This window comes from Aulonocara sp. 'chitande type north' Nkhata Bay, linkage group LG8, assembly GCF_057382095.1.
Source record: "Aulonocara sp. 'chitande type north' Nkhata Bay isolate Kocher_YH1m ecotype deep benthic linkage group LG8, A_spYH_male_GT1.1, whole genome shotgun sequence".
NCBI classification, from domain to species: Eukaryota; Metazoa; Chordata; class Actinopteri; order Cichliformes; family Cichlidae; genus Aulonocara; species Aulonocara sp. 'chitande type north' Nkhata Bay.
In genome coordinates, this window is record NC_141351.1 from 5,053,703 (window position 1) to 5,125,791 (window position 72,089).

A 72,089-nucleotide genomic window follows, 5' to 3' on the forward strand; every position below is an offset into this window, starting at 1 on the left:
CACAAATCTTTTTTTACACACACGAATTCTTTTTACACATACAAAACTGATTTACAAGTACAAAATATTTATGACCACAATTTGAGCCCATACTCCTTTAGCGATAGGATGGACTCATTAATTTTCAATTCAATTTTATTTATATAGCGCCAAATCACAACAAAAGTCGCCTCAAGGTGCTTCATAGGTACAGAGAAAAACCCAACAATCATATGACCCCCTATGAGCAAGCACTTTGGCGACAGTGGGAAGGAAAAACTCCCTTTTAACAGGAAGAAACCTCCGGCAGAATCAGGCTCAGGGAGGGGCGGCCATCTGAGTTCAGTCATTCAGGAGGGGCCCACAGCCCAGCCTCTAATGCTCTGCATGGAAAGAAATCAGTTGAGATGATTCAGGCATCTGATGCGGATGCCTCCTGGACGCTTCCTTGGTGAGGTGTTTTGAACAGCAGGGAGAAGACCCCAAGGTAGATCCAATACAGACTGCTGGGATGCCAACCAAGAGGCATAATCGTGGGCAGGGAGAGGGAAGTCTGGGTATTTCTGATTAAACTACTACTCTGGATAAGCCGCAGATGGATGGATTGATATAAAAACTTAGCAAATTAAAATGTATCACATATATTGATCACATAAACGAGAAAATAATGCATTTTGAATTGCTCGCTCATTATAGACTTTATGTATTTATTTGTTTTAAGTTAATCTTTGCAAAGGAGCTTCAAGGGACTTTAAGAGATCCACAGACACTTGGTTATGTGTGGGTTCAGGACACACACTGGCAGTGGACTAATTTCTATAGGCATATTTACTGTGATATATTGAGATTTGTAGTAATTAGTCTTTTTTTTACATTTCTGCACACAGCACTAAACCTTAGTTATATTTGTAAGTATTTTCCATATCTAACCTAAATCAAAGGCTTGTTAGCAAGACCCATAGTGGCCACATTTATGACAAATATAAAAGGTTAAAACCAATCACACTTGTCTTTAAAGTATTAGTCATAACTTACCTTATATACTTTCATATATTAAGAATGGCACATGTACTTGTAATTTTCTTCAGGCCCCGTGCTGTGCAGCTTCATTCACATATCTCACCAACTGTTCCATTCAGTCATTGTTGTCACAGAGTTTCCCACATCTTACTCGCAAAAGAGTGTGGCAGTGGGGAAAAAAACCCTTTATTGTAATCTGTCACTCACATTCTGATAATGCACTGCTGTGATATCTCTATCCTCGGCACAATGTATAGTGAGTGAAGTAGATTTGCTGAATGGCCACAGTCACGTACCACAGTGATCCCCGCTGCTAGTGTCACGTCTCATTTGCAGGGACACCTTTTGTTTGACTGCTCACAGCAGATATCATCAGTGGTCTATTCAACTGCTTAGCTTTGAATCAGCACTCTGTCAACCAGTGGCACACAGGAAGTGTTCTCTTAAAGCAGCAGCTGAGGGAGGCATACAAAAATACTGTGTGCACTTTTTTTGTATGCACTAATTAAACAGCAAAGGAGTGTGGAACGTCTCCAGAAAAACTTGTTTTACTATCTTCAGAGGAAGAGCTTTTAAGCACTTTCCCACATGCATTTGTAAATTTCCAATTACACTGAATGTTTTTAACTGTTGCCCATTCTGCGTCCATTAAATTTGGTCTGAATAAAGTCATTTACAGTATTACCCTCAGACAACAGTCAAAGTATTAGCAGAGGTGAGTCAGCCAGCCCTGATGTGCTTCACCATCTACATCACCACATCTCCTGCACCAGTGAGGTCTCCAGGGGGGAAAATGAATGCAAACAATTGTGAATGCAGAAGGTGTACAGTGTCATTATAGGGAGAAAACAAGCCTTTGCTACTGTTTATATTCATGTTATCCTACTGCAATTCCATTTCATCTGTTTTAAACAGCAACAATCAACTTACTGCAAGAGTCATGTCAGCGCACATACTATTGCAAGATAAGAAGCAACAGTATTTCAGCAAAAACTGCCACATTCAGACAAGTTCCTATGAGCAGCACTTGGGAATATTGGGAAGGAAGAAATCCCAGAAATCCCTGCAGTGTCAGGGGAAAGTGACGAGATAAAAGGAGAGGACAGAGACAGAGAACACAAAACTTACTGATACATTGAAGTGAAGATTAAATGCTTTGTGGGAATTCCAGCAGCAGGAGGCTGGAGCAACATAACTAAGCAATGCTTCAGGGTCACCTGATCCAGCCATTGGTGTCTGATATTTAATTGTAGGGACAGTGTGTGTCTCCAGAATCCAAACTTGGGAGCTGGTCCACAGGAGAGGGACCTGATATCTGAGCGCTCTGCCTCCCATTGTACTTTTCAAAACTCTTGGAAACATAAATAACCCTCTAGAATGACAGCAAAGTGCTTTATATGGTATCATCTTCACAATATGAAAGTATATGAGGATGGGATGTTAAATTCAATATAGCAACCTAATGAAAAGAAGCCAATATTGAAGAAACATGATATCGGTACATATGATCACTCCTACCTATTCGTAGGCTTGCTTTCTACATACAGTGGGGCAAAAAAGTATTTAGTCAGCCACCGATTGTGCAAGTTCCCCCACTTAAAATGATGACAGAGGTCAGTAATTTGCACCAGAGGTACACTTCAACTGTGAGAGACAGAATGTGAAAAAAAAATCCATGAATTCACATGGTAGGATTTGTAAAGAAGTTATTCGTAAATTAGGGTGGAAAATAAGTATTTGGTCACCTCAAACAAGGAAAATCTCTGGCTCTCACAGACCTGTAACGTCTTCTGTAAGAAGCTTTTCTGTCCCCCACTCGTTACCTGTATGAATGGCACCTGTTTGAACTCATCATCTGTATAAAAGACACCTGTCCACAGCCTCAAACAGTCAGACTCCAAACGCCGCCATGGCCAAGACCAAAGAGCTTTCGAAGGACACCAGGAAAAGTATTGTAGACCTGCACCAGACTGGGAAGAGTGAATCTACAATAGGCAAGCAGCTTGGTGTGAAAAAATCAACTGTGGGAGCAATCATCAGAAAATGGAAGACATACAAGACCACTGATAATCTCCGACGATCTGGGGCTCCACGCAAGATCTCATCCCGTGGGGTCAAAATGATCATGAGAACGGTGAGCAAAGATCCCAGAACCACACGGGGGGACCTGGTGAATGACCTGCAGAGAGCTGGGACCAAAGTAACAAAGGTCACCATCAGTAACACACTACAACGGCAGGGAATCAAATCCCACAGTGCCAGACGTGTTGCGCTGCTGAAGCCAGTGCATGTCCAGGCCCGTCTGAAGTTTGCCAGAGAGCACATGGATGATACAGCAGAGGATTGGGAGAATGTCATGTGGTCAGATGAAACCAAAGTAGAACTTTTGGTATAAACTCAACTCGTCGTGTTTGGAGGAAGAAGAATACTGAGTTGCATCCCAAGAACACCATACCTACTGTGAAGCATGGGGGTGGAAACATCATGCTATGGGGCTGTTTTTCTGCCAAGGGGACAGGACGACTGATCCGTGTTAAGGACAGAATGAATGGGGCCATGTATCGTGAGATTTTGAGCCAAAACCTCCTTCCATCAGTGAGAACTTTGAAGATGAAACGAGGCTGGGTCTTCCAACATGACAATGATCTAAAACACACCGCCCGGGCAACAAAGGAGTGGCTCCGTAAGAAGCATTTGAAAGTCCTGGAGTGGCCTAGCCAGTCTCCAGACCTCAACCCCATAGAAAATCTGTGGCGGGAGTTGAAAGTCCGTGTTGCTCGGCGACAGCCCCAAAACATCACTGCTCTCGAGAAGATCTGCATGGAGGAATGGGCCAAAATACCAGCTACTGTGTGTGCAAACCTGGTAAAGACCTATAGTAAACGTTTGACCTCTGTTATTGCCAACAAAGGTTATGTTACAAAGTATTGAGTTGTATTTTTGTTATTGACCAAATACTTATTTTCCACCCTGATTTACGAATAAATTCTTTACAAATCCTACCATGTGGATTCATGGATTTGTTTTTCACATTCTGTCTCTCACAGTTGAAGTGTACCTCTGGTGCAAATTACTGACCTCTGTCATCATTTTAGGTGGGGGAACTTGCACAATCGGTGGCTGACTAAATACTTTTTTGCCCCACTGTATGACACATACAGTAAGTTATATATCATTATATGATAAAGCTGTTAACAGCTGTATATTTTTTACTTAAAAAGAAGAACCTCACTGTGTTTTTCAGTATTTTAAATATTTTTGAAATAATAAAAAAAAGTGCAAAAGTCATGATGTATTATTTTGTTACTTTTTCATTAGTTATGTAAAATAATTATAATAGAATAATTATATTTATATTATATTACACATTGTACATGTGATAAGAGATACTACACACTACAGGTGTCATAACAGACCAGTGACATCATCCTTCATCCCAGAGAATCAAATATGGGTGAACAGATTAATTGTAGTTCGGCATTAACTCTGCTGAAGTGGCTGACATTTTTCTTCCAAGAGATATTTTTTTTCATTTAGTTTTGTTGGTGGAGAGTGTTGTTTCCCACGGTAGTCCAAAATCTCCCATGTGGTTGAGAACTTTTAATAATCAGACACCATGGATGGGAGGATTTTCATACCTGTGATGATTCCAACTTTGTGGAATTTGCATCCTTATTCTTAAGCACTGAATACCATGCTTTTCAGTGCATAGGAGAGGTACTGCATCCCCTCACGTTATATTAGGTAAGCAGTGAAATTTGAACTCCAGCACAGAAATAAAAAAAAGCCACATATTTTGAAAGGATGAATGGGGGCTGCTTTGTTTAGTCTCGTGGTTTTACAGCCTTGGATTTATGCAGTTGCACATATTTTCAGGAACAGAGTGCATATCAGTCTGTAATTATACAATAACTTCAACTTGAGACTTTATTTTACTGAGTTCTTGTCCCATATCTGTTAACCTCAGAGCTGCAAGTTATCCATTATCCCCTCAATGTTTAATGCTGATGATTGATGTGTTGCTGCAGTCACAGATTAGAGATGACATAGGCAATGATGCAGGAGCTATAAATAACCACTCTGCACAAAGGTCAGGAAGTAATGACAGCTGTTGCCATTGTCACTGACAGCTTTAACAAATGATTAATTAGGTGCAAGTCAACATCATGCAAGCACATGCTTAACCACATAAAACCTAAGCTTTTTTTTTTTAAATGCTCCTTGGACAACATCCACTAATTGTTTCAGAAACCCATTCAAAGCTGTGAGCGCTAAACGGGAACAAGGTAAAAACTTTCTTCACCAGCATTTATAACAGGAAATTAAAAAAGCCCAGCGAAAACTTGCATAACAGCATAATAACAGTGATTCAGAAAATATGGGTGTAACACAGTAGCAAATATTTTTTGGTGTCAAGCACTGTTTTTTGTAAGCAGGACCGTGTCACCAGTGGCAACCAGAAAAGCAAGGTTTTTATAGATATGACCATTTATTTGAACACAAATCTAAATCGAAACAAGTAGATTTTACTACCTAACCCAAACCAAGCAACATATTTATCTTTAATGACATATTCAGAAATCACACGAATGATATGTGAAAAACTGTACTGTTGTATTACTTGACCCTGGATCTTTGGCATCAAAGTTGAGACACGTGTGGATTTGGTTTTACAGACCGAATGAACAGCACATGTGACGGCAGACTGATGAAAAGTCATGTTCAGAGACATGAGTAATACTGGGACATTCATGTTGAGGAACACGTGGAAAAAAAAACATTTTTATCGGTTGTTTAACTGTATTCATATCCAAAAAAATATTTTATTTCTCAATTTCTTCCAGGTCACTCACTGGACAAATTGTGTCACATTAAAAAACAAAGATCTAAAAATCACCAGAATGTCAATTTTCTTTCCAAACTAGACAAATACTTTTTTTTTCCATCTCAACATCATGTGTCTGCTCTAACACAACTTTGAGGACAAAATGTTCACTTGCTCCTTAATATATATCCCACCCACTAACAGGTACCACGATGAAGGGATAATCAGCGTTATTGGGAAGTGGAAGTGTTATTCACATCTGTCAGTGGTAATAATATGCCTGAGTAAATCTGCATTGTTGGTTTGACAGGTGGTGAACAGAGAGTGCTTTGAGTTTGTTGAGAGGGTCTCCTGGCAATATTTGGTGATGTTATTCGTGTGAAGGGAGACTAGAAGGCATTTCAAACCTTCCTCCATCCCAGCAGGTAACCTACCGATGCAGGTGGAATTGCTACAGAAGTATGTGTAGTTGTGTCATGCAAGTATTTGAAGTATGTAGTGAGTGGCAAGTGGCTGACACAGTCATTAATGTAGAGGTTAAAATGAGAAAGAGCTTCAGACACTGCCCAGTCTGTTTGTTATCTGCTGCTGGGGAAGCTATATACCCAAGGGACAAGAAGTTGTTGGGCAACTGAGTTGTTGGAGTTCCTTGATGGTATTGGACTGTGTTGAAAGCTGAACAAAATCCAATTAATAAAAGGATGGTGTTTGTTGAAGAAGTAACAGAGGCATGTTGAAGCATCCTCACTCCCACTGCTGAGGCAACAATTGTGGTAGGACAGTTATGTTTAAAAAAAAAGCTTTTGCAGTTTTCTTTCAATACTGAGGTGTGTGTGTGTAACCAGACAGCTGTGGGTTACCTTAGATCAAGAGAGAAAAAGCTTCTGCATTTCCATTTAACTATAGTTTTTGGATGTGTTAACTGGTATGATTGTGATAAGGAGGAAACCTTAGGCATAACCAGGCTCAGAGAGGGGAGGGGCAGCCTTCCTGAAGGGGGGTGATAATAAGGAGACAGGATAAAAGACATGCCGACATAAAGACAGAAGCTGTGTCCCAAAACCTAGGCCGCATCCTAATCTGAGGCTGCATTTGTAGACCGATTATGTCACAGCCATGCAACGAATGCTGTCCTTATTCAAAGGCTGCTGCAATTGCGGCTGACAAATGCATCCTTCATTTCCCCGAATTTGAAAGATGGGTCATGCGTGTCCTTCGTGTCCCAACCTATCCCAGAATTCATAGCGCACGCCATCCAATTCCAGTTTCCAACAATGGCGGCAGCTACTTAGTTTTAATATTACTCTTATTACTCTTTCTGGGTCACAAAATAAACGTTTATCATATTTAACATATAGAATGTAGCTGTGTAAACTTCAAATATCTGAAGAATAGAATTGTTTAATTGTCAACCCTGAATATTTTTTTTAAACCTCCTCTGCCCTGAAATATTTATTTCCTATTATTGTTCATGAAAAGGAAAATCTGGCCCTCCTAGGAACTGAACCTACATTTGTTTGTTTTGGGGGGGCGGGGTTGTTAATCATGAGGATTGTCTGCTTAAAATGGATTTTGTCCGCATGCTTTTGCACCAAGGAAACCACTTTGGTCATGCTCATGGTATGTTCTAACTCTACCTTTATCCCTGTTTTCTTACTGTGGTAGTTGTGATGTTTTCCATCACTGTCTCGGCGTACAGTTGCAGATTGTGACAGCATTTTTTATTTTATTTTTATTTTTTTCCTGCATCTTATCTTCAATTTCCTTTACCCCTCACTGCTTCGTGTTCTCTTTCCAGATGGCACCCAGTTGTAAAGGGGGAATACTTACAGAGAAACTGTGGGTGGTCAGGGTTGTCCGTGGTGGATAACAGTTTGTTCAGTGACCTCCTTTCCAACACAACTTCAAAAGTTTCCAGTTTGTAGCTGATCACAGAGCCAGCTTCCCTGATCAGTTTATTCAGACTGTTAGTGTACCCAGCTCCAATGCTGCTCAACCAGCTGAGTTGCTACATTCCACAATAAGTATCTGACTCAGGGAGCACTGAACTCTTGTTCTACGAGTCTGTTGTGGCCAGTGCTATCCTCTATGCTGTTGCATGCTGGGGCAGCAGGTTGAAGGTTGCTGATGCTAACAGACTTAATAAACCAATCCGCAAGGATGGAGAGGCGAATGTTGTCCAAGATAAAGACAATGTTGGATAATTCCTCCCACCCACTCCATGACACGCTGGCTAGCCACAGGAGCACGTTCAGTGAGAGACTGAGATTACCAAAAAGCACCACTGAACGACACAGGAAATCATTCCTGCCTGTGGCCATCTCTCTGTACAACTCATCCACCTAACACACTGTATACTGCTATACTGTAGCTACATCCTTTTTGCACATGCTCTTCTTTCTTATTCAGATATTTATTAGTAAGTGGCTTATATATATATATGTATATATTGTGCTATTTCTTACTTATTGTATTGTCTGTTTTTGTTACTATATGTACTGGAGCACTGTAACCAACATAATTTCCCCTAGGGATCAATAAAGTATTCTGATTCTGATTCAACAGGGGCCTTCCCCACCCTTAAACATGTGTGAGCTAGACCCATATCTACTTCTTAAACTTTCCTTTGAATTTTAATTTCATTTAGCTACAAATAAGCCAAGGATCCCACAATAATACAGAGAAATTGCCAACAATCAGATTACCCCCCTGTGAGGAAGCATTTGGTGACAGTGGGAAGGAAAAACTCCCTTATAACAGGAAGAAACATCAGAACCAGGCTCAAGGAGGACACCTGTGGAGCTCTTTCATTAAAGTTCTTTTTAACTTTCCATTATGGTACTTGTCAACTAGCAGTCTTGTGCTGGTATTTAGCCTTTTATCACTTTGTGATGGGTGTGGCTCAGGAGGTAGAGCAGGTCATCTGTGCATTAATCAGAGTGTGAATATTAGATAGAAAGGATATAGACATAGAAAAAAAGTACTTGTATGTAAGAGACCTAACAGACCTTCTCGACATGTATAGCCCCAAGAGAGCGCTCAGATCCTCTAACCAACTGCTCTTAGTGCAACAAAGGCCCAGACGAAAGACTAGAGGGGACCGAGCTTTTGCAGTTGCCGCACCCAAACTCTGGAATAATCTTCCTATCGATGTCCGCATGTCAGATTCCATTCAATCGTTAAATCATGCTTAAAAACTCACCTGTTCCATCTGGCTTTTGAAGCAAATTATAGTTTGGACTTCCACCTGGTCTGCAGTTGTGCTATGTAACTGTAACTGTTACAGTAACTGTAACTATAATAGTTTTTAATTGTTTATCACTGCTTTTGTTGCCTTTGGTAAATGGCCTGTATTTGTATAGCGCTTTTACTAGTCCCCCTAGGGACCCCAAAGCGCTTTACACATCCAGTCATCCACCCATTCACACACTGGTGGAGGCAAGCTACAGTTGTTGCCACAGCTGCCCTGGGGCAGACTGACAGAAGCGAGGCTGCCATATCGCGCCATCGGCCCTTCTGGCCAACACCAGTAGGCAACGGGTGAAGTGTCTTGCCCAAGGACACAACGACCGAGACTGTCCGAGCCGGGGCTCGAACCGGCAACCTTCCGATTACAAGGCGAACTCCCAACTCTTTGTTGTAATCTGCTTTGCTACCTTGTGTGAAGCACTTTGATGGACACTGTCCTTTTTAAATGTGATATAGAAATGAAATATTGATTGATTGAGACATATTGAACAAAGTGCTCGCATAGAAAATAGCCTGCCAGAGAGACCAGCTGGAGTGATGTCAGCATTTATTTACACACGCTCTTTGCTCTGATTTGGAAATTGTAATGTGTGTGTAATGAAAGCTGAGTAAATGTTGAAAATGTAAGGCTTCTGTCAAAAATGCTGAAATTTTGTCAATTATGGTCATGTGGTAATGAATTCATCCAGATTAGAAGTGTTGGCAAATAAAAGTGGGAGTGGAAGAGAAGTTCCTGAACATGTGTTTTCAGAGTCTGCTAAGCCACACCAGACATCCTAATACATGTAATTACCTTAACTGTTTTAGCCCCCTTCTCTTTCTTCTGTCTTGTTTCTTGATGTCTGTGGATTCGAGCCACCCAGCTCTGATAAACACCTCGTGCTTTAGACTGTGACTTCTGGCTAGGTTGAGAGATTGCTGAAGAAGGGGTCAATACTAGAGAGAAATTTCAGCATATTCACAGTATCTTTTCCATTAGCTTGATTCACTTCACCTAACTCTGGTAATCAGAATCCGTGGTCACACAAAGTGACGACAGCAGCAGAGTGGCTGATTTCACAGAGAAGAAGCAGCTGAAAAATAAAAACAAAAGAGAAGAAAGCAGAGACAACAAGTAGCATCTGGAGCTGCTTCAGCTGTGCCAGCAGCAGAATGGTTCAGGACAATTAGGGCTGTGCGATATGACCAAAATCTCATATCCCGATATAAGAATTAATCGTCTGATAACGATATAAATCACAAAAATGTAACATTTTCTGTAAATTCTGTGAATCCTGGGCAGCTCGTCTTGCAGGAAGTGTTTCCAGCTGCGCGTCATGTAGCTGGAGTCGAGTGTTTTACCCAATGCATGAAACTATACATTTTTAGACATAAGTTGTAACGGCCGCTGTTTTCTTTGTGAGTATTTATTACACAGGGTGCTGCGGGGAAAAGCCTGTTCTAACGTTTGAGTGTAAGGTTTATTTTTTAGCACTTGGCGGCTCTTTTTTAATTCTCATCCGTAAATAATCTGCTCTTTCACGTGATTCAGTTTATTTTGAAAAGTCTCAACAGGATCTTGAGCTTTATTGTGAAAGGTTTATTTGGAACATAAACAAGCGGACACGCGATGCTGTTACCGTCGTTGTTGCTAACCACAACGCATAAAAACAGGCGCTTGTCCGTCCTTAGTGTGGTTATATTAAATATAAGAGAAAGAGAGAACTTTAAGAAATCAATATAGCCACTACAGTGACCATCAGAACGATGAAAAAATATTGACGTAAACAGTTTATTTTGCGACACCACGAAACAAACGATAGCGTAAAATGAAACGATAGACGTTTTTATATCGTCATCCGATATATATCGTTATATCGAACAGCCCTAAGGACAATGATGATTAAGCTCATTCCTGAGCAACAGTACTTTCACTATCCATTCTCTACACCTCCCCCCATCCCTCTACACCCCATCCTCCCCCTTCCTTCAATTATCTCTCTACCTCTTACTTAGCCCCCCTTTCAACCGCCCAACCGCCTGGTCTTAATCCTACCTCCTGACCACCTTCTCTTTTATTTTTTCTGTCCACAGTCATACAGCCAAAAGCTTCATGCATTTGAGCACAAATCCACAGCTACACAGTACACTGATTTCCAATTCACAAAGTACTCAGGACAAAGTTGGTCGTATGTCAATAAATCCTCTTCCCTGGATAATAGATGGCAGTTACACGGCATTTACCAGGGTCATTGTTGTTTCAGAGAACGAACATTTTTTGTTCAAAGAAAAAAAATCTCTGCTAGAATTGCCTGTCCTGATACACTTGATGATTTAGTTCTGACTTCTCCTTTATCTGAAGTAGAAGTTGGATGGGATTGGCAACAGATGTACAAGATTGTAGATTACTTTGTGTAATGAGCCAAAAATTGAGTCCAAATTGGGAATTAGTTTTCCTTCTGGAGTGGGAATCTATAGTATTGAATTATAAAGTCCGGCGTGTCTTTTCAGCTTCCCAAAGCCAATTGCTCCTCTAAACAATGATACACAAAATGTATGCATAGACATGAAGACGCAAATACAGGAAGACAATATGCTGCATGTCTTAAAAAGAGCTTTTGTGTGCACAGTCAAGATGATGTAGATACCCCAGCCCCACTTTTATTTTACTAACTATTACAATTGTTGGTGTTGTATGTGGGAGTAAATATGTCTGTAATGTTTGCAAAAATCTATATCTTTCAATATTGGAAAATTGTGTACAAAATACAAAAAGTAGGGTGGCGAAGGTCTGAGAACAGACTTTTGTTGTAAGCAGTCTAAAGCAGATCCAAAGTCATTACACCTACATCTATTGCTATTATTACCAGCATCAGCACTTGAGATGTCCTGCCAAAAGTAGTGAGGGAGCAGAATGAAGCGCTGACATTAGGAAAGGGAGTCGGCAACAAACCCACAAGCTCAATGATCTTCAGGTACCTGTGACACAAAGAAGCAACTATATGACAAACCATTTAATATATAACATGTATTCTTCTATATAAACCTATATAAACCTTCTATATAAATATATTTTTTTGCGCAGTGGTAGGGTCGATCTCAAAACTGCATGGAAATAAAAACAGAACTTCGAGAACCTGAAAGACAATGAAATATGACAGTGGAGGAAGTTTGGTTACTAGCAGATACATGCATAAAAGAGCTTTATAGTGTTCTGAGAGGATTTTAAAACTCTAGAAATGGTTCTTTTAACATATTATAACAGTCGTATGTGAGCTCAGCACCTTCCAGAATGATGCAGGTTTGCCAAATACACCTACATTGGCACTCCTGTTGTTTTAAGAGACTGGCACCAGTCGTTGTAGAACTTAGTTGCCGTCCCATAAATCTACTTCAACCACCTTTGAGTTCTCCAGTAGAGTAGAAAAGTACTATATAAGAACCATTCCTTTTACCATTTTTAATGAGTAAACATTATCCTGATTCAGTTTAGAAGGATCCAGTCAACAATTAACTTCACTTGTTAGGCACACCTTGTAAGTAATCTCTTATAGTCTTTGGCATTTAAGATTTGTCCACATCAATGATCTCCCATTCTACCACATCCCCAAGCTGGTCTGTTGGATTGAAATTTGGTGACTGTGGCCATTTGTCTTGTTCAAGAAACCACTTTGAGATTAGTTGAGTTTTATGACAAGGAAGGAGCCATCTGAAGATTTCTTGTTCTTGACTGACAGGAGTGAAAATGACACCATCTTCTTTGCTGTTTGGTGCATTGAGAGAAGTTCTTGTACATACCTTGGAATATTTTACTGGTTACTTCGGATCAGTTCAATGCAGTCTGGCCATCCTTCTCTGACCTTTGGCATCAACGAGACATTTTCTCTCAGAGAACTGCAGCCCACTGGATATTTTCTTTTCCTCTCTATAAACACTAGAAAGGGTTGTGTGGGAAAATCCCAGTAAATCAGCAGTGTCAGAAATACTCAGACCAGCCCATCTGGCTCAACAATCATGTCCAGAGTTAACTTAAGATGAACTGGAAATTAAGTTCTCTTCCTTCTCCACTGTAATGCTTAGACTACATGTCTAAATGTATTGAGTTGCTGCCATGTGATTAGCTGATTAACAGTTGGATTAACAAGCAGTTGTACAGGTGTACCTCATAGTAAGTGTAGATAAACTTTTTGACAGGACAGAAAAGGTGAAGCTTGTTAAATAACAACAGTGAAATTCACAATATTGAGAAAACTTTCGTGCTTTTTAATCTACTTCCAAGTGTTGACTTTTCTCTGTCTGTACCGGCTGTGAGCAAGTTTTTCGACCAGTCAACAGATTGTTAGCTGCGTGATGTGAAGTTAACCTTGAATGACCCGAAATTTGCATTGCACTCTATCTGTAATATGTCTTTTTGTTTGTTTGTGTATGTTTTTGTTTTTGCGCCCACTCATGGTTTTTGTGTAAGTCAAACTAATATTTATTCTAAAGCCTCAACGAGGTGAGAGGTGTTGTCCTTGAAGCTCAAAACATGCAGTGCCACGGGGTGAGTAGTTCTGTACACAGACTGCACTCGGCAAAAAACAGGCAACAATGCAGAAGAAGATGAATTATATCTTTTTGTTTGTGTACCCACATAACATTTTGTGCCTCCAAATTCTACAGTTCGTGTATGCCGTTCTTTCAGTTTTTCTTCCTATAGGCATATCAGAGCGTATGCATGCCTAAGATGCAGTCTTCTTGGTAATAAAAAACTGAAAAAAACCCCACATAGATAGCAGTTGATACTACTTCTGAGAAAAAAGTATTCACTGAATAAAAGCGTACATTGCTCAAGGATGGATCATTATGAATCTTGAAACTGACTGCTGAACTGTAACTCTTACGTTAGAAATGGAAGCATGCCTGTATGCAAACTGGAAGTCTGAATGGGAGCTGAAGATGACAAAACAACTTAAAAACCAAAATAAAACACTCCTTCAGTTTGTGGAGCACTCTCCTGCAATTCTGTGTCAAGTTAAATCTGTCAATCAGTGAAAATTTTCTCTTTCTTTGTGCAAATGTCCTCCCATTTCCTTTCATCCCTGCAGCTTAAAATGTCACCTGACAGACATCCAGCCCCCCGATGTAATTGCAGTGAGCCTACCTTTGAAAAGCTCTATGCTGCCTTTTTTCTGAATAGATTGTGATTGTTAGGTTGAAACTACAGCTGGATGACTCCTCAAATGAAGTAACGTGACGTCAGCCATCTTGCCACAGTGAGTGTTCTTTGCCAGAGTATTTTATTAACAGACTGTAGTAACTACCATACTGTGAAAACACATAATAAACCATTTCAGGTGACTACAGTGAGCTCGGTGAGAGAAGGCCAAGGGTTTGCAGCGCTGTAAACAAGTAAAATGTGGCTACTTTGAAGAATCTAAAATATAGAATGTATTTATCAGTTTTTTCTTTGCTACATATTTCCATATATCTTGCTTAATATATTTGATGTCTTCAGTATGTAACTACAATGCAGAAAGTAGTAAAAATAAAGAAAAAGCATTGAATGAGATATTATATATAGAATATAGTCATGTTACAACTATTAATCTCTGGCTCTCTTCCACAGCGTGTCTCTTACCCCAACCCGTTGCAGCAGGCTCCCTGAGCCTGGTTCTGCCGGAGGTTTCTTCCTGTTAAATTGGAGTTTTTCCTTCCCACCATCGCCAAAGTGCTTGCTTATAGGGGGTCATATGATTGCTGGCTTTTTCTCTGTATCTATTATTGTAGGGTCTACCTTCCAATACAAAGCGCTTTGAGGCGACTGTTGTTGTGATTTGGCGCTGTATAAATAAAACTGAATTGAATTACAATAAATGTATATTCACGGCATTATTTCAGCTGTGTTAGTGTTTCTTAAGGCTGCTTGAATTGAATTGACTTGGCTGTGGGGGAGGGCTTTAGCAGAAGGAAAAACTGTAAAACTCCTGAAAATAAAGTTTGCAAAGCCAGTCAATGGGCCAAAATTGTGCAGCATTGCTGTGGGTGTGCTCCTTTTGAATGTCTCCTCATTTTTAATTTTGCTGTGAAAATAAATCACATACACAGAGTGTGTTACCAGAGACTGAGCAAACCTATTCATTCTACTCACATTCAGCAGGAAAATACAGAAAAACCTTTGTGAGGAACTGTAGCCTTTCTTTGAACTTCACAGTTCTGCAAATGCACATGTGAGTTACTGTGCAACTGTGTGATACCTGTAAAGAGTTGTATAGGGCTGTGCAGGCAGGCAGTCCATAGAGGACAGTAGGTGAAAAAAACAGTAGGTGAAAAAAAGAATTCTTATCTTCAAATACCAGTCAGTACATCTGACAGACAGAGAAACAGGAGGAAGAAGAAGAAAAAACAGGGAAGAAAAAGACAGTTCCAGTGGTGTGTGAAATTATTTTTAATAAAGGACTGTAAATAGTATAGAAGCCACTTCACTTAAAGAAGGACAGACCTTATCTCATAATTACAGCAAGATCAGAATTGTGAGAAAAGATCTTGCAGTTATGAGTTGCAGAACTTGTAATTATGAGAAAAGGTAAAGGCAATTATTAGTCAAGGCTGCTGGAAAAGTCAGGGTATTATTAAACTGACCTCTTCAGCATTCAGAAGAGTGTTTTGGGGGTTTTGTTGTTGCTGTTTTTTCCATCTTATCCCAGAATATAGTCAGTGCCGGAGGAGAAAACACAAGGTGCACCATTTTTCCTTCCACTGGAGCGCGAGCCAGCAGGATGAGCAGTGAGGGAGAACCTCTGCGGACATGGCAGGGTATCACCTTAATGAAAGCATAGATCTGTCAGAGCAATCATGGTTTAGAGCCATTAATCAAGGACAAAATAACAATGCCATGGGGACGGAGAAAAAATAATAACACCAGCAATCACAGGCCGACATTAGGTAGATAAACTGACTTTAGCGATCAATTTAGGATTGCATAGTTGTTAGGTATCAATAATTGCCGAGCTTCAGTCATACTGTGGTACCGAGGCAGATATATACTCGGCTTGAACTGCACAATCACACAACGCAGATATCCAACACTCCAGGAAACATCTATAGCTGCAGGACGCATAATTGTCAGATGTTTAGCTATACATTTAGTCACTTAGGTATGTTAATATAACCATAAGTAGAATAATCTCAAATTGGCAATAAATTTAAATAGTAGATGGTGAAAAATCACCCTCCTCTGTCATCTAATTGTTCATCTATTACTTAATTACTTCCTTGTAGCATGAATGGCAGTGGGGGAGTTCTTTATCAGCAGGAAAAGCTGTAAAACTCATCAAAATACAGTTAAAAGTCCAAGATTTATGCCCTCCTTCACATTTTTTAAAATCATCCATTTGGATGTTAGACACCTCTGCTTTAAGTCACAACCCTTTCATTTTTATCACAAAGACTGAAATCTACCTTGGTGTGTGTGTGTGTGTGTGTGTGTGTGTGTGTGTGTGTGTGTGTGTGTGGTATATTACCTTTATTTATCTGGGGGTCCCAGATTTTTCTGGGGGTCCATCTAACACTTGTGGCCACGGGTCTGCAGTTATTTGTAGTTGGCATGTCCATCAGATTAGATTTGCTCAACAAAATTTAAAAAAAGTGACTGCAGCATAATTTGTTCGTTTATCCCTGTGATCCACATTTATTCACACCCAATTCATGAAGGATTTGCTTTAATTGCCATGTAATGTAGTTTTAATTAACTTTATGCAAACACTAATTCAAATGGAAAAACTAATGGGGTGATGGTGCTTGCCAAGGTCATGATTATTTAAAATGCAATTATAGGTGTCAAAAGTCTGATAATTACAAGATTTGCATTATTGGTCAACCTGACAGCTTCTCTAGTGAAAGAGTGAGTTTCATATGTCAAAGTGGAATTTAGTGAGTCACGGCTGTGTTTAAGAAGAAACCTGTGGAAAAAGGACACATCATTAGTCATAATGAAGTGAATGTCGATGAAGTTTTTAAAACTAATCGAAAATTGGAATCGTTCGCATGGGCCACAAGCAATCTCGGACAGTGTTTTCTGTTTTGATTTTTTTATAACTCCATTAATTTTGCTTTGACAGATTATTCATGTCCAGACTACATTAGCAGTTAGCGTAATCTGCTGTCTTGATGTAGTATTATCTGGTATTAGCTCTACAGAGGAGAGGTCACCAAGCTCTTCTTTGATCTATAATTGCCACATCCATGTAATTCTATGTAAATCTGCTCCACATCCACACCTGGGGTGGTTCTGTTCTTAAAAAGGTGTGCTGAGCTTTTTTCCTAGCTCTAAAACCTATTTGTGTATACATGTATATATAGTGCTAGGCTAGCATATACAGATAATTCATTCACACCAATCATGAATCACCATTTAACATAAAATAAATTTATTTGGACTGAGGAAGGAAGCAGAAAGAACCCACATAAGCACAGCGAGAGAATGTACAACTTTAGCAAAGAAATGCTTCAGTCAACCAATAGATTTGAATCCGGGAGTTTCTTGATATGAGTTGACAATGTGAACCACCACCAAGTTACCCTTTAGTTACAGCTAAAAAACAAACAAACAAAAAAACATGTAAAATCATGATCAAGATAAAACTGGGCCATTCGATTTTACATTTGTTCATTTCTTTCAGTCAGTGTAATTGCCACTCCAGAATATTTTACTATATAGAAGAGTTCATGGGGAACTCACTGGCTGCAAGACGCCCAGGGAGGGGCTGCAAAACAAGGCCACATCATCAGCCCTCCACCACCATCTGTGACAGTTGGTATGAGGCTTTTTTGCTGATGTGTGTTTGATTTTCTCCAAATGTGCATTATGGCCAAGCAACCACGTTAGCCTCATCTGTACAAAAAGACGTTGTTTTCAGAGGTTTGTTCAGATACAGCTTTTCAAACGTATGCTAAATTCATTACAGAGAGAAGAGAAGAGGCTGGTAACCCTGTTTCTGCTGGTTAAATGGCTTGGATTTTTACAGATTCACTGGGACATCCTCTTCTGGGAAGGAATTTACCCTTGGCATTGTGCTTACATGCACCTTCAAGCTCCAGAACAACAAACTGCCAAAAATTCTGCTTTTATACTTACTGTTGGTACCACCTTGCTGCTACTTATCCTTTTAATTACTATGGAAACACTAACGTTTACTTAGTTTTTCTACATAGATTCCTGTGAAAAAATTTTTTCGTATGACTGTAGCAGTTAAAACCAGGTAGAGTGGTGATGTGCAAGTGCAGGCACGTATCCATGAAACGTATCGTCTCACTGTTTTCTCTCTGAGTCTGAATCGGTTCACCAAGCTTTTGCTTCTTCTTGTTCAAGGACACATGCACATCCCACGTGATAATAGCAGAAATAGTTCCAGCTCTCATATCCTGCCGCTCCATTCAAACCAAGAACAAATATGCTGTGTGGCAATAGCCTAACTGTTGCACTACTGTACCACCCAGACAATGAAATAATTCCTTTATTTTTCTAATAAATAAATGAAAACACAACAGCAGCAAACTGCCACACAGGATGGTGTGGGGAAAAAACGCTAACACTGTATTATCAAAATTGATTGGGACAAGCTTAACTAAACATATAAAGAGTTTTATTGATAATTCAACAGCGTATTGCACAACCTTTAACGGTGTGTATCATCAGCAGCTGTCTGAAAATAATCACACTGACACAAAGTTAGTGACATTGCTGTTCTTTCCGTATCTCATTTCCGGCTGTCAGAATTGATTCCTCCAGAAAACCCAATTTCACCATAACATACTTTGACTGCCAATTACCTGCTTCATCGCCCGCTCAGCATTGATAGAGAACTGAAAGAAAATGGTGGCGCTTTTATTGACCACACAAAAAACATTAGTTTCCTATTTGTAATGCCGTGACACCGTGTCCACTGCAGATGGAGAGAAATTAAGAGAGGGGATTTTGAATTTTACTTTTGCACTCTACCTCCATTCTCTCAGATCTGATTGGACTCAATCTGTAGATACACCTTGCCCATGGTGTTTTTTAAATTATGCATGACTAGAAATAACAGAGCTTTTATGACAATAAGGCAAAAAACAACAATAACATTATCCTGTACGTACCATTTGTAGCATTAGTGCTTAAATCTGAACTAGAAGAGTCTTAGTTTTATTTGGTAATTTCATTTCTTCTGATATTCCCATTGGGTAATTTTTTGAGAAACCTCCAATACAAAAGTTAATTTAGTGTTTAGACACACACACACACGAAAAAAGAAAATGACAATCGAAAGTTCATGAGCCAATGTTTCTGGCATGAAAAAACAAGAAAAAGACAAACAGACAAAGTGTTAGGAAACAGACAAAGCAGATGATATTAAAGATAAACAGAGGGATGATTAACTCGTAACTTTGGAACTGCAAAATTAGTGTTTTAAACCATCTCAGATTACTCTAATACAAAAAAAGTTACAATTACTTTCACTTTAAATGCAACTAATGTGGTTCTGGTTGCAAACATAGTTTTAGATGAGTCTTATTAGGAGCGTTTTCCTTACATCAGACGGGTAAAGCTCTTCAGTCACTCTGCAGGTGCACAGGGATCATAAGCATCCTTGGTGGATAATGACAGCTATTCATCTTGGGCTGCTGTGGTGCAGCAGACAAGGTCTGATGTTGTCAGAGCTCAGAAGGTCACATCCTTCAATGAGAGACCGTCAGTAGGCGGTTAATTGGTCCCCCAACCAATTAGACAGCCTTCGCCTACTTTATGTCAAACCCAGTGATTCACCTTGACGACCAACCAGCAATCATCTAAAGATGAGTATGCATATGCAGCATAACATACGTAGCACACATTCTCCACACTTCAAGTGATGTTTGCATATGGTTTATTTCCTGAACAACTTGGCAGAGATTGACAACATTTTAAATGTTTGCTACATAAATATATGTTAAAGACAGAAACTGAATAAGAGTGGCATGTGAAGGGGCTCGATTATTTAGTCCAGCTCATCATGTAAGAATGCCCAAACTTGCAGCCTTGATATAGTTTGCATGGAGTTTGTCACAAATTAATTATCTTCAGTACAATGTAAACTTCTCCAGGGAACCCTTGTCCTTGACGTCCTATATCAGACAACAGCCGAGGACTGTAAGAAGGTGATATTTCTAAAACACCGTAACATGGCTCTAGACTAGCAGCAGTAGGGATAAAAATTCCAATGGATGTGAAAGTGCAAAAACTTTCATTCCTCTGCTTGAGGTTAACTTCAAAAATAAGATAATTCCAATGTTAAAATTCCCAAATAAACAAGACTGAATGTGTTGTTACAAAAATAAGAAAGAAACTATTTCCAGTTAATCGTATCAGCTTTTATCCAAAATATGGGATGACTAGTGTTAGGGAAAATATTCTAAAACACTTCTTCAGTAAAGACTCAGAGAAGAGAAACACACAGAACTTCTTGCTAGCAAGGGCAGCCTCCAGACTGAGACTCGCACTAAGAAACTGCCCCAATCTTTATTTATACTTATACACATATTTATGGGGCGATCGTGGCTCAAGAGTTGGGAGTTCGCCTTGTAATCGGAAGGTTGCCAGTTCGAGCCCCGGCTTGGACAGTCTCGGTTGTTGTGTCCTTGGGCAAGACACTTCACCCGTTGCCTACTGGTGGTGGTCAGTGGCGCCAGTGTCCGGCAGCCTCGCCTCTGTCAGTGCGCCCCAGGGTGGCTGTGGCTACAATGTAGCTTGCCATCACCAGTGTGTGAATGTGTGTGAATGGGTGGATGACTGGATATGTAAAGCGCTTTGGGGTCCTTAGGGACTAGTAAAGCGCTATATAAATACAGGCCATTTACCATTTACCATATACTTCAGTAGGTGTGTGTGTGTGTGTGTGTGTGTGTGTGTGTGTGTCCTGCTGATCAAAGGGTCATGAGAGCACAAAAGGTACATCCTTGGTCAGGAAAGGGGGTAGTCTCCCCCACCCTAGATAACATGGTGAGGAAGTCCAGCAGTTCATCTATATGTAAAGAAGCACTTAAACTAAAACAGACATAGCTACGTTAATCCTGCCGTAAAACAATAAAACAAGGTATGAGCTCTCATGCTCCCAGACGTGGGGGTGCATTCCTGGGATGCACCCCAAGCCTGCAGCCTGTTAGAGATCACACACAATTAATTATATGCCTCTAAGTATACATGGTTGAATATTTCCTAATACAAATAACTACATGCAGTATTCTACCATATGCAAACTTATATCACTAAAAGATTATACTGACTACTAGATACAATTTTCCATTGACATTCCCTCCTGTTGTCAGTAAAACTTTAAGTGAGATACCAGTTTTCATTATCATCATCATCACTTGTCATGGCTATTTATGCAGCAACAGTAGAAAATATTACGCGGTTAATCATGAGTTTTATACATGGCAATATACACGTTACAAAGACACAAAATAAAAGTAAAAATATCCCAACTCCGATGAGTAGTCTTTTTAGCACCTGTAACCAGGAGCCAGTGTATAGCCAAGAAAACCAGTCACTTGTATCACTTACATAGTCCTGATTTTGGGCCTGCTGGATCTGTCTCCAAACATTCAGGGCGTCAGTCATATTTGATGAATGTGCGTCTTCTTTATGTAAATGCAGAATGTGTTGTTGAAGAGGACACAAAGTCCCCTTTCTCTGCTAGTATCATAGAGTAATTCTTCCCTGGGAGTTGGTCCAGGAACATATATAGTGTGGGGTATGTTGCCGTGCTGGGTAGATGGGAACAGACATAATAGTCTGTATTTGCCGATTCTGCTTTTGTTCTGTCGTGGATATAACGGTACCAGGCATTGTTCATCCACGGAGGAATGTGGTCTTGCGTCATATCCCTTAGGTGAGAGTTGTCGTGTGTCTATCTTCTCTGCCTTCCTCCTGGTTCAGCTGTTTCCGGCACCAGCTGGGGTCCTGTAAAAGTGAGCGTCGTAGTCAAGGGTCCACCTTGGTTGCACACAGGTCCGTCACGCCTCGCACTTGGTTGCCCTAGAGTTGATCAGAGGCTGGAGGTTGAAGTGCGAGCTTACCCTACGGGGGCTCAATCAGCACTCCCCCCTCACCACTGAAACAACCAAGTGTGAGATTTCTCTATTGTGCTGTCTTGAGGGTTCCGGGGTTTCTTGGGACCTCGACCTCTTTGCAGTGGCTCTGATAAATCCAGGAGGATCTCTCCGTTATTTTGCAGGCAGTTGAAAAGGTCAGAAGCACTTGAATTGGCCTCTATCAACCCCTTTGTGAAAAGGGTGCTGGGTCCAGTTATCTTACTGGCGTTATGATCCCAGCAGTCTTCAATGTGCCCGCGTATGCACAGTATAGTGACACAGCTTTAGGTGATGTTCATAGGTAACTGCTGTCATCACCACCATAGCTTCTGGTTCCTGTGCTTTCACAGAATCATAGTGTCATACTTGGACTCCCTCTGCGCTGTCGATGGAGCTTGGCACGCTCCCCTCATCCTTCAGGTGCCCATCTGCTGTCCACAATCTCCTCTGTTGGCCTCTGGAAAGCCCTTTTGGCACAGCTCTCATTCCAACGCAGTTTCATGGTCCTTGCTGTGGCTCCAAAGTCTGATCTCATGATGGGCCCCAACCAGCTTGACCTTTGACCTCAACCACTGCCTGGCTGTCGGCTATGCCTGGAATGGTTCACGCTTCTCACTGGGCGTCTGAAGATTTCTCAGGAGATTACTGCTGCACCTGTATTTCCTTGCTAAGAGGAAAAACTTCTATTTGGAGAGCATGTCAACAATCATCAAACCACATTCTTTAGTTCAGTGAACTTCACTTATAGGCCATCAAAGCCTCATCTGAACATGGATGCATCACTTGCATAGGTTTAATACCTGTAAATAAACTGTTAATCACACAAATCGCTGCAAAAATTATATAAAACAAAATTTAATGTTAATTCTAAAATTTAATGTTAATTCATTGTTTCATATTAATCCTGGATCCCCCATCTTGACACATGGACACTCACATGAGTCAACTCATCAAAATCAGATTCCTGTCTTAAAGAAAAAGATTAGCTAGATCATATCCCAGGCAACATCAGGGCATCTCCTCCCCTGGAGCAGCACCACCCTGGACCTATAATCCTGCAATAAGAATGTTAGTGTGTTTTGCATAACACCTGGCTCTGCCAGGAGCCTGCATACACACCATCATGGCCTGGAAAACAAAATCTGGAAGTGAAATCAAACTTCACACCTATAAACAATTATATCATAAAAGTAATAAGCATTCAGCACTAGCAAGACAAGTGTCATGTGCAGGTTTTCTCAAATCAGTAAACTACAATTAATACCATAATTTGCCTCAGACATGGATCATCCCATGTACTCAGTCAACAGTAATGTAATCAGTGACTTCTCGTAAGCAAAGTCACTCCACTCATATATTATTTATGGGCTCAAGAGTGGCCAGCAAATGAGCCCATATTAACTATTCCATAACACCGCATCTCTTATTTGTTTGTCTCATGTCACTTGTCCGCTTCTGCTGAATCTTGTACATGCAGTCTCAAAACAAACATTAGCAACACACATTGATTATCCTGGTGGGCAGGCGTCGGCCATCCACATTCCAGAGGTGCCATAAAAACACCATAAAGTTAGCCAACCCTAGCTGTGGAAAGAATGTCATTCACATATAAACCCAGAAATCCTGTAGTAGGAAAACATTAACTAATCCTCTTATAAATCACATGATCAAACACATGAAAAACTGCAATGCTGTAGAAAAGAAATGCAAATGTTAGCGCTGCGCAGGCGTATACACTTTCTCACAGTAATGTCTGTGAGCAACACAAGTTAGTGAATGACACACACATAGTAAATTCACAGACAGAGAAAATGGCATTTAAAAGATTGAATCGTCATGCAACCTCGAATGTTGCTGTCATCTTTCTGCTCCTGTAACAAAAACACATAAAATCATCCACCCTTTTGTCCTGTCTAGGTGGAGGTTAACCTTGAGTCGTGGTCAAGTCCTGTCAGCTTTTACCAGTCAGTCAGTTTGTTTTTTATTTCCATTCATTCATTCATTCATTCATTCTTTCTTTGCTGATAGTGGAACCTGTCGTCGCATTTAGTTTCCACTTCCAGCAAAATGACGTCATTTCAAAAAAAAAAAAGAACTTTAGATCGGATTACATCGCTGAATCCCTTTTAGGACGGGACTTTCATTTAATATTGTCCCAAATAAGTAGCTTTCTCCAGAGCCCATTTTAATGTGGAGAAAACTCACTTGTAACGGCTTTCCCAACGGGTCGTATAGCACTTTCAATTCCCAACGTGCAGATCTGCTTAAAGAAAAGAAATAGACAAACAAAATCAGTGCCTGTTCAAAAGATAAAAACGAAAAATAACAGAGATTATCAAACCAAACTTTCAGTGCACTGTAAAAGTATCAAAATAAAAAGGCCTTGTTAAGTCATGACACAAACTCCTCATCAACTTCACAACAGGAGAAGAATCATCAGCTAGATTCACTCCAAACCAACCATCAGCTGCACAACTCACAACATAACCCTAATGTCTTCTTTAACTTATGAGTTTAATCACCAGGTCTGTGCTCTTCACTCATTTAGGCCACAGATCTATTTTATTCAATTTTCCTTTTTCCCTTCATCATAAAACATGTGACATGCTGTCATGCACTTCACAAAAGAAGTTTGTTCTGACGTATTCAGAGTTGTGTATCTAAATACAGGATTCACTCACACATCAAAACAGGAAACTCAGTGTTTTAGAGTCTCCTCTCAACACACAACAAACATCCCATTCACTCGTGCTAGAATTCAGTCACCTTTCATTAATCTAAAACCGATCAACTAATTTGCATATCAGCTATTAACCCACTAGGATGACAGGACGACAGAAATGCATGTTCAAAATGTTATCACTAAAAGAGAATTTCCCTCATACAGTAAATTACTTGTGCTGCATCAATCAAGCAGGAAGCTTGTCCCAATTTACTATATTAACAACTAAATTTATTGTCTGATCACTGGTTGGTCAAACCAGAATCTTTTTCCCCACAAAAGTTTAAATTGTTGTCCTGCAACCTAGAGAGTCAATTTTTTGCATTGGATAAATTCAGTATTTGATAACAAGTGTCTGCTAAATTGACACTATTTTAACACTGATGAAAGATAACAAGCTAATTTTCATTACATGGGTGTTTGTGTTATTAGGCAGGTTTAATGCATGTCTGTGGAGCTGCATATCCAGCAGAGCATGTTCTTAAAGCTGCCTTTCCTACACACTTCTCTACTATTATTTAATCATTTCTTAACTAATGTGCTGTGAGTCCACTGGTCTTTGCATCACACGGGGTGACTTGGACAAGATGATAAACAGACTCACGCTTAAGATGTTGTCTAATCTTCAGAAGCTCTCTTGTGTTTGGAAGTGTTAGTAGGGTTAATGCATGTTCTGCTTGTGTGTGTGATTTTGTATGTTTCTATTTTCGCAATGTTTCAGACCCCTTCACAATTTTCCAACTTAAGCAGTCAGTTTTCTTTTCCCAGGTTTTTTTACCCCAAATTTTAATTTCCCACATTAAATAACAAAATTTGTGTTCTCACCACTCTCACTCTATTGTCCTCTCCCACTTCAATAGTCCAATAGCAGGCAGTTTCTCCTTCAGCTTTGTCCTGTCCCTCCTCTGATGCGGTTGACTTTGTGCTAGTGGCTGAAGTGCTGCTGCTGCCTTCTTGGGCGACTTCTTAGCAGCTGCTGCCGGTTTCTTGGCTTTGGCCGCGGTGGGCTTCTTGGCTTTGCTCTCAGTAACCTTGTTCATCTTAAAGGATCCGGAGGCCCCGGTGCCCTTGGTCTGCACCAGAGTGCCCTTCGCCACCAGGCTCTTGATGGCGGTCTTGACACGGGCCTTGTTCTTGTCCACATCGTAGCCTCCGGCAGCCAGAGCCTGCTTGAGAGCGGCCACGGACAGGCCGTTGCGCTCCTTGGAAGCGGCCACGGCTTTCACAATCAGCTCGCCCACGCTGAGGCCGACCTTCTTGGGCTTGGAAGTCATCGTCTTCTTCTTCTTGGCCTGAACCTCTGCACAGGGCGCAGGGCGTGTTTATGATGGAGCCTTTCCCACCACAGCGCTGGCACGTTGAACGCATCATGAAGGGTCCATTTCTTTCATGTCGCTAGCCAGCATGCTAGCCGCATGTGGCTTGCCCGAGTCACTCAGTCCTTTCTGAGCATTTCAACATGCTGCCACCGCCATCTTGCTCGCCCCTCCGTGGAATTCATCCAATCAGACAGGAAGATGGGTTTGCTTTCTTCTGCTGCTGCTGTTTATCCACATTGCTGCTGCTTTGCTGGGACTTTTTGTGCTCAGGACTTGCTGCTGTCTCTTTATCATGTTATTGCTTCGGAGCTGCATTCCTTATCTTCAGGGAGGAGTGAGCTCGCTTGTGAGGTTGAGAAACACATGGCACTGTAAATAAGTCAGCCAGAAACTTGGCCTGCATGTTTCCAATGATGTTAAACTATGACTTTCTTCCGACCGCTGCATGTGAAAAATTGATTCAGGTCTGCTTTTCACCTGAAAGTGACAAACTAAGACATGTTCATTATTATCATCACTGCTTAATCAACACATATCTCTCTCTCTCTCTCTCTCTCTCTCTCTGTGTTTTTGTGAACAGTCCTTTCTTAAAAGCAGAAAATAAGATTGTAGTTGTTCTTGGCTGATCAACACAAAACCTTTTTCCTATAATTATTTTTCATCTACAATGTAAATTTTGTCTCTTTTTCACTCTTTTTTTTAATATATATATATATATATTTTAAAATAGCTGGTGACCTGCAGAATCACCGCTCTCACAATCAAAGGCAATCACTCTTACACAGCGCACAAAAACACTGTGACGTCAGACACATTCACACTCACTTTTTCATCTGCGTAAATAAATCACATGGCTGATGATATGTGCCATGGTGATCCATAAATATGATCACCAGTTTATTTAACTATTTTTCAACCCAACAAAACAAATAAACAAAAACATGATGCTGATGTTATGAACACTCTACACACAAGTCAAGATGCAGGAAAACTGCTCACGGAAACGCTGCACACTCCAGTTATCACAGTTATCATAGTTCTGTTTGTGTGAATTATCTGCTTTCATTATTAATACCAGTTTATAGGTTGTTATCCTTTTTATTATTAGTTTGAATGCATTAAAATTAAGTTGTAATTTAGCTTTTTGTTTATTTTACTTTATTCCTCTTGCATTTATATCTATTCAGTCGGGTCTGTTTCCAACCCTTTTTTAAACTACTTCAAACTACTGTGATCTCTAATTTTCGCTGGGTGAGGGATTATTATGTTCTTCCTAGTCTGAACTGCTCTCTTCACCTGAGCTGCTATCCTATTCTGAGTTACTGTCTACTTTGTTTCTTCTACCTCTTGCTCTTCCACGATGCATTCCTCTCTCTTTCTTTTGGATTAATCGTGCTCCGGCTTGCTGTTTTTCTAGACATTTCTCATCAGGTGTTAATTTTACTTGTTTATCACCCATTTTCAAAGATTTTGCTGGGCCGTCGCTGGCACGCTTGACTTCAGAGTGGTTTACTGATACGGCCTTCGACTTCACCCTAACGGTGAAGCGGTATCAGTTTTATGAGATGAAACTCAACCGTTCTCCTTTGTCACCAGCACGTGAGCCTCAGCAAAGAAAACAAAAAATGGAAGTAGTTCAGCAGCGTATTGTGCTGTAAAATCAACTTACTTCCAGACACATACACACACATAAACATTTGCGCGCTAATTTGTCACGAGATAATTTCAGCTACCTCTAAAACTGGTCGAAACACAGTTCCTTTTGGCGAACTTAAACCTAATTTGTCACGAGATAATTTCAGCTACCTCTAAAACTGGTCAAAACACAGGTCTTTTGGTGAACTTAAACCCCCCTTTTTTTTTTTTTTAATCACATTTCTTTAAACTTTTGCGGCCGTCTTATATACCGAAATAGTGTTTCTCACCCCTGACGTCCCACTGGTGATTCAGATCATTGGACTGAATCCCACCGCCGTGGACCAGATTATAACACCGGCCCAGACCCGAATTTAACGTCCTGGGGCTCTCTCCTCGTCCAAGAGGGCTGTGCACAGGCTTCGGTGCTGGCTCCCCACGGCGTCAGGAATCAGTGCTGGATCTTGGAACTGAGTCACAGATAACAATTCTGATATTTTCTGCTCCGGCTCGGAGGACCAAATAATGTTAGGGAAAATATTCTAAAACACTTCTTCAGTAAAGACTCAGAGAAGAGAAACACACAGAACTTCTTGCTAGCAAGGGCAGCCTCCAGACTGAGACTCGCACTAAGAAACTGCCCCAATCTTTATTTATACTTCAGTAGGTGTGTGTGTGTGTGTGTGTGTGTGTGTGTGTGTGTGTGTGTGTGTGTGTGTGTGTGTGTGTGTCCTGCTGATCAAAGGGTCATGAGAGCACAAAAGGTACATCCTTGGTCAGGAAAGGGGGTAGTCTCCCCCACCCTAGATAACATGGTGAGGAAGTCCAGCAGTTCATCTATATGTAAAGAAGCACTTAAACTAAAACAGACATAGCTACGTTAATCCTGCCGTAAAACAATAAAACAAGGTATGAGCTCTCATGCTCCCAGACGTGGGGGTGCATTCCTGGGATGCACCCCAAGCCTGCAGCCTGTTAGAGATCACACACAATTAATTATATGCCTCTAAGTATACATGGTTGAATATTTCCTAATACAAATAACTACATGCAGTATTCTACCATATGCAAACTTATATCACTAAAAGATTATACTGACTACTAAATACAATTTTCCATTGACAACTAGTATTTAATTTGTGACCATTAAATACCAATACAGGGCGTGTATTTTATAACTCATTCATCTGGATACTGGGGTTAGCAACATGGCTGCTTTGAGTGGCAGGTGTCTGAACAGAGGCAGCTGTAGCCGATAGCTGTCTGCTAGGCCTTCAGCTAAAGCAGACACTGGTGCTGCTAATAAGGCGACAAAGGAATAATTGGAGAATAATGTTAACTTGACAAGGGACCTTGAACCCTGCCCATGCCAACTAATTATTCTGTGATTGAAACAGAGTTGGTCTTTTTCTGACAGATGTGCAGATGCTCAATTTGGATCTTGGGACTTTGGAAGCTCCAAGCATAACCTCCTCCAAATTCGGTTGCATGTATATCATAACTTACCATGATTATTTAGCCACAAGGGACAGGGACTTGTAGGGTTTGGGTTTGGGGTACTGTTCTCGGGAAACTCAATATGTTGTACGTTTGTGGTGTGCTGTATAACACAGTTTCCCTTTGATCTAAAAAAAAAATGTATATTGTATTTTAAGAAAATATGAAAAATTTCTGTGTTGTTATAAGGTGTTAAATTAAAGTACAGTTGACATAAAGACTTGTGTATTTTTTTATGATAGCCTGTAAAGACATTTGCACATCTATAATACGTTTCCACATCCCCCAATACAAAGCATCTGTTTCCCCTGGAAGCTTAAACTTACTCCGTACACCTGGTAGTGGGTTTAGGTCGAGATAGGATCCCATTCACTCTGGAGTTCATCTGGAAGCGCATCTAGTACACTTCCTCCAAAGGGTCTTTGTGTGGTTGTTTCCAGTTGCATCGAGTGCACAAAACTGGAAAATGAACCAGAGTTTGATTTAAAATACATCAGTGACCTCCTGACCCAGTATGAACCTTCCAGATCCCTCAGGTCATCTGGATTTTATCAGTTCCCAGAGTCAGAACCAGACACGGAGAAGCTGAATTCAGCTTTTATGCTCCATATATCTGGAACAAACTCCCAGAAAGCCTCAGATCAGCTGAAACACAGTTTATTTAGATCCAGGTTGAAGACTCACCTATTCTCAGCTGCATTTGAATAAAACACCAAATCCACACTTTTAAGCTCAAAACTTACATTTTAACTACTGATTTTATCTACTGTTCTGATTTTATCTACTGTTTTTTTTTTCATGTCTCTGTAAAGCACTTTGAATCACCTTGTTGTTGAATTGTGCTATATAAATAAACTTGCCTTGCCTTAAGAAGACTAAACACAGCAGATGTGACAACGCCCTTAAACCATGATACAAACCTTAAGTAGCATCGTTTGAATTCCTACTATGTAGAGTGACGTAGGAATCAGTTCTTACCTTCACAAGGGAGAGTAAGAGCTGTTAATGCAGTTGGTGCGATGCTTTAATACTGTAGCAGGTAACATCATGTTCCCAGCCACACAATATGCATTGAACAAAGCCTATTATCTGTAATTAGGGTAACCAGTGAAAAGGCTTGAAAAGGTAAATGTAGAGCATTTATATCAACAGCAGTAGATTTTCTACTGTATCAAAAAAAGGCCTCTGTTTATAACATGACACGAGCACCACCACTCACTGAAAAGGACTAACCATGGTTATTTTTATTAAGGCACTAATAATTGTATGATTGTTGTCTTGGAGCCTTGAGATTCCCTTCAACTGCATTCACTTAAAAATAGAGTAACTTAATTCTGGAATGATTGTCTGCAGTACCACCTGTGGCTCACCAGAGAGCCAAAACCTTCTGCGGGTCTTTCATCTTATTTTAATTTCGAGCTACACTGCTTTGGTTTGGTCTCAGGGTTCTTATCAGAAATGTTTTCACAGAAGGCAGCTGTTCTTAGTGAGAAAAAAATTAAAATCCTGAATGCTCATACTGTCGATCAGCGGTAGTCAGTCCAAAATTCACACTGTAATCAGTTACCAGGAGGCCCATTATTTCCCATACGTCTCGGGTTTTGAAAGGCATAAAATACAGAACTCTGATTCAATATTGGGCCGAACAGACACAGAACTGCAAAAAATAGTATTGATGCCCTAAAGGTAATTGATACAATACACTTTCTGTCAATTCTAAGGTTTTGCATATAACAGCATAACATATAGCAGCCTGATTTACAAGCTCACAGTCAGTTGCTAGTGGACTTTCCAGGCTCCGGTCTCGCTCTGATCATTGCCCTCTTCCTGATTTTGTAGTTTTTTGCATCTTTGTCACACTTAACTGTTTCAGACCATCAAATAAATGTTACTATTAGAAAAAGAACACACATGGAAATACAAAATGCAGTTTTTAAATGACGATTTCATTTATAAAGTAAATCTATCCAAACCTAACTGTTTTTACGATAACTGGCAATGAGTCTTTCATGTTGCTGGGAACCATTTGTGGCCCACTCTTCTTTGTTAATTTGGTGCCACTGGGGAGTTTTTGAGTATGAACAGTCTGTTTGAGGTCATGTCAAAGCATCTCAATCTAAGTCTGGACTTGGTTACTTCAAAACCTTCACATGGATTTTTTTTTTTTTTATGTTTCAGAGGTGGACCTGCTGGTGTCCAGCTTCAAGGCACCAACTGATTCTCCTTTAGGATTTTTGGCACATTGTTCAGGTCCTGAAACAGCAAAGTAGCCCCAGACCATCACACTCCCACCACCATGTGAGTTATAAAAAGGACAAATCAAAAGGACTACAAAAATAGATCACTGGCAATTTTTTAAAAAAGGATGACTGCTAATGTGCAATTTTGATTCACAAAATAAATGCATGAAGCTCTTTTCAATAACATGAACACAATATTTTTTATATTTTTAAAGGTGTGGTGGTATCCTCTGCTAATTTGTTTAAACTTTCACATTCTTCCCACTGAGTTTTATTGTTATGGCTGCAGGGAGAGCCAATTATAATTAAGGAAACTTGGATATTGTGAGATTTTTCTAACAAAAAGATCAGAAGAATGAGCTAATTTTGCATTCTGACCTGACCCTTGATATTTAAGCATAAAGATTTTGACAATGTCTACTGAGAATTTAGTTGCTGTTTCTTTTTTTTTTTTAATTGAGTCTGAGGCACTTTTAGAAGATCAAATGATATTTGGTGCAGGAGAAGGATTTACTCAGGCAGCTATGATTACTTACATCAAAAGAGACTTTACAAGATCAGACAGCAGGAGATAAGAGATGGGACAGAAACAGCGCTTGTGAGCAGGACCGTGCACGTGTGAGATGTACATTTTACTTTTTCATCTTTCACATCAATTCTCTTTCATTTTCTTTTGTTTCTAGAAAACCAGCGTTCACAATGAAATGTTATGCTATGGATTTGCTGGACTAAAACAGGTCTGCATTAGGGAGTCTTGCATTAGAGGTTACCTACAGGGTACTTACAGTCATAAGTTAAGGCATCTCTTCAGCTGTAAGACTTTGGGGTGGTGGAGAAGGGTGGAGGATTAATACTCTGTCAAATGCATAGGCCACAGTTCCTAATGAACCTCTTAACAAGTTGGCTTGTAGGGGTCATCAAGGATTTAAAGATCACAACTGACAAAGTTGTATGAGTGACTGTTTATACTATGCTCACATCATGGCAGATAACAGCATTTGCATGTGTATCTTTATTACTGCATCACTATGTGACAAGTCACAAAATAGTCCAGCAACTGTACAACAATATGTTAGCCTCATATGAACCCCTGAAAGATCGGATCCTTTTTTTGATCTTTTAAGTAAGAGAGAGTTTGCATTATTTTATCAGATGGGGGAAAAAAGTGAAACAAGAAAAAGATTCTTTCATGTGCGATTAGTGTGAAACTCGTGAAATTAGATCATGATGCAACTATGTGTTTGCTGTCTTTCTGTTTGAGCTAACTGAGCTAGCAGAGTGCTAATAGTTGTGTTAAACCAGACAAGTTGACCATGGAACAATGACACAGAATTTACAAGTACAGATAGATCTGTCATATAAAGGTATGCATTAGATTTATCTTTAAAAATGGCTAATAACAGTAGTCTGTGTATGTGGAGTGGATATTATGTGGCTCTTCACAAATACTTTGGAACAAAATCAGATGCCAACAAAATATAATAATAAAGAGACGTGTTCAGTTCATTTACTGCAATAAAAAAACACTTTGTAACAGAAGGTTAAACTCTGTTATTGAGGTTTTGTACACATGTGACGACTAACTATGTGACGTTAACTTATCCACCTTCTGAATGGTTGAGGAGGTTCATAGCAGTAGTTGTCCATAGTTTGCATGTCAGTAACAGACTTGCCGACAAACGCTGGCCAGCTACCTTTTGAAAAAAGGTTTTAGCACTAGGGGAAACTAATCTCCATTGCTGGTTTGCATTGTACTATGGCCACTAATCTAGTAGTTAGCAAGTATTTGCAGACAAACATGAAAAACTACCAAAGCAATCAACTGGAGGTTTTTGGTTTCAGCTGATTTCTGACAGCCAGTAACTTTCAGGAGCCACTGCCAAACAGTGGGAATGTTCTCCACAAACAGGCAGTTTTATCATGTCCAATGTTGTAAATACCTCTTGAGAGTCATGTGCAAATAACAGTTTTAACTGTTATAGCACAACCATCGTTGACTACAACCTTTTCTCTCCAATTGATTTCCCATTTAGATATGTCCTTGTCCATATCACTTGATATTTTCTGATATTTACGAAAAACCCAAGAGTTAATTTTTGATTATCTTACCTGAACCTTTAGCATGGTTTGTTGTGGAATATATTTGAATAATGTTTGTGACTCAAGTCCTAATGCATAGCAGGTTGTTCATACAGAAGTAGGCACAATTATAATTTCATTTTCTGCTGACAGAAACAAACATGCTCACCTCTTTTGCGGCCTCAAAACAAAGTCATCATCACAAGCCCACTATGACGCAAATCCGTGCAGCAGCAAGCATTTTGTCTGCATCTCATTTGCTCGTCTACTTTCACAAATTATCCACCAGAGACCTCTCTGAAAGGGAGGTCAGCTGAAGTGAGTATTTAAATCAATGGAAGTGCACTGGAGCAGCTACCTTTTTAAACCAGACCCCTACACTGCAAAAAGAGGAAGTGGAAACACAAGGAGTATGTTAATTAGGATATTTGCAATAAAAGAATGGAGAGTGATAGATAACAGATAACAGCACATCGACTTAAAGGAGACACAAAGCTTTTCTTTTTTCTTTTATCATTGTTATCATTTTCATGGATGTCATTTTTTAAACTTTTTTATGCCGAAAGAAAGTCGATTCACATTTAAAACACCTTTACGAACTTCATTGACTTCTTGCTCATTAGTAGGAATCCTGCAGTCCTGAAGAACCGGTGCATCAGCACAATTGGTTGTCCACTCTGTTGCTGAAGCGGAGCTTGTTGTGACTGTAAAGTTGTTGGTTGCTTTCTCATCCTGTTAATGTATGTCTTCGTCAACACCCTGGTGGCCCTGGAGCAGCCTCTGAATAAAGAAGGTATTTGGGGTATTTCTACCATCCTCTATAAAATGCACATGGCTGTGCCTGCAGAGGCTTCTCTGCTTAATGAGTGTGTACGTGGATAGGATCTTCATTGTGAACAAAAACTCCGGCTCATTTCTTGGTGGGTCCTGTCTATTTTGCACCTGCATATAGGAGTCCTCTCGCCACAGGAGATGACTTTTTTACCTTCTTTTAACATAATCTTACTGAGTATTTTAACAGATAAATTTGAACAAGAACTTTTTTCCACCTTGTTTGAGTTTATATATTATCAATTTTTCAAGCAGCAGGTCAGAGTAAGAACTCTGCTTTCTGTCAAGTAGACCACTTCCCCTCAAGGTTGTGTTTTAGCTCTGTTGTTGTTTATGTTATCTCTTTTCCAAACAGACGTTTTATTAAACTGATACAGATTTAGTGAGCCTCTTACACAATGAAGTCCAAGAGCATGGGCAAATGTTTTGATTAAATGGTTTGAGGCAGTGTTGTCCTCAGCAAAGACCAAGGAAAACATCAAGCCAACCCACCTTCGTTTATGGGGAAATGATCCAGTCTCTAATCAAGTGCAAGTACCTCAGAGTTGCGCTTGATTAGAGACTGAAATGACTGTTGGACTGACTGCCTGGGAAAAGCGGCATAACACAAAAGAACATGTTTATTGAAGAAACTTTTATCCTTCAAGGTTCATTCTATTGTGTTTTTATTGAAAATGTGTTGAATTTCTGTGCTTGTTGTTTTGGAAATGGCTCTGAGGTTCAGACATGGGCGCCTAGAAAGACAGTACCAATGGCTCGCACAAGGCCCTGATGACAAGTGTGGAAACTGTGGTGATAATTCTGTACCTTAATGTAGTGAAACAAAAATGGACATTAGAAAAGGCAGTAAATTCAGTAGAGATTAATGCTCTGCATCCATACACTGACAAATATACTGGCATTTGTTTAGTGCTTTCTTAGTCTTGCTGACAATTCAAAACTTTATTGTTGTTCACCTGCAGCAGGGTAAGACTGCACCAAGGGCTACCAGGCCCAGGGAGAATAAAGGTGGACTAGGAGTCAGGGTGGAGTGCCCACTCCGGGTCGATCTACGCCCCTACCCTCACCCTATGGTCACAAGCTGTGGGTAGTGACCGAAAGAATGAGATCGCGGATACAAGCGGCGGAAATGAGCTTCCTCTGAAGGGTGGCTGGTCTCTCCCTTAGAGATAGGGTGAGAAGTTCGGCCATTTGGGAGGGGCTCAGAGTTGAGCCGCTGCTCCTCCACATCGAAAGGAGCCAGTTGAGGTGGTTCGGGCATCTGACAAGGGTTAGGGTTAGTGCTGTGCACTCCTGTGCACCTCCTGGGTGAGATTTTCTGGGCATGTCCCACCGGGAGGAGGCCCCGGGGCAGACCCAGGACACGCTGGAGAGATTATATCTGTCGGCTGAAATAAAACTATGAAGACACTCAAAATAAATTTCCTGTTGTTGTAAACTATTTTTGCAACTTTTTGTATTTAAAGTTTTGAGGGATAAGCCTCTTAAATTTCTCCAAGTAGAAATATATGTAAAAAACAAAAACGATTTTCAATTTTTTTGTAGTTTAATCGCAAAAAATTGCAATAAATGTAGTTACTATGGACTTAATGCATACATATCATTAAAATATGGGCTATAACAGTTGTATTGATGTATAGCAACTTGAAATGCTCCCAAAAATGGCACTACAGCATGTAAAAATATAATATAAGCTCTGGCGGACTTCTATGGTAGGTCTTAAAGGGTTAAAATGTTAACGATATGGTGAAAATGCGTCAGGTCCTGTTTTTGTACTTTATTGGGCCCTCAGATAACTGTTGTTTAGGTAGAGCATTTAGCTCTTGGACGGTGCATTTCTGCAGGGACAGAGTGTACTGGCTTTCTAATCACTGAAAAACAATAGCAAGTTTCATACACTCATCTATTTGCATGGTTTTCAGAATTAATGAGGGTTTCTTTGTGACATGAAATTCAAGCACAACAGTTAGAATTGTACAAAGCCCAAGGTTTTATTATTCTGCCCCCATTGCAATAATAAGAGTGTGCTAATTCTTGTAAAAATATGTTGCAAGTTATAAAGTGATTAAGTAAAAATCATCAGTGCTGTTGCACTGATGAAGATAAATTGTCACGGTCCGGGTCAGCGGCCGTGTGAAGAGTGGAAGGAGGACTCAAACGCAGCACTATTTCAGACGTGAAGGGTGATTTATTGACAAAACTGAACTAAGGACGAACTAAACTGGGAGAAACTACACAAAGGAGTGGCAAACCTGAACATGAAGGGAGAACAGCAGGGAGAGCACGCAGAGGATTTCACAGGGTATGAACACAGACGACGCGACGAGGAGCAGAGGAAAACACACACTATAAGTACACAGAGAGACACTGGGAAATCACACACAAGTGGGGGAAACAGCTGGACCTGACTAACCTGACGAGACAGGGGAACACTAACACCAGGGACCAATAGAGGGAGCACAAACCCAGAACCCAGTATCTAAAATCCCAAAACACAAACCATCCCAAAATAGCCCATGAATAATAAAGAGAATAATAACAATAAAGAACACAAACACAAAGTCACTGAGTTATGGTCGCAGGACCATGACAGTACCCCCCCCCCCTCAAGGGCTGGCCCCCGACAGCCACAGAAACACACCACCAGATCCGGGCGGGCGGCAGGGGGCCCAGGACGGAGGGACCGGGCCATGACCAAAGATGGAGGCCCCAGAGTCCCAAAAAAAAAAAGGTACACAAAACTCACAGGGGAGCAGAGTCCGAAACACAGTTCAGGTGGCCGGCCTGGGGCCCGATAACACAGGAGGCCAGGATGGGACAGTTCAGGAGGCCGGCCGCAAAGAAGGCCGTGGCGGCGCGCAAAAGGGTCAGGAGGCCGGCCGTGCGGAAGGCAACGGCGGCCACACAGGCGAAGAGGGTCCGGGGGCCGGCCGTGCGGAGGGCAACGGCGGCCACACAGGCAATGGCGGTCCGGGGGCCGGCTGTGCGGAAGGCAACGGCGGCCGCTCAGGCAATGGCGGTCCGGGGGCCGGCCGTGCGGAAGGCAACGGCGGCCAGTCAGGCGACGGCGCCCGGCCAGCAGCCTAGCCAGCGGTCTAGAAAACGGCCGTTTAGCTCCAGACCCAAACGAGGCCGGGCCAGGCGAGGCTGAAGGCACGGAAGCCGGGGCCGCAGCGGGCGAAGATGCTGAAGACGCTGCTGCAGGCGACGGTGCAGACACGAAGGCTGGACCAGACGAAGATGCAGACACGAAGGCCGGACCAGACGAAGATGCAGACACGAAGGCCGGACCAGACGAAGATGCAGACACGAAGGCCGGACCAGACGAGGATGCAGACACGAAGGCTGGACCAGGCGAGGATGAAGCTGAAGCTGGACCAGGCGAGGATGAAGCTGAAGCTGAAGCTGGACCAGGCGAGGATGAAGCTGGACCAGGTGAAGATGTAGCTGGACCAGGCGAGGATGTAGCTGGACCAGGCGAGGATGAAGCTGAAGCTGGACCAGGTGAGGATGAAGCCGGACCAGGCGAGGCTGAAGCTGGACCAAGACCAGGCGAGGCTGAAGCTGGACCAGGACCAGGCGAGGCTGAAGCTGGACCAGGACCAGGACCAGGCAAGGATGAAGCCGGGCCAGGCGAGGCTGAAGCTGGACCAGGCGAGGCTGAAGCTGGACCAGGACCAGGCGAGGCTGAGGCTGAAGCTGGACCAGGACCAGGCGAGAATGAAGCCGGGCCAGGCGAGGATGAAGCTTCAGGCTGAGGCGTGGCAGTAGCAGGTGGTAGCGCTGCAGGTGATGGTACTGCAGGAGGCGGCGCTGCAGCCACAGGTGGAGAAGCAGCCACAGGTGGAGAAGCAGCCACAGGTGGCCAGACGGGATCCTCGGGCCCCCCAGCTGACGTGGCAGCCGGTGTGGCATGAGGCTGGACGGGCTCCTCGGGCCCCCCAGCCGAAGAAGCAGGAGGCTGGACGGGCTCCTCAGGCCCCCCAGCCGACGTGGCAGCCAGTGTGGCACGAGGCTGGACGGGCTCCTCGGGCCCCCCAGCTAGCGAAGCAGGAGGCTGGACGGGCTCCTCGGGCCCCCCAGCAGGCGAAACAGGAGGCCGGACGGGCTCCTCGGGCCCCCCAGCGAAAACAGCCGCAGAACCAGTGGGCACCGGGGCCCCCGGCACACATGAAACAAAACCAGTAGGCACGTGGGCCTCTGGCACACATGAAACAAAACCAGTAGGCACGTGGGCCTCTGGCAGGGGGCCCAGGACGGAGGGACCGGGCCATGACCAAAGATGGAGGCCCCAGAGTCCCAAAAAAAAAAAGGTACACAAAACTCACAGGGGAGCAGAGTCCGAAACACAGTTCAGGTGGCCGGCCTGGGGCCCGATAACACAGGAGGCCAGGATGGGACAGTTCAGGAGGCCGGCCGCAAAGAAGGCCGTGGCGGCGCGCAAAAGGGTCAGGAGGCCGGCCGTGCGGAAGGCAACGGCGGCCACACAGGCGAAGAGGGTCCGGGGGCCGGCCGTGCGGAGGGCAACGGCGGCCACACAGGCAATGGCGGTCCGGGGGCCGGCTGTGCGGAAGGCAACGGCGGCCGCTCAGGCAATGGCGGTCCGGGGGCCGGCCGTGCGGAAGGCAACGGCGGCCGCTCAGGCAATGGCGGTCCGGGGGCCGGCCATGCGGAAGGCAACGGCGGCCAGTCAGGCGACGGCGCCCGGCCAGCAGCCTAGCCAGCGGTCTAGAAAACGGCCGTTTAGCTCCAGACCCAAACGAGGCCGGGCCAGGCGAGGCTGAAGGCACGGAAGCCGGGGCCGCAGCGGGCGAAGATGCTGAAGACGCTGCTGCAGGCGACGGTGCAGACACGAAGGCTGGACCAGACGAAGATGCAGACACGAAGGCCGGACCAGACGAAGATGCAGACACGAAGGCCGGACCAGACGAGGATGCAGACACGAAGGCTGGACCAGGCGAGGATGAAGCTGAAGCTGGACCAGGCGAGGATGAAGCTGAAGCTGAAGCTGGACCAGGCGAGGATGAAGCTGGACCAGGTGAAGATGTAGCTGGACCAGGCGAGGATGTAGCTGGACCAGGCGAGGATGAAGCTGAAGCTGGACCAGGTGAGGATGAAGCCGGACCAGGCGAGGCTGAAGCTGGACCAAGACCAGGCGAGGCTGAAGCTGGACCAGGACCAGGCGAGGCTGAAGCTGGACCAGGACCAGGACCAGGCAAGGATGAAGCCGGGCCAGGCGAGGCTGAAGCTGGACCAGGCGAGGCTGAAGCTGGACCAGGACCAGGCGAGGCTGAGGCTGAAGCTGGACCAGGACCAGGCGAGAATGAAGCCGGGCCAGGCGAGGATGTAGCTGGACCAGGCGAGGATGTAGCTGGACCAGGCGAGGATGAAGCTGAAGCTGGACCAGGTGAGGATGAAGCCGGACCAGGCGAGGCTGAAGCTGGACCAAGACCAGGCGAGGCTGAAGCTGGACCAGGACCAGGCGAGGCTGAAGCTGGACCAGGACCAGGACCAGGCAAGGATGAAGCCGGGCCAGGCGAGGCTGAAGCTGGACCAGGACCAGGCGAGGCTGAGGCTGAAGCTGGACCAGGACCAGGCGAGAATGAAGCCGGGCCAGGCGAGGATGAAGCCGGGCCAGGCGAGGATGAAGCTGGGCCAGGCGAGGATGAAGCTTCAGGCTGAGGCGTGGCAGTAGCAGGTGGTAGCGCTGCAGGTGATGGTACTGCAGGAGGCGGCGCTGCAGCCACAGGTGGAGAAGCAGCCACAGGTGGAGAAGCAGCCACAGGTGGCCAGACGGGATCCTCGGGCCCCCCAGCTGACGTGGCAGCCGGTGTGGCATGAGGCTGGACGGGCTCCTCGGGCCCCCCAGCCGAAGAAGCAGGAGGCTGGACGGGCTCCTCAGGCCCCCCAGCCGACGTGGCAGCCAGTGTGGCACGAGGCTGGACGGGCTCCTCGGGCCCCCCAGCAGGCGAAACAGGAGGCCGGACGGGCTCCTCGGGCCCCCCAGCGAAAACAGCCGCAGAACCAGTGGGCACCGGGGCCCCCGGCACACATGAAACAAAACCAGTAGGCACGTGGGCCTCTGGCACACATGAAACAAAACCAGTAGGCACGTGGGCCTCTGGCACACATGAAACAAAACCAGTAGGCACGTGGGCCTCTGGCACACATAAGGAGGGCTGCAGCTGCGCAGAGCACTGACCCTGCTCAGGCAGTGACAGCCCGGTGCAGTTCACAGCTGGCATCTTGGCCTCCAGGGGTCCAGAGTAAGCTGAGGGCAGTAACCCAGCCTCTGGGGAAGCCCCGGAGTGAGCAATAGTCTCTAATGTTGCCAGCTTTTGAGGAACAGGTCCGTAGTGAAACAGTTTATCTCCCTGCTTAGAAACAGCGGTGGAAAAACAGTATGAATGTTGTGACTCAGCCATTAACTGAACTATGGGTTGTAGCGACGCTAGCGATGGTGGTGGCTGAGTGGCTAACTGGAGTGGCGGCAGAACAGGTAATTGTGCCCTTAGGGAGGCTAACGGTTGAGCTGCAGACCTGGAAGCTTGTGGCTGGACACAGAACTGAGCCGGAGAATGGCGATACAGTCCTGGCTCGGAGGGAGCGGCAGAGACAGAGTCTGTTGGTTTTCCAGAGGGTTTGTACACGCCCACTTGCGAAGGATCTGTTACCACGAAGGTAGGTAAGCGACCCGTACAGTCTCCCATCCCGCTCTGAATAGCCCCAGAAAACAAAGTCCCGGAATCTGGGGAAGCCAATGCATCCCGCTCACTCACCGCCTCGGGCTGCTCGAAAGTAAATGCAGACGGGGGGTGAAGTCCAAGGTCCAAAAGGAGAAACTCCCGCTCCCACGAACAGAGCGAGTCCAGAAGCCACGGGAGACCGGTCACCAGACGCTGTAGCCGCCTCTCTATAGCGCGCTGGGACGTGCCACCCGGGCTTTCCAGCCACAGGTCGATCAGCTCCTGTGTGGCATCGATGAGCGTCTCCCGTAGCTCCCTGGATGGATTAAGCGCTGCTGGGTCCATCTTGTGGTCGCGTCGTACTGTCACGGTCCGGGTCAGCGGCCGTGTGAAGAGTGGAAGGAGGACTCAAACGCAGCACTATTTCAGACGTGAAGGGTGATTTATTGACAATACCAAACATAAAGTGGAGATGGCAAAACTGAACTAAGGACGAACTAAACTGGGAGAAACTACACAAAGGAGTGGCAAACCTGAACATGAAGGGAGAACAGCAGGGAGAGCACGCAGAGGATTTCACAGGGTATGAACACAGACGACGCGACGAGGAGCAGAGGAAATCACACACTATAAGTACACAGAGAGACACTGGGAAATCACACACAGGTGGGGGAAACAGCTGGACCTGATTAACCTGACGAGACAGGGGAACACTAACACCAGGGACCAATAGAGGGAGCACAAACCCAGAACCCAGTATCTAAAATCCCAAAACACAAACCATCCCAAAACAGCCCATGAATAATAAAGAGAATAATAACAATAAAGAACACAAACACAGTCACTGAGTCATGGTCGCAGGACCATGACATAAATTGCACACTTGGCTCAATAATTAATGCTCTGGACAGAAAGAAAGCTGCCAATATCAGTCTCACTGAAGAAAAGAATTCATAGTTGATAACTACACCAAATATCCCTGCTAATATGATTTGGATGACTAATTACCGCCCATGTAGGTCAACACTGATGAATGCATATTTATCCAGTGTGAAGCCTGGTGACAGTACACTGACAGCTTTACAAAAGTCCCATATCATTTGTCATTGTGCACTTGATTATAATGAGAGAAGAGGTGCAGGATTATGCACTTATATGTTCATTTATTTCAGTGTATTGCATTATGTTGCCATTTGTAGTCATTGTTAGGCTAATTTCTCTTTCAGGGAATTCTTGTTGTCAACTACACACTTTTTGTCACACTTTTTCCCCCTGAATTTCTCCCATATTTTAAAATGCATTTAAATATTTTAAGTGTAAAACATGCATTGGGAAAATGTTCTGTGTTTGATTAATGTAAAGCCAAGAGATCATCTATGATCCATATCTACATAGCAGGCAATCCTGTTAGATCCTTGCTATAGCTTTTATTACTCTATTACTGTATGTTAAAAGTGGTCCTGGGTCTTGGGCCCATAGTTTTCGAGTTACTCAGTTTCCTTTGTTTTGGTTATCATTATGATTATTATTAGAAATTACCCCATGGCTTTTTGCATATTTAGTGTATTGTTTGAGTCTTGATTCTTGGTTATCTGTTAGTATTTTTTGATTGATTGAGTTTATTTTGGTGTCTTTCTAGTAATTCATAGCATCAGTGGTTGAACTGAGTTCTGTTTCTTATTTAGGTTGCTGTACAGGGCCACCTTTCCCTGAGGCTCATTCTGCTGGAGGGAAAAGGGAGTTTTTCCATCCCACTGTCGCCAAGCATCTGCTCATCAGGGGTCATTTGTTTGTTGGGGTTTTCGCTCTGTTAATGTCAGATCTTTACATTACAAAATAAAACACCTTTGAAGTGACAGTTGTGATTTGCTGTTATATAAATACAACTGAATTGAAATTGTATAGTTCTAAGGCATTTTAGTTTGGTAAGACAAATTTGTCCTTCTTGTTTCTATTAAATCCTCTGTGTTCCTTTGTCCTTCGTCATGTTTCAGTGCGAGTTCATGTGTCTTTGCTTAGTTGCCTGGTTTTCCTTCATCCCTTAGATTAGATTTACTTCCAACTTGTGTTTACCCTAAGTGAGCTCACCTGTAAAACTTTTCATTTATTTAATTAAATAAATGAAAAGTTGTGTGTGTGATTTATTGATTGCATCATGTGTGGTCAGTTTTAGTTTCAGTCTTCCCTCTGTCCTTTGTCATATTGGGTTCCTGCTCATAAACCTTCGTTATCCACCGTTGAACTTAACTACTTTACATTTCATATAAGTCGTGATAATCTCCGACTTCAGGACATACTAATAACTTTCATTAGTTTTTGAGCAGCTGCAGTAGTAATAGTGGTAATGACAGGTTGTCACATGGCATGGCACATCTGGACTTGCCTCAAGTCACAACATTGTGGGACTACACTATGAATGACAGTTGCATGGAGGGTTGGAGTGTGTTCTGCTCAAAAAGGACAGGTCTAAGCAGATCATTAAAAATTCAAATGGAGTTCAGAATGAATTCTAAACTTTAAGTTACTAGATCATTTTAATCAGTGTGAAGTGAACTGGGCAAGCAGTTAGAAAGTTTGACCTTGAACAGCATTGGTCACATAAACAAACCAGTGTAAGCGGATGGATATTCTGGAGATTATGTTGTTGTAGATTTGGTGTCTCCTCATTAACCCTGAATTCTACAACTGAAATGAAGGGTTCAAGGTTAGGATTACACTTATAGCTGCAAATAGCACACTAATGGGGAAAAAAGCTAGGTTGAAATAAATGGGATTTTTACTTTAACTGCATGAAAAACAAACTCAGAGGAAATGAGTAATGGGCCCAACATCTCATCACAAAGCCCTTCCACAAACTACATGTACAAAGAAGTCAGCAGCTGATCATTTAACTGCTCAGCCTCTGAGCAAGCTTTACTGTTTCCATCCAAACAGTAAAGCCTTTAGCCTGGCTTTGATTGCATCACAGAGACAGAGTACAGACAAGGCACCGCTGTGCGTGTTTGGTCCCTGTGGGGCCACACCTGCAAACTGCTCGTCACATGTTCATGCCCTTTTCATTATATCTAACCATCTGTATCTCTGTCTGACTAGCTAATTAGCTGTCTGCATAAGTAAATGCCATCACTAATGCCTCATTGCAAGAGCACAATTTTTCCACATTTCTGTCATCCGTGACGCTCTAATTACAGGGTAAGTGTGCGGTCAGTGTCTTTTATCTGATCACATTACAGCATGAATGAAAAGCATTCAGCCTGGAATTCCTACTCAAGCATAAAAAAGGCTTTTTATTGCATAAAGTTTTTACGATATTCAGGCTATAGATAGGGAGACTCATTTGATGTGTTGTGATTGGCTGTGATGTGAGTTGTGAGCAATTACATAATCTCAAAGTCCATCATGTCATCTTTAAAATAGGAATTAATGTCTGCTTTTACAGAGGTGCTCACGCTTGCTGTTTATTATGCTCCCTAAATCCAGGAATCTCGGAGTATAAGATATATATGCCACAATGTTACTCCAGTTCAACAAACTTCTAATAATGAAAATATAGCAACATACAAAGAACAAACACGAATAAGGGAGCTGGGTGCCCAAGCAAAAACAGACAAAAGAGAAAGAAGACCACGAACCCACCACATAATGAGCTATCGGATTCTGGCTTTTCCCCTGAACTAATATTGGTAAGCTAAAGTAAAAGAACCTAAAGTGAAAATAGGACTGACGGTGGCCCCCAGATCAGCTCATAATAAAAACAGGAGGCACCACGAGAGCACAAACCTTCATCAAGGCAGCTCCCTCTCTGGGTAGTATTTACTTTTAAGGAAATAGTTTTTAAAAGTTCTTTGTTTGATTTGGCTTAGTTTTTTTGTTCTTTTTAAAAGTACATGAAGATCTTTGTAGAGCAATAAAACAAGTGCGAAGTGCAGACTCTTGTTATTTGCCTTGTTGAAACACATTTTAATGTACATGAAACAATTTTTTATTTTGTTTCCCAAAAAACAAACAACTAAAGAACAGGAACACTGTGTATGTATTCAAACCTTTTATGTATTGAAATGGTTATAACCTTTAACTGTAATGTACACAATAAAAGTCATAATACAGTAATTAGCTATATCCAAAAAAATATCCCATATTGTTATTTTAAAGAGCTATATATAGCATTACTGTCACTTTGACCTTTGATAGCCAAAGAAGAATACATGTGCAAACATTACATGAGCTCCTTGGCAGTGGTCATAATGAACAAAAAACTGCGAAGGGAGAAGAGGATGACATCCGTGCTGATGGAGATGACAACAACAAACCTGCATGCCCCGCCTTACCTGGCTGGATACAGTATGCATGCCAGTGAGCCTTCCAATCAGCACTGAGGATAATTCAGTGGAGAGAGCAGGTTAATGAGGATGACACAAAGGCAGGAGGTAGATGATAGATGTACCAGCACACTGAGGCTACGTGAACCACTGATGACCAAGTACTCAAGTCTGTTTAATTAGCAGCACCTGGCTGCTACTTAATGTCTGTGGAGTGCACTTAGTTTTTCACACACTGCTTTTGCATTTTGGATTATTTTTTGTTAAATAAATGATGACACAATGTCATGTTTTGCGATTTATCAGAGTACGGCACTTGGTCTGCTAAGGACCAGTTTGTGTTTATGTAAAACCTTCAAACTGAGGGAGTGTACAGCTCTTAACTGTTTTGTTTTGTGGATTCACAATAATCACAGAGGAAGTTTAGTTGTCACATCAGTTGAGTTCAGTGTCAGTTGTCAGCACAAAAAACTCTTTAGGCTTTACATCGAGGAATAATCCTTCCTGTTACTCACTGACCTAAGGGGTGTCTGACTCTGTCAAATGGGATGACAGGTTCACTGGCGTACTCAGTCAAACGCAGCTTCAAGCGTTCTGAGGGGGGGAAAAGAGGCAGTCTGTAGACTTCCAGTCTCACTGTTTCTGAAGAAAGACCTGAAGAGGATTCATTGTTTCACCCTGAAAAAGCTCTTGGCCCAAAAATAATTGTCTGACGCTCGCAGTTGTTGCAAAATCAATTTCACCCCGGTTCTTTTTATTCCTCGGGCATCCAGAGACGGCACCGGACTCAGTAGTCATTTTCACAAAAACCTTTATTCATCTTTATTCATCTTCATTTAAGCATGCATCTTCTAGAAGGGGAGATGTGCAAGGCCGGTGTCCCTCTGCAAATCTTCCACTCCTTTGTCTGTGAAACACAGTTTTGTAGAAGCGACCCCATCATAAAACCCCCATGATGTGCTGCAAACTCTGTGTCTGTGTGTGTATGCACGAGCACATGAGTGCCTGTGTGTGCACGTACCTGTGTGTATGTGTGAGTGCACGTGAGTGACTGTGCATGTAGGTGTGGGTGCATCAGTCAAAGCACTGTGTGTGTGTCTCTGTGTACGTGACTTCCTCCCGGTCATAAAAGTAATCTCCTCACCTAAGCTACACCAAATTCCTCTACACAACAGAGAAAACAGAGTTAACATATTACAAACACTGAGACCCCCACCCAGGTCTCCCTAGAGTGAATCTACAATAGGCAAGCAGCTTGGTGTGAAAAAATCAACTGTGGGAGCAATCATCAGAAAATGGAAGACATACAAGACCACTGATAACCTCCCTCGATCTGGGGCTCCACGCAAGATCTCATCCCGTGGGGTCAAAATGATCATGAGAACGGTGAGCAAAGATCCCAGAACCACACGGGGGGACCTGGTGAATGACCTGCAGAGAGCTGGGACCAAAGTAACAAAGGTCACCATCAGTAACACACTACAACGGCAGGGAATCAAATCCCGCAGTGCCAGACGTGTTCCGCTGCTGAAGCCAGTGCATGTCCAGGCCCGTCTGAAGTTTGCCAGAGAGCACATGGATGATACAGCAGAGGATTGGGAGAATGTCATGTGGTCAGATGAAACCAAAGTAGAACTTTTTGGTATAAACTCAACTCGTCGTGTTTGGAGGAAGAAGAATACTGAGTTGCATCCCAAGAACACCATACCTACTGTGAAGCATGGGGGTGGAAACATCATGCTATGGGGCTGTTTTTCTGCCAAGGGGACAGGACGACTGATCCGTGTTAAGGACAGAATGAATGGGGCCATGTATCGTGAGATTTTGAGCCAAAACCTCCTTCCATCAGTGAGAACTTTGAAGATGAAACGAGGCTGGGTCTTCCAACATGACAATGATCCAAAACACACCGCCCGGGCAACAAAGGAGTGGCTCCGTAAGAAGCATTTGAAAGTCCTGGAGTGGCCTAGCCAGTCTCCAGACCTCAACCCCATAGAAGATCTGTGGCGGGAGTTGAAAGTCTGTGTTGCTCGGCGACAGCCCCAAAACATCACTGCTCTCGAGAAGATCTGCATGGAGGAATGGGCCAAAATACCAGCTACTGTGTGTGCAAACCTGGTAAAGACCTATAGTAAACGTTTGACCTCTGTTATTGCCAACAAAGGTTATGTTACAAAGTATTGAGTTGTATTTTTGTTATTGACCAAATACTTATTTTCCACCCTGATTTACGAATAAATTCTTTACAAATCCTACCATGTGGATTCATGGATTTTTTTTTCACATTCTGTCTCTCACAGTTGAAGTGTACCTCTGGTGCAAATTACTGACCTCTGTCATCATTTTAGGTGGGGGAACTTGCACAATCGGTGGCTGACTAAATACTTTTTTTGCCCCACTGTAATTAAAAATTGGACTAGATGCCTTTAATATTTTGTGATAATCTTCTCCCTATATGCACATATAATCAAGGAAAAGTTCAGTTTTGAATGTTCTACATTTAGCCCTGCTGCAGACTGGTGACCTGTCCAGGTTGTCATGTTGCTGCTGGGATAGGCTCCAGCCCCCCACCGCAACCTGAAATGGATAAACAGATGAAGATAGATGGATGATTTTATACAGTGTAGGCAGGGGTAAACAGGTGTACGTATTTAATCAAGTATTCAGCAGACTTAGAGTAAGTAGAGTATAGTAAAAAGATTCAGCTTTTGCTTTGCTTCGATTTTTTTAAAGCCTGTATTTGCATTTGAGGAACCATCTTGCTTTGCTCCATCGTCATAGTGACACCAACCAGTCCCTCACAGGAAAGGGCAATCTCACTGAGCTTAACAGTTAGCACGATCCAAGCTAGCGATGTGTTACTAGCTTTATTCGTATACAGATGGGTCAATACTCATCAGTGAACAGCTTCTCCTTTAATCTGATGCCAAAGTAGAGACGCGACCGCCTCACTCTCACTCACGCGATTTGATTGGTTCGAGGCATTTATGCAAAATTTGGAGAAAAAAGGTGTTTTTTGAAAAGTTAAACTTTTCTTTACTTTTTAGCGTGAGCTGGCTCCACAAGTCAGTTTGGCAACTCCTGATGTCAAAGTGCATGAAAGGTGAAAGCACTGAAGCCTAAAAGTGTACATGTGTATTTTTTCCAACCCAGACGCTGGTAAAGTACAGACAAGACGCTTTTAGAGAAAGTTAGGTCCTCCATCTTAACGATTTTGTGTCTCATGGTAAGGCATGACAAAAAAACAAGCCCTAAATTTCATCTAAAAATGCCTCCTTTGCTGCATAACAGAAAACTGACTTCTTTTGAGACCCAGACAAAAGCCAAAAACATGAATTTAGAGGCTGCTCTGAAATAAAAGACTGAGCAACAGCAAGGGGTGTGTCAGCATCTGCTGTTAGCGGTGATCGATGCACTGAAAAACCTTGAGGTGGTTTACTTCATCATCGTGGTCGACGGTGCTGTGGATGAAAAAACTAGAAGCATGCTGAAGTTGAGCGGGTCTTCTCAGATTGTCGGACAGACTCCAAATGGGTGGGTCAAGGGTCAAGGGTGGCTGTAGCTCAGGAGGTAGAGCAGGTCACCTACTGATCGGAAGGTCGGTGGTTCGATCCCTGGCTCCTCCAGTCTACATGTCAAGTATCCTTGGGCAAGATACTAACCCCAACTTGCTCTCCGATGCATCCATCGGAGTATGAATGTCGTTAGAAAGTGTAGATAAAGTGCTTGTGAGAATGGGTGTGATTGGGTGAATGAGGCAGGTTGTATAGAGCTCTTTGAGAGTAGAAAAGCGCTATATAAGAATCAGTCCATTTACCAAATGGTACAGGAAGCAGGTTATGTACATATCTGGTAATATATTCAAAGATAAATGATCAAAAACACCTTTGGTGAGACATTTGGACACACCAAATACTCTTTAATGAACTTTCCTAAATAATCAGCTACAACTGCAGACCACCCAGATAATGGTGATAGATGCTTTGAAAACATCTTAATGACAATTTAGTAAACACTAATGATTATTGTGGCTGAACACATTTTTATTAACGATCCATTTTTAATGGCAGAGTCTTTCCCATAGTCTTTTCTTCTGTCACCCTCCCTCCTCCCAACCAGTTGTGGCAAATGGCTGCCCCTCCCTGAACCTCCTTCTGCTAGAGGATTCTTCCTGTTAACAAGGAGTTTTGCCTTCCCACTGTTGCCAAGTGCTTGCTCATAAGGGATCATTGGATTGTTGGGGTTTTCTCTTTATTATAGGGTCTTTACAACTGTTGTTGTTTCATTGTTGTGATTTGGCACTTTATAAATAAAGTTGAATTGAATTGGTCCCCTTCATAGAGCAGAAAACACTCAGGTTTCATAGAAAACCATTCTGTAAAATGTATTTCATTATTTTGAAACACACCCTAATGTACGAGAAAGCTTATTCATACAGCACGTTCTATTACTGAAGCTATAATAACACAGCCATGTCTCTGTGTTTAAACTGTAAAGCCAAAGCTAACTGTATGATATTGTGAGGAATGGATTCATAACATGGCAGACAAGTCAAAGTTGTTCATATTTTATTCTACTCTTTTCTGGCATGTATTTTTGTTACTGTGTTACTGTTGTTGAGTTATATAGAAAATTCTCTAGAAAATGCTTATTGCTTTTTTATTCCCCGTTTTCTATCGCTATACTTATTCTTAGACAGAGGGCCTCTAGGAGGAGCACAGAGTCGTGGAGTTTTGTTTAGAGCTTCAGGGATGGCAAATTAAGCATGATGAAACAGTAGCATGAATGAGATGTCCAAAGCAGCTCCATTGAAAATAACGCTAACAGCATTCTTACTCTTACTGATAATGATGAGCTCAAGCAACTTGAGACTTGAATATACGTCTCACACCCGCTTAATAATCATATTCTGAGCTTTAGTTTATGTGACTTTTTTCAGCAGTTTTCTCAGAGACAACCCAAACTGTATCTTTAAAAAAAGATCTCCTATTTAATCTTTAAAAGCACACGGGGACATAACTGCAACTGCTAAATTACCAAACTGACTACGACTAAAAAAGCTGATCAGGAACAGCTCTGCAAATTGGCCGAGTGGTCAACATCCAGAATTTAGCATTTCAGCTAGTGAGTCATCACATCTCTAAAAGCAGCAGAAATCTGCAAACTACAAACAAGTCATCAGTCATTAAGTCCCTACCTGCAGTTTTTTTAAACGAGTCTATGATGATGAATGGAAACACGGAGAGGTGATGTAAAAATAGACCTGTGCAATTTGTTTCTATTTGCTGCCCACACACGCGCTGCTGCAGTGCTGAAATTGGTCCGCTACAGTACTTTCATAGTAAACACTGGTACTTAGAACTTTGCTTCTTTGAATGTGTCAAGAGCAGTTTGAGCTCCTCACCCTGTTCACAATGGGGCTCCAAACCACATGTACCCATTAACCCTTACTTGTGATGTTATGACCCTGCCTTGACTCCTTCACTTGGACTTCACTTGGCAACCACTTGTGAATAAGGGAGGAGCAGAAAGTAGCAATAGAAAAGTACCTATTTCAAACTTACAGTTTAAGATACTAAGCTTAAACTGTCGAGCCAAGCACCACAAAGTTGAATGTGCCTAATCAGAGTTTCTGCTTTAAAGTTTAATATGATCTCTGCACGGCTTACATTTTAGGGATTGTCTCTGGGGTGAATGGAGCTCAGGTAGAGCAGGTCATCTGCTAATTTGAAGGCAAATATCCTTGGGTAAGATACAAACCCCAAGTTGCTCTGCAATGCGTCCATTGGAGTATGAATGTCTTTGAATGGTAGCTAGAAAGAACACAGGACAAAATGCTTGTGTGAGTATGGGTGAATGAGACAAGTTGTGTAGAGCGCTTTTTAGAAAAACAGTCCATTTAATTCAGTTCAATTCAATTTTATTTATATAGCCAAATCATATCAACAGTCGTTTCAAGGCTTTTTATATTGTACAGTAGATCGTACAATAATAGATACAGAGAAAAACCCAACAATCATATGACCCCCTATGAGCAAGCACTTTGGCGACAGTGGGAAGGAAAAACTCCCTTTTAACAGGAAGAAACCTCTGGCAGAACCAGGCTCAGGGAGGGGCGAGGCCATCTGCTGCGACCGGTTGGGGTGAGAGAAGGAAACAGGATAAAGACATACTGTGGAAGAGAGACAGAGGTTAATAACAGATATGATGATTCAATGCAGAGAGGTCTATTAACACATAGTGAGTAGTGATGGGTCGGTCGCGAACGAAATGGTTCTTAGAGCCCGGTCTTTGACGTGAACGAAGCGTTGTTTTTTTTCTCTCTCTCTCTCGTTCTTTTTTTCGGCTTCACTCAGCATGCGAGCCTTGTGCTTTAAGCTGGGATGAGGGGGGAGGGGCGGTAGTTACACTCGCAGTAGCACAGGAACAGAGCGGGAGAGAGAGAGAGAGAAAGAGAGCCAGGGACAACAAGGTCCCATTAGAAAGGTATAGTAATCATCCACAACTATTTTCGGTTGCAGATGATAAAGGATTCAGAAAGTTTATTCATGCAGGCCCATATGACAGAGAATGTGCATCTTCTGTTTGTTTTCATATTTTTAATTTATATTTAATTGTGTTGTGGTTTGCAGTGTTTTGTGTTGTTTCACTTTAAATTTGTAAAAGGAAAAAGCTGAAAATTTGAATAGTTAAAAGTTGAAATTTGAATAGTTGATTATTGTATTAACTGATTTATTTATTACATTTTATGTGGAGTGAATAAATAAAGGTATATTTACGGTGGCCCCTACAGACAAAGCACATACAAACTTCAAATCACGTACGAACTCTGAAGCACGTACAAACTGGCAACAAACTGTTCCAACTTCTGCAATCTGGTAGAAGGTTCCGCATCTTCTGGGCAAGGACAGAGAGACTCAAGAGGAGCTTCTATCCCCAAGCCATCCGTGCCCTAAACACACACACCCGCCCTCTCACATCATCTATAATTGACTGAGACAGGACTCTCTTCCAGACACTCTAAACCAAGGCACAATGTACATTTCAAATTCCTTTAATTTTAAATATGTTTATATTGTCTATCCTGTAAAATAGTCAGATGTCTATTCATATTAATGTACAGAATTCACCTGCTTGCTGCTACTACTGCACATTCACCCAGTGTATATACTATATGTGTATATATATATATGTTCTTCCTCTACACCCCCCCCCCCCCCAATTTTTGCACATGTCGAGGAGCGTGTCAGGCTACATTCCACTGTGTGTTATACTTGTATAACTATGCATGTGACAAATAAAGAACCTTGAACCTTGAACTCCAAAACACGTAAAAACACGTACAAACTCCGAAGCACGTACAAACTCCAAAACACGTACAAACTCAGAAGCACATAAAAACTCAAAACACGTACAAAAGACAACAGAAGTGCTCCAGGATGCTGGGTGCAGTGTTGAGCTTTTGTTACGTAGTGCCTACACAAGCCAGGAAGTACCAACGACCGGATTTGGTGTGTGGTAGTAACAGGTAAATGAGCTTTTTTTTTTTTTTATTATTTGACTATATATGAATGCTTGTGTATAAATACACAAACAATACACATATGCTTTCATGCTTTCAATTGTGTAATTTAAGTGATCTAGGTAGCTCTGTTTTGGAAGTTCAGTTCATGCTAGAAATGTGCTTTTTGGAGTTTGTACGTGTTTTGTCTCTAGGGGCCACCGCATATATTTATATATAAACATATATAAATAAAACCACTGTTTTTTTTACATTAGTAATTCCTTTGTGCATAATTTTACATTATTGTTAATAATAAATTAATTAAAGCAACAAAACAACCTGAAGAGCCGGTTTGGAGCTGAAAGAGCCGGCTCTTTTTAGTGAGCCGAGCCGAAAGAGCCGGAAATCCCATCACTAATATTGAGTGAGAAAGGTGACTGGAAAGGTTGGGGTGAGAGAAGGAAGACAGGATAAAAGACATGCTGTGGAAGAGAGACAGAGGTTAATAACAGATATGATTCAATGCAGAGAGGTCTATTAACACATAGTGAGTGAGAAAGGTGACTGGAAAGGAAAAACTCAATGCATCATGGGAATCCCCCGGCAGCCTACGTCTATTGCAGCATAACTAAGGGAGGATTCAGGGTCACCTGGTCCAGCCCTAACTATGTGCTTTCGCAAAAAGGAAAGTTTAAAGCCTAATCTTGAAAGTAGAGATAGTGTCTGTCTCCCGAATCCAAACTGGAAGCTGGTTCCACAGAAGAGGGGCCTGAAAACTGAAGGCTCTCCCTCCCATTCTACTTTTAAATACTCTAGGAACAACAAGTAGGCCTGCAGTGCGAGAGCAAAGTGCTCTAATAGGGTGATATGGTACTACAAGGTCGTTAAGATAAGATGGGGCCTGATTATTTAAGACCTTGTATGTGAGGAGCAGGATTTTGAATTCAATTCTGGATTTAACAGGTAGCCAATGAGGGGAAGCCAAAACATGAGAAATATGCTCTCTCTTTCTAGTCCCTGTCAGCACTCTTGCTGCAGCATTGTGGATCAGCTGAAGGCTTTTCAGCGAGTTTTTTGGACATTCTGATAATAATGAATTACAGTAGTCCAGCCTGGAAGTAATAAATGCATGAACTAGTTTTTCAGCGTCACTCTGAGACGGGATATTTCTAATTTTAGAGATGTTGCGCAAATGGAAGAACGCAGTCTTACATATTTGTTTAATATGTGCGTTGAAGGACATATCCTGGTCAAAAATGACTCCAAGGTTCCTCACAGTGTTACTGGAGGCCAAGGTAATGCCATCCAGAGTAAGAATCTGGTTAGATACCATATTTCTAAGATTTTCAGGGCCGAGTACAATAACCTCAGCTTTATCTGAATTAAGAATTTAGCGGACATCCAGGTCTTTATGTCTCTAAGACATTCCTGCAATTTAGCTAATTGGTGTGTGTTATCTGGCTTCATGGACAGATAGAGCTGGGTGTCATCTGCATAGCAGTGAAAATGTATGCTATGTCTTCTAATGATGCTGCCTAAGGGAAGCATATATAATGTAAACAGAATTGGTCCTAGCACTGAACCCTGTGGAACTCCATAATTAACCTCAGTGTGTGAAGAGGACTCTCCATTTACATGCACAAATCGGAGTCTATTAGACCTCAGTGTGTGAAGAGGACTCTCCATTTACATGCACAAATCGGAGTCTATTAGATAGATATGTGTGGAATACACCGGGCACAGACACACGCACACACAGGTAGGTACAGCCAACTTCCACATTTATTCAAGTGTTTGTTGTTTTGACAGCTGACTCAGTCACACAGTCTGACAGCTCACGAGCCCAGCTGATCTCTCCCCTGGCCGCTCCTCCTCGTCTCACTATAAACACAGCGGAGGGAGACCATCATCAGTCCATAAACAACATCAGCTGTTCTTACCGGCCTCGCAGCGCCGCCCTGATGAGCCTTCCGCTCCACTCCTCCCCTGCAGCTGCGCCCGGGGCCACGCCTCCGCCACACACCCCCACCGCCCGTTCGAGGCCGGGGAGCCGTCCGGCCGAGCCAACTCCCCCCCCCCGCGAGCGAGAGAGGAAATCGGCCACTGCCATCTGCGCCCCCGGCCTATGGATCACCTTGAACTTAAAGGGCTGCAACGCCAGATACCACCGGGTGATCCGGGCGTTGGCATCCTTCATGCGGTGGAGCCACTGCAGCGGGGCGTGGTCCGAACAGAGGGTGAATGAGCGTCCCAGGAGGTAATAGCGCAGGGAGCCGACCGCCCACCGGATGGCCAGGCACTCCTTCTCCACGGTGCTGTACCGGCGCTCGCGCTCTGCTAGCTTCCGGCTGATGTCCTGCTGGGACAAAACGGCTCCCAGCCCTCTGTCCGAGGCGTCAGTCTGCAGAACAAAAGGGAGGGAAAAGTTAGGAGTGTGAAGCAGCGGCTCCCCACAGAGAGCCTTTTTCACCTGCACAAACGCCGCCTGGCACGGCCCCGTCCACTGGACCAGATCCGGGGCACCCTTTCGAGTGAGATCGGTCAGGGGGCTGGTTAGCTGCGCAAACCCCGGCACAAAGCGACGATAGTAACCCGCCAACCCCAAGAACCGTCTCACCTCCTTTTTCGTCCTGGGGCGCGGGCAGGATGCGATAGCCGCCGTCTTCTCCACCTGTGGACGCACCTGCCCGCCCCCCAGGTGGTACCCCAGATACTGCACCTCCCTCCGTCCAACCGCGCACTTCTTCGGATTGGCCGTGAGCCCCGCCCCCCTCAGGGACTCCAGGACCGCGGCCACCCGCAGCACATGCTCCGCCCAGGTGTCGCTGTGGATGATCACGTCATCCAGGTAGGCGGCAGCATACGCTGCGTGCGGACGCAGTACCCGGTCCATGAGACGCTGGAAAGTGGCCGGGGCCCCGAACAGGCCAAACGGAAGTGTCACGAACTGGTACAAACCGTACGGAGTGGAGAAGGCCGTTTTCTCCCTGGCCTCGGCAGACAAGGGAATCTGCCAATAGCCCTTGGTTAAGTCCAGTGTCGTGAAAAAGCGGGCTGTGCCTAACCGGTCCAGGAGCTCGTCGACCCGAGGCATGGGGTAGGCATCAAAGCGTGACACTTCGTTCACCCTGCGATAGTCGACACAGAACCGTATAGACCCATCCTTCTTCGCCACCAGAACGATGGGGCTACACCAGGCGCTGTGCGACTCTTCTATTACTCCCATCCTCAGCATTTCCGCCAATTCCCTCTGCACGATTTTTCGCTTGTGCTCCGGGAGCCTGTAGGGCCGTGAACGCACCGTCACGCCAGGCTGCGTCACGAAATGGTGCTCGATGAGGGACGTCCGGCCGGGCAGGGGGGAGAACACGTCCGCAAAACGCTGTTGCAACGCGACAACATCCGCTCTCTGGGCCTGTGTGAGATGGTCATCACAAGGGAGGGAGGCGGGAATGATAGAATTTGGCACCTCAGGCCCCAACTCATCTCTCTCCTTCACCAAGCTCACCAGAGAAGCGGTTTCAACCTCTCGCCACAGTTTGAGGAGATTGAGGTGATAAATCTGCGTGGCCCCTCCCCTGTCCGACCGAGCGACCTCATAGTCCACGTCCCCGACTCGCCGTGTGACCACAAAGGGTCCTTGCCACTTGGCGAGCAACTTCGAGCTGGAAGTAGGGAGTAACACAAGCACTTTATCTCCCGGTGAAAATTGCCTGAGCCTAGCCCCTCTGTCATACAGGCGTTGCTGACGCTGCTGAGCCTGGAGCAAATTCTCCCGTGACAACCTCCCCAAAGTGTGGAGTTTTGCTCTCAGGTCCAACACGTACTGAATCTCATTTTTGGCGGGGCTCGGACCGTCCTCCCAGCTTTCTTTAATCAGGTCGAGCACCCCACGTGGCCTCCTGCCGAACAGCAGTTCAAAGGGAGAAAATCCCGTGGAGGCCTGGGGCACCTCCCGCACTGCGAATAACAGAGGGTCTAGCCAGTGATCCCAATTGCGTTCATCCTCGTTAATGAACTTCCGAATCATGGACTTTAAAGTCTTATTCAGCCGCTCCACCAGCCCGTCAGTCTGAGGGTGGTAGACGCTGGTCCGAATAGATTTAATGCCCAGTAATTCGTACAGTTCCCGCAGTGTACGAGACATAAACGACGTGCCCTGGTCAGTCAGTATCTCTTTCGGGATTCCGACTCGGGAGATGACCTGAAACAGTGCCTGCGCCACACTCTTTGCAGAGATGGTGCGCAGCGGAACTGCTTCCGGGTACCGCGTTGCGTAATCCACCAGGACTAACACAAAGCGGTAGCCGCGTGCACTCCGGTGAAACGGCCCGATGAGGTCCATGCCGATGCGCTCAAACGGGACCTCAATGAGGGGGAGAGGGCGCAGCGGCGCCTTCGGTATGGCCGGCTGGTTAACAAGTTGGCAGTCCGGGCAGGACGCGCACCAGCGGCGCACATCCGCTCGGATGCCCGGCCAATAAAATCGGGCCGTTATTCGCTCCAGAGTTTTCTCATAGCCCATATGCCCTGCCATGGGGTTATAGTGGGCCGCCTGGAAAAGCGTTTCCCGGCGGCCCTGCGGCACCAACAACTGGGTGTGTGTTTCCTCTGTCTGAGTGTCACGACTCACTCGATATAATCGGTCGTTTAATAAGACGAAACGCGGGTAGGTCTGCACGGCCTCAGGGCGCACCACGTGACCATCAATAGCCATCACTTGGTCAAAGGCTGAGCGTAGGGTGCCGTCACGAGACTGCTCCAGTGGGAAATCACCCATGGGGGACACTTCCGGGGCCGGCGGGACGTCCCGTGAGGGACCCGCCGGCTCCTCCCCCCCGGAGTCAGTGTCGGACGACCCCGCGTCACCGCTGAACGCCGCGCACACGCTACACCCCGCTTCCGGTCGTGATCGCACCCCCGCGTACTGTCCCAGTAGCTGATGAAACCCCGGCCAATTGGTACCCAGAATCAGGGGGTGCGACAGGCGCGGGCTAACCGCCGCCATTACTCTATGCGTTTTGCCCTTATACTTTAATAACAGCGGCACTATGGGATACCTGTGAACGTCACCATGCACACACCTCACCTCCACCCATTCTGCCTCCAGCAATGCCCCGGGGCGAACCAAGCTTTGGTGTACGAGGGTCTGCGTGCAGCCCGTGTCCACCAACGCCTGGCGTATACCCCCTCGAGTCCTTACCGGAATACTGTATGTCCCTCCTGGACCGGGGGAGGGTGCTGGGGCGCCAGCAACACGAAACACCTGCCCCACGTCCGCGAAGCTGCTCCTCGACGCCGGAGGCAGACTCAGGGCCGCTGTTTGTGCCTCCCCGGACAGCAGGGGGAGCAGCCGCGGAGCCCACTCCTCCCGCGGCCATTGGCAAGCCTCCGCCGTGGCACGGAAGGTCTCCAAAAAAACCTGTGGGTCGTCCCCGTCCCCCATCCGGGGCACCGCCACCGACAGTGGCGAGGGCTTCGGCGTGGCAGCGGCCCCGACCAGCCGCTCCAGAACTTGCGTCTGCCGGTCCGTCTGCTCCCGCAGCAGGTGGGCACGCTGGTCGGCCGCCTGATCCCGGCTCATCGTCGCCATCTCCGCCAGCATCTGCGCCAAGAATTGCAGAGGCTGGGCGGGTGGCGCGGCCTGTGGGTCGGACATTTCCCCACCGGCACTTTCCTGGGTTTCGGCACCACTTGTGGAATACACCAGGCACAGACACACGCACACACAGGTAGGTACAGCCAACTTCCACATTTATTCAAGTGTTTGTTGTTTTGACAGCTGACTCAGTCACACAGTCTGACAGCTCACGAGCCCAGCTGATCTCTCCCCTGGCCGCTCCTCCTCGTCTCACTATAAACACAGCGGAGGGAGACCATCATCAGTCCATAAACAACATCAGCTGTTCTTACCGGCCTCGCAGCGCCGCCCTGATGAGCCTTCCGCTCCACTCCTCCCCTGCAGCTGCGCCCGGGGCCACGCCTCCGCCACAATATGATACAAACCACTGCAGTGCAGTACCTGTAATACCTACAGCATGTTCTAATCGCTCTAATAGGATATTATGGTCAACAGTATCGAACGCTGCACTGAGGTCTAGCAGGACAAGCACAGAGATGAGTCCACTGTCAGAGGCCATAAGAAGATCATTTGTAACCTTCACTAAAGCTGTTTCTGTGCTGTGATGAGCTCTGAAACCTGACTGAAACTCTTCAAATAAACCATTCCTCTGCAGATGATCTGTTAGCTGTTTGACAACTACTCTTTCAAGGATTTTTGATATGAAAGGAAGGTTGGAGATTGGCCTATAATTAGCTAAGACTGCTGGGTTTAGAGATGCTTTTTGAGTAAAGGTTTAACTACAGCCAGCTTGAAGGCCTGTGGTACATAGCCGATTATTAGAGATAGGTTGATCATATTTAAGATCGAAGAATTAATTAATGGCAGGACTTCTTTGAGCAGTTTTGTAGGAATGGGGTCTAAAAGACACGTTGATGGTTTGGAGGAAGTAATTATTGAAGTTAACTCAGAAAGATCAACTGGAGAAAAAGAGTCCAAATGAATTTCAATGGTACTAAAAGTAGCTGTAGATAATATTACATCTGTGAGATAATTATAGGTAATTTTTTCACTAATGATTAAAATTTTATTTGTGAAGAAGTTCATGAAGTCATTACTAGTTAACGTTAAAGGGATGGTTGGCTCAAAAGAGCTCTGACCTTTTGCCAGCCTGGCTACAGTGCTGAAGAGAAACCTGGTGTTGTTCTTATTTTCTTCAATCAGTGATGAATAGTAAGATGTTCTGGCTTTGCGGAGGGCTTTCTTATAAAGCAACAAACTATTTCTCCAGGCTAAATGATGATCCTCTAAATTTGTGACACGCCATTTCCTCTCCAGCTTACGAGTCATCTGCTTTAGGGTACGTGTTTGAGAATTATTTCACGGAGTCAGGTACTTCTGATTTGAGTTTTTAGTTTTCACCGGAGCTACAGTATCCAGTGTCGTACATAGTGAGGAGGTAAGATAATCGACCTCTGTTGGGGTAGCGTTCAGGTAGCTGCTCTGCTCTATGTTGGTACAGGCCATTGAAGATGATAACAGTGGGTGGATTGGATTCTTAAACTTAGTTACAGCGCTTTCAGAAAGACATCTACTGTGATAAAATCTACTCTCCACTGCTGTGTAATCAATTATTGTAAATCTAAATGTTATCAGGAAATGATCAGACAGGAGAAGGTTTTCAGGAAACACTGTTAAATGTTCAGTTTCTATGCCATATGTTAAAACAAGATCTAGAGTGTGATTAAAGTGGTGGGTGGGTTCTTTTACATTTTGAGAGAAGCCAATTGAGTCTAATAACAGATTAAATGCCATGTTGAGGCTGTCATTTTTAGCAATGACTGCACTGCTACGGTAAACTCTTTTGGAGTTGTTTTTAATAATCCTAAAGAAACTCGTAAAGGTGCTGGTTTATCAATTAACCATCAAGCTGCACTACTCAAGGTGGGGTTCTCCTGCCCAAGCTCCTCCATTTTCCTCTGTCGGTCAGTGCAGTAGAAATGCTCGGGGTCTGTCTAGTTTACCAGTTGTGCTTCTGAGCTCCTAATTTTGTATTTCCCTGTACTGTATCATGCACCACACAGCTTAGCTCCTCTCTGCCTCAGCTCATTGCTCACCTGACTCCCCAGCCTTACCTCATCTCTTGGATCACCTCTGCACATTCCAAGTTTTGCTAATAAACTTTTAAACTGATCCCTGTGTTATACTCTTGCAACACTCTATACAACTTGCCAGTTGTTTCAAACACAATGCTTTCTAAATCCATAAATCCAGGCCTGTCTGCCGAGTCTCTGGCCTTTCATTTCAACCAGACTGATTACAGTATATCTGCATCCTTATAGCCGAATCCTTCAAATGAGGTAAAAATTCCAGTGTGTTCTGCACACTGCTTTCTTTTCTCTGAGAAATAAAATGAAAACCTTTTCTGGAATATTTGCAGGGTTTTGAAATGATGATGCACCCTGAATGTGTTTCAGCCTTTTGAGTTGTGCTGGTGAAAACAGCTTTAAGGATCCAGACCTTTGATCTAAGTAGAATATTTCTACATTTTATTTCAGGAACCATTGGATGGACATAAAATTTGATTCAGATGTTTGTGATCTGCAGAAGAATTATGACATAAAAAAGAAGGGCATTAAACATGACTGAAAACACAAGGGTTTTATTACATAATGGGACACCAAGACAGATTTATAAGTATGCATACTAACAGAGTAGTAATGTTCATGCAGCTGTAGTTTTATGTTCTGGGTTGTCATCTTGCTAAAAGACAAATCTTGTATCAAGTGGCAGTAGCAGATAGCAGCGAGGGACATTTATGCTCCCCTTGTACATTCCTGAGCCTTTCAGATCGTTCTGCAGATGAATATCCCCAGAGCACCACCTGTCTTCCTGCTGGGGATGATGTACAACAATGAGTTACCTTTGGTTATAACTTTACTTTGTTTAAAAGAGCTCCCTGGGCCTTCTGGCACTTGTCTAGATGTCTCTTGAATTATTTGTTTACATTTAAAATAGAATCGGGGTGACAGTTTTGTGCTTTTGGATTATGCTTTTGGTGCTTATCTGCTTATGGTGACAGTTGTGGATCATCCTTAGTTGCTGGGAAAAAAGGATTTCTTTGTGTGTGTTTAGGAGGCTTTAACAGAGCATAATGTTAATAAAAATTACAATTTAAAGGATCCAGACAGCATTTTTAGATTCCTGGAGACAACTTATATGTTCTGGTATGTATTACACAGGCTAGAGGTGTTCTGAGGCACAAAGGGAAAATACAGAGTCAAATTAATAAAATAAAATAAAATCACATCATATACATATATATACCGTATATATATATATATACATATATATATATATATATATATATATATATATATTAGGGGTGCAACGATATTCGTATCGATATTGAACCGTTCGATACAGTGCTTTCGGTTCGGTACGCATATGTATCGAACAATACAATTTTTTTCAAATTTTTTTTTTTTCAATTTTTTTTTTTTGTGTCCCGTTTGGATCTATAGCCATCAGAATTGTTGTCTTGAGGCCAAGAAAGACACCAAGAGGATTTATTTTAAGTGGATCATCATATTGGTCCATTTGATTGACCTTTATTATAATTATGAATTTATTTTATTTTCAGTTGCAAACGGGACAGACATGACTGTGGGATAGGACAGGGGGAAAGAATGAAAGAAAGAGGGGGAGAGAAAGAAAGAAAACCAAAGGGGAGAAAAAAAAAGAACAATACAAAATTTGTAATTGATTTTATCAACTTTCCTTCTGACGATGCTGTCTGTGTTGAGCGCTCAGTGAATCTGCATTTGACTGCATTTGAGTAGTCGAACGCAGATTCACTGAGCACTCAACACAGACAGCATGATCAGAAGGAAGAGCGCAGGGCAAGCTAGCGAGACAGAAGTGGACCTCCCCACCCTCATTCAGATCTGGCGTTTGGAATTATTTTGGTTTTCATGTGACGTATGACCCTGAAGGTAAGCGAGTCATGGACTAAAGTAAAACAGTATGTTGGATGTGCCATGCAATGCTCAATTACATGGGTGGGAGCTAGTGTGTTAGCGCAGTTAGCTCGTTAACGTGTTGGCCGTCTAGCCCCTCTGTATAGGGTAGCTCGTTAACGGAGATTTGCCGTGTTGTGGCGTTAAGGTTATTTCAACGAGATTAACCTGAAAGCACTAGTGGGAACACAACGAATATGACTGCACATTTACACCGACATCATCCTAGTGCAAAGACAAAAACAACAAGCATGCATGCTACAAACTTTAGCCGAGTCATTTAGACAGCTGTTAGCACAGGATTCTCCTTATGGAGACCTGATATGTTTAATATGCTGCTGAGAATATAGCCCAGAAGAAGCGGATAGTATAGCTTTTATTTTGGAAAGAGACATTTCTCTGTAATAAACTCTCTTTTCCAAAGATGAGTGATTCCTCAATCAGATACAGGGCTCGCAATATCGCTAGCCCGATGTCCCGGGGCTATCTCTGCCCTGCCTGTCGGGCTATTGTAGGAAGGAAAAATATATGTCAATGCTTTTGCATTCTTTCAGAAATGTAGCTGGGTAATTATGTCATTGGGTGAGCCACTGTCAATATGTGACATATTGAAATCGTGTTTGAATTTGTGCTTGTTTTTTTGCTTTCACTTTGCAATCGCGCGAACTGTGTATAGAGAGCGACAGCACTGATCTGTGAGTGATGATAATTTGTGCACCAATTCCTCTGACATCGTCTTATTAATTGTTAGCTTACTATGCAAACATGACAAGTGAAATCTCCCGCAGCTTAAACATGTGAGAGGTTGATCGCGCAGAGAATCGCTGAGCTTATGTGAGTGCGGCAGGATATATATTTCACTACGATGACCTGGATGATTGAGAACCTTCACAGACAGATATATATTTTAGTTCTGCTGAGCCAAATAAGACAGGTCAGGGTGAAGAAGTGACAGCCAAAGAAAAGCTTACCACAAAACGGAGAAGTTATGACAAATCAGACTATAAGGCAAAAAGAAAGTGCAGCTTTATGGTTTCATGGACAAAAGAATTTCTTTGGCTGCAATATGACGAGCTAAAAAACAACACGCACAAGGGTTAGGGTTAAATTTAAAAACTGTACTTTTGTGTTAAAATATATATTTACAATTTTAATAAATGACAAATTAAAAAGGCATGAACATTTTTTTTTTGTATCGAAAAAATATCGAACCGTGACACCAAAGTATCGAACCGAACCGAACCGTGAATTTTGTGTATCGTTGCACCCCTAATATATATATATATATATATATATATATATATATATATATATATACACTTATGTGCAGCCCTGGTTATTTCGCTTGTCATATTGCAGCCACAGAAATTCTTTTGTCCATGAAACCATAAAGCTGCACTTTCTTTTTGCCTTATAGTCTGATTTGTCATAACTTTTCCATTTTGTGGTAAGTTTTTCTTTGGCTGTCACTTCTTCACCCTGACCTGTCTTATTTGGCTCAGCAGAACTAAAATATTGTGGCGAGCTCAGACAAGGAGGAGACGGAGGTATCGTTTGGTCTTGCTTCCCGTGAGCCAGCCAGGGAGCACAGCCGTTTATTGACATCTGCAGAAGAACACTGCCGCTAGCTAACTGCTCAGCGCGGCAACAGCACAACAACAACAACAACACCACCACACAGGGCGCCCTCTGACCCCGGAAGGACACACCGTCGCAGCGAGAGGGCGTCACCCGTCACTATGGCAACATAAACAAAACATAACTGTACAAACAGAACCCCGAACAGCCCTGACCCGCTACATAGCCCCCACCTAAGGGGTCAGTCGTCCCCGACGACCCCATTACCCCACACAAAGTCCTGCAAATGTCCAGGTGCCTTCTTTTGGCGCACCGGCCGGTCACGACCGGCGGGGTAAAAGTAAATGGTAAATGGCCTGTATTTATATAGCGCTTTACTAGTCCCTAAGGACCCCAAAGTGCTTTACATATCCAGTCATCCACCCATTCACACACACATTCACACACTGGTGATGGCAAGCTACATTGTAGCCACAGCCACCCTGGGGCGCACTGACAGAGGCGAGGCTGCCGGACACTGGCGCCACCGGGCCCTCTGACCACCACCAGTAGGCAACGGGTGAAGTGTCTTGCCCAAGGACACAACGACCGAGACTGTCCAAGCCGGGGCTCGAACCGGCAACCTTCCGATTACAAGGCGAACTCCCAACTCTTGAGCCACGATCGCCCGGAAAGTCACTCGGGTCAGAACATGGGGTGCCACCATCATCCCACTTCTGACACCAATGTGGCGAGCTCAGACAAGGAGGAGACGGAAGTATCGTTTGGTCTTGCTTCCCGTGAGCTAGCCAGGGAGCACAGCCGTTTATTGACATCTGCAGAAGAACACTGCCGCTAGCTAACTGCTCAGCGCGGCAACAGCACAGCAACAACAACAACACACAGGGCGCCCTCTGACCCCGGAAGGACACACCGTCGCAGCGAGAGGGCGTCACCCGTCACTATGGCAACATAAACAAAACATAACTGTACAAACAGAACCCCGAACAGCCCTGATCCGCTACAATATATATCCTGCTGCTTTTACACACGCACTCACATAATGCTCAGCGATTCTCTGCACGATCAACCTCTCACATGTTTAAGCTTGCTGCGGGAGATTTCACTTGTCATGTTTGCATAGTAAGCTAACGATTGATAAGACAACGTCAGAGGAATTGGTGCACAAATTATCATCACTCACCAATCAGGGCTGTCGCTCTCTATACACAGTTCGCGCGATTGCAAAGTGAAAGCAAAAAAACAAGCGCAAATTCAAACGCAATTTCAATATGTCACATATTGACAGTGGCTCACCGATGCCAATGACATAATTACCCAGCTACATTTCCGAAAGAATGCAAAAGCATTGACATAGATTTTTCCTTCCTACAATAGCCCGACGGGCAGGGTAGCCCGTCTGAAAAAAATCGTTAGCCCCAGGACGTCGGGCTAACAGCTGCAGCCCCAATCCGTCTGTCGATCTCCGGCTCCCTTCTCCCATCACTCGCGAACAAGACCCCGAGATACTTGAACTCCTCCACTTGGGGCAGGAACTCATCCCCGACCCGGAGTGGGCACTCCACCCTTTTCCGGCTGAGAACCATGGCCTCAGATTTGGAGGTGCTGATCCTCATTCCCGCTGCTTCACACTCGGCTGCGAACCGTTCCAGTGCGAGCTGGAGGCCCTCACCCGATGAAGCCAACAGAACCACATCATCTGCAAAAATCAGAGATGAGATTCTGAGGCCACCAAAGCGAAAGCCCTCCGCCACTTGGCTGCGCCTAGAAATCCTGTCCATAAAAATTATGAACAGAACCGGAGACAAAGGGCAGCCCTGGCGGAGCCCATCACCCACCAGGAACGAGTCCGACTTATTGCCGGCAATGCGAACCAAGCTCTTGCAACGGTTGTATAGGGATCGAATGGCCCGTAGCAATGGGCCAGACACCCCATATTCCCGCAACACCTCCCACAGGACACCCCGAGGGACACGGTCGAATGCCTTCTCCAAGTCCACAAAACACATGTAGACTGGTTGGGCAAACTCCCATGCACCCTCAAGTATACTGGAGAGGATAAAGAGCTGGTCCAGTGTTCCGCGACCAGGACGAAAACCGCATTGTTCCTCCTGTATCCGAGGTTCGACTAACGGACGAACTCTCCTTTCCAGCACCCTGGCATAGACTTTCCCAGGGAGGCTGAGGAGTGTGATCCCCCTGTAGTTGGAACACACCCTCCGGTCCCCTTTCTTAAAGATGGGGACCACCACCCCGGTCTGCCAGTCCACAGGTACTGCCCCTGATCTCCACGCAACATTGCAGAGGCATGTCAACCAGGACAGCCCTACAACGTCCAGAGCCTTCAGGAACTCGGGGCGGACCTCATCAACACCAGGGGCTCTGCCACCAAGGAGTTGTTTAACTGCCTCAGTGACCTCGCCCCCGGAAATTGGCGGGTCATTCCCCTCATCCCCAGACTCTGCTTCCTCCTCGGAAGACGTGTCAGTGGGATTAAGGAGGTCCTCGAAGTATTCCTTCCACCGCCTGACAATTTTTTCAGTCGACGTCAGCAGCGCTCCGCCAGCACTATACACAGTGCAGGTAGAGCACCGCTTTCCCCTCCTGAGACGTCTGACGGTTTGCCAGAATCTCTTCGAGGCAGTCCGAAAGTCTTTTTCCATGGCCTCTCCGAACTCCTCCCACACCCGAGTTTTTGCTTCAGCCACTGCCCGAGCCGCATTCCGCTTGGCCTGTCGATACCTGTCGGCTGCCTCCGGAGTCCCACAGGCTAACCAAGCCCGATAGGACTCCTTCTTCAGCCTGGTGGCTCCCTTCACCTCTGGTGTCCACCATTTGGTTCGGGGATTACCACCACGTCAGGCACCAACCACCTTGCGGCCGCAGCTCAATGCACCAGCTTCGGCAATGGAGACGCTGAACATGGTCCATTCGGACTCAATGTCCCCAGTCTCCCTCGGAATGCTGTTGAAGCTCTGCCGGAGGTGTGCGTTGAAGATCTCGCGGACTGGGGCCTCTGCTAGACGTTCCCAGCACACCCTCACTACGCGTTTAGGTGCACCAGGTCTGTCCAGCGTCTTCCCCCGCCACCTGATCCAACTCACCACCAGGTGGTGATCAGTTGACAGCTCAGCCAGGTGGAGCACCCTCCAGCACCCCCCCCAGGGACTCTAAGAAGGCTGGGTACTCTGAACTGCCACTCGGCGCATAAGCGCAGATGACAGTCAGGACCCGTTCCCCGACCCTAAGGCGCAGGGAACAAACCCTCTCGTCCACCGGGAAAAACCCCAACGTACCGGCAGCAAGCCGAGGGGATATTAGGATACCCACCCCAGCCCGCCGCCTCTCACCAGGGGCAACTCCAGACTGAGACAGAGTCCAGCCCCTCTCCAGGAGACTGGTTCCAGAGCCCAAGCCATGTGTAGAGGTGAGCCCGACTATATCTAGCCGGTACCTCTCAACCTCACGCACTAACTCAGGCTCCTTCCCCACCAGAGAGGTGACATTCCATGTCCCTATTGCTAGTCTTGGCAGCCGGGGGTCAGTCCTCCAGGGCCTCCGCTCCTGGCCGCCACCCGGCACACAATGCACCCGACCCCTATGGCGCCTCCTGCGGGTGGTGGGCCTGCGGGAGGATGGGCCCATGTCTCCTCTTCGGGCTGTGCCCGGCCAGGCCCCATGGACTAAGGCCCGGCCACCAGACGCTCGCCTTCGGGCACCCTCCCCGGGCCTGGCTCCAGGGCGGGGCCCCGGTAACCCTATCCCGGGCAGGGTAAACTGTTCCCTCGGTGTGCTTTTCATAAGGGTCTTATGAATCGCTCTTTGTCTGGTCCCTCACCCATTTAAATATTAATTAATTCTAAATAACTTGGAGGAGATAAATATGTTAATTTTCTACAGGTTACTTTAGGTTTCCTGTAGCATTTTATAGTAGAGATGGTGCACGTGGTCTAATATTAAAAGTCCATTCTCTAATGCCTGAAGACATAATAACATTTTTATGGTATACAGAATGAGGTCCATGAAGCCTCGGGGGAGGCAAACAGTGATGGTACTTCACACAGCCGAGAAAACACATTTATTCTCTTCTGTTGACTTTGCATTAATTCAGCACAGCAGCATTTTTGGAGTTTCTGAAAAAACATTCTGAAGTTAGTTTGAGAGAACAGGTTTTCATTTTACACTGACCAGCGGGACTTTAGATTCAGGGAATATCATCTGGCTTTTAATAATCTGATAAAACGAACTGATTAAACAAATCTGACTTTTTGTCATTCACATAGTTGGACCAGTGATCATATCATCCCACTCTAACCCAGTAAAGATTCTGATTCTGCTCCTGAGTGGAAAGCTTCTGGTGCCATAAAGCGAGTTCGACCTGTCCTGAATCCTTTAAGAAACAACTATCATTTTATTAGCAGTATACTAGCATTTTATAGACAAAATAGGCTTTACTATAAGAAAAGGACAAATAAATCCCCAAAATCAGATGACCCCTATGAGCAAGCACCTGGCAATAGTGGGAAGGAAAAATGCTCTTTTAACAGGAAGATGCCTCCAGCAGAACCAGGCTCAGGGAGGGGCAGCCATGAGCTGCGGGGGTGGGTGACAGGAAAAAAGGCACTGTGGAAGAGAGCCAGTGCTTAATAATGACTTATAATTAAATGCAGAGTGGTGTATGAATACATAGAGAATGAAAAGAGGTGAGTGACGAAACACCATCAGCTCCATCCACTCAGTATTCACTTAAGGCAAATCACTGAACAGCAGCCACTTTCTACTGTGGATTTTAATATGCAGTGGAATGGATGTCCTAAAAAACGACACTCAAGTTGGCTGTTTAGTTTCTCTAGTAAGTACAATGTTTATAATTTGCATACCGTTTACTATGACAATAAATTATGGATCCATCTTCCTAAACAAGCCACAGTAGTCCACGAGCCAGTGGATGAGATTACCAATGCCACATCTATCATTTGTATGGATGGAGTCTATGTTTGAAACCTATCTTGGATACACAATAAACAGTAAAATTCAGGGTGAAATTAGAAGTCCATTTGTATTCATATGTATTCGAAGGCAAAGAGTTAGAGGGGAAACTAAAACTGGAATGAACCAGTCAAAAGGCCATCGTGATAGAAAGGAGCAAGATTGAGTGCATAGGAAGCAATAGATAAAGGTGCAAGATTATGATAATGAAGTTCAGCGAACACGTTTCTTTCTGCGAGCCGACATCAGGAATTTAAAATGTAACAGAACAAAGGCTGTGAGTTCTAGAAGACTTTTTTAATGCTAGGATAAGAGCAGAGAGGGCTTTACGAAATACCGGCATACTTTGGGAAATGTACTTGCTTGCTTTTTTGCCGCAGGTAAGATGAAATGATTGAAGGGGGTTCAACTCTGTGTACGAAATATTGACCTACGGCTAACAGGTGATTAGCTTTCACTGAGCATGAAAACTGAAGGAAATAGATTAGATCTACATCAGATACTGATAACTTTTTCAAACCCAGTATTATCTCACAAACACACAAAACATTTCTTTTTGGAATTATTGCCTGACACATCAGGTTAAGTCAAAATTATATCCAATGGGCTTAAATTCTGACGCATTGGCAAAGTGTCATTTTTCAAAATGTAGGTTTAATGTTGTACAGCATTATATTTTAACTCGCCCAAGTCTAACCGTCTGTTTTTTCAGTGCATGAAGAAGTTGTTAGTGTGTAAATTTCGTGTAAATTTCAAGTAAAAGCAGAATTAAGCTTCTATTATGGATTTTTTTTATTCCTTCAACACTAATACTACCATTGGTAATGGCACCAGGCACCAACACAGAAGAACTAAAAGCATTTTCTATGTACAGCATATGGGTGCTTATAAGCTTAATGAATAAACAAATTAATTATCTTTATTTACATGTTAGTTTTGCAGGTTCTCTAAGTATTGCAAACACAATTAAATGCATCATGTTGTCAAAGTAACAGTCCTATGTCAAATGACTCATGCAGTAATTTTACGGATCAAAATGTCCTGGAAAGGTTTTGTATTTATTGACACTAATTGTGCAAGTTAGTGCCAGATATATACACGAGCTTCCTGCAGTACTCTATCGGTTTTGTACTTTTTGTTATTAAGCAATTTCCTTCTATTTCAAGTCACAAAAACAACCCAATTGTACTCTGACATAGTGATAACATCTATGAATGCCCAGATGATTACAGAGAATGGTCAGAGAATATAAAGACATCCACTGAGAGGCAATTCTTTGTGCAAAAATCCTCTGTTAAGGCCCAAGGACAGAGGAGAGGAGATGTTAACATTTACTCAAGTAACCATTAGTTACAACCAAGCATTTCTGAAACTAGCACACGTCAAACCTTGAAGCAGATGCAGAATACCCCACCATGGGCCACTCATATCAGCTAATAACAGGAAGCTGTAGCTACACTTCACAAAGACTCACCAAAACAAGAGAAGATTGGAAAAACATGGTCTCATTCATTATATCAACAGCTCAAGCTGATGGTGGTGTGATGATGTGGGGAATATTTTCTTCACTTTGGGCTCTCAGAGATAATTCGACATAATTAATCAAAGTGACATATTCTGTTTTATGTGACACAAAGAAAATCACAAAAGTCCCACCGGCTTGTTGTTGATAGGTAAAATGATACAAAATAATGCACCAACTATCATTGGGACATGCATTGATGAACAATACTAGAAAAGGTAAAGTGGAACAGATGGCTTTAATCAACAGCTAATTACACACTGTGCTGAATAAAAACTTAATTCTCCTTTACAATAATTCCCTACATGTTAAACTCATTAATTTTCAATTCAATTTTATTTACATAGCGCCAAATCACAACAAAAGTCGCCTCTCTGCGCTTCATAGATAGAGAGAAAAACCCAACAATCATATGACCCCCTATGAGCAAGCACTTTGGTGACAGTGGGAAGGAAAAACTCCCTTTTAACAGGAAGAAACCTCCAGCAGAACCAGGCTCAGGGAGGGGCGGGGCCATCTGCTGCGACCGGTTGGGGTGAGAGAAGGAAGACAGGATAAAAGACATGCTGTGGAAGAGAGACAGAGGTTAATAACAGATATGATTCAATGCAGAGAGGTCTATTAATACATAGTGAGTGAGAAAGGTGACTGGAAAGGAAAAACTCAATGCATCATGGGAATCCCCTGGCAGCCTACGTCTATTGCAGCATAACTAAGGGAGGATTCAGGGTCACCTGGTCCAGCCCTAACTATATGCTTTAGCAAAAAGGAAAGTTTTAAGCCTAATCTTAAAAGTAGAGCTAGTGTCTGTCTCCCGAATCCAAACTGGAAGCTGGTTCCACAGAAGAGGGGCCTGAAAACTGAAGGCTCTCCCTCCCATTCTACTTTTAAATACTCTAGGAACAACAAGTAAGCCTGCAGAGCGAGAGCGAAGTGCTCTAATAGGGTGATATGGTACTACAAGGTCATTAAGATAAGATGGGGCCTGATTATTTAAGACCTTGTATGTGAGGAGCAGGATTTTGAATTCAATTCTGGATTTAACAGGAAGCCAATGAAGGGAAGCCAAAACAGGATAAATATGCTCTCTCTTTCTAGTCCCTGTCAGCACTCTTGCTGCAGCATTTTGGATTAGCTGAAGGCTTTTCAGTGAGTTTTTTGGACATCCTGATAATAATGAGTTACAGTCGTCCAGCCTGGAAGCAATAAATGCATGAACAGTTTTTCAGCGTCACTCTGAGACAGGATATTTCTAACTTTAGAGATGTTGCGCAAATGGAAGAACGCAGTCTTACATATTTGTTTAATATGTGCGTTGAAGGACATATCCTGGTCAAAAATGACTCCAAGGTTCCTCACAGTGTTACTGGAGGCCAAGGTAATGCCATCCAGAGTAAGAATCTGTAAAATAACCTCAGTTTTATCTGAATTAAAAAGCAGAAAGT

General features: G+C 43.7%; 2 protein-coding genes across 2 annotated transcripts; both read right to left on the reverse strand.

Moving 5' to 3' along the window:
* Positions 1 to 25,696: 25,696 nt before the first annotated feature.
* On the reverse strand, positions 25,697 to 26,234 carry LOC147322892 (histone H1-like). Its single transcript, XM_086304870.1, has 2 exons — positions 26,210 to 26,234; positions 25,697 to 26,166 (listed from the first exon to the last, which is right to left on the reverse strand). Exons 1-2 carry the CDS (start codon positions 26,232 to 26,234, stop codon positions 25,697 to 25,699), a joined length of 495 nt encoding a protein of 164 aa, XP_086160996.1.
* An 11,343-nt stretch (positions 26,235 to 37,577) lies between these two features.
* On the reverse strand, positions 37,578 to 41,177 carry LOC147322893 (uncharacterized). Its single transcript, XM_086304871.1, has 7 exons — positions 40,977 to 41,177; positions 40,455 to 40,883; positions 39,974 to 40,319; positions 39,362 to 39,769; positions 39,091 to 39,286; positions 38,785 to 38,988; positions 37,578 to 37,692 (listed from the first exon to the last, which is right to left on the reverse strand). The coding sequence occupies exons 1-7, from the start codon at positions 41,175 to 41,177 to the stop codon at positions 37,578 to 37,580; spliced, it is 1,899 nt and encodes a 632-aa protein (XP_086160997.1).
* Between the last annotated feature and the right edge of the window lie 30,912 nt (positions 41,178 to 72,089).

Bases quoted from the DNA above. Each gene is read 5' to 3' on its own strand.
- LOC147322892 (XM_086304870.1), bottom strand. From the start codon at position 26,234: ATGCGTTCAACGTGCCAGCGCTGTG. The intron at 26,167-26,209 runs GTGGGAAAGGCT...CGCCCTGTGCAG, and splicing joins TTCAACGTGCCAGCGCTGTG to AGGTTCAGGCCAAGAAGAAG.
- LOC147322893 (XM_086304871.1), bottom strand. From the start codon at position 41,177: ATGGGAGACTGTACGGGTCGCTTACCTACCTTCGTGGTAACAGATCCT. The intron at 39,770-39,973 runs GTCCTGGTCCAG...GTCCTGGTCCAG, and splicing joins TTCATCCTTGCCTGGTCCTG to CTTCAGCCTCAGCCTCGCCT. The intron at 38,989-39,090 runs TCCGCACGGCCG...CCGCCGTTGCCC, and splicing joins CTGAGCGGCCGCCGTTGCCT to TCCGCACGGCCGGCCCCCGG.